At 43.0% G+C, this 72,089-nt stretch overlaps 1 protein-coding gene across 2 annotated transcripts; it reads right to left on the bottom strand.

Annotated features, from left to right (window-relative positions):
- Positions 1-4,185: 4,185 nt before the first annotated feature.
- On the bottom strand, positions 4,186-30,492 carry LOC136679619 (protein FAM227A-like). Of its 2 annotated transcripts, none has more exons than XM_066658253.1 (17): positions 30,164-30,492; positions 14,000-14,206; positions 13,475-13,557; positions 13,332-13,359; positions 12,930-12,988; positions 12,590-12,730; positions 11,675-11,773; positions 11,221-11,325; positions 9,979-10,105; positions 9,341-9,445; positions 8,856-8,959; positions 8,113-8,197; positions 7,728-7,813; positions 6,881-7,038; positions 6,444-6,593; positions 4,519-4,591; positions 4,186-4,322 (listed from the first exon to the last, which is right to left on the bottom strand). In XM_066658253.1, exons 2-17 carry the CDS (start codon positions 14,118-14,120, stop codon positions 4,251-4,253), a joined length of 1,596 nt encoding a protein of 531 aa, XP_066514350.1. In that variant the 5' UTR covers positions 14,121-14,206; positions 30,164-30,492; the 3' UTR covers positions 4,186-4,250. The 2 variants fall into 2 exon arrangements, with proteins under 2 accessions (XP_066514350.1, XP_066514351.1); XM_066658254.1 differs by lacking the exon at positions 30,164-30,492 and adding an exon at positions 14,912-14,947.
- Positions 30,493-72,089: the final 41,597 nt, after the last annotated feature.

The raw sequence follows: 72,089 nt of genomic DNA on the forward strand, positions 1-72,089 counted from the left end.
TGCAAACATCAGGCACTGTATTAGTGGGAGTACGCCCTGTGTTCAGTTACCAAGGACAACAACTACAAGACGAGCCAAGGAAAGGGCAGGTTTCATTTACTTAACACTTATTCATTTTGAGTACAGTGAACTGGAAGTTTCTATAAAGAAAAAAATAGGTGTTTCATCTATGGCTTCACTCCAAAGAACTCTTCATTTGTTCATGTTGCATTCTGTCTTACATTGTCACCACTTCCATTTGTCTCTATTCCACTCTTCCTATTTTTTCTATAACAATATCTGCCTCTCTCTCTCTCTTTCTCTCTCCCCCACCCACGCATTAGTACAGTACTCATCTGTCATCTTATGTGTGAAGTTCTCGGACATGAGCAAATCAGCACTTCTCACAGACATCTCTATTGTTAGCTCCAGAGGCCTACAAACACACACAACCCATAGATTATTCTCTTTACAAGTGTAATGGCCTCTTAATTCTCAAAGCCTACACTGCAGTTAAATGCTTAACACCACATTTTATCACTGACGGACATGGCAGAATAACACGACGGGGCATTTTACCTCTTTATGCAGTTCCAATATGAAATGAAATAACATTGACTTCCATTTGTTCATATATTTGATTCGCCTACAGTCCTCCACTAATCCATATTTGTATTCCTTTTTCTTCTACCATCATTTAAGTGGAAAAAAGGCTGTGCTGCCCCCTACTCTTCCTGTAGGATACTGCAATTTGTCAAAAAATTGGAAAATGTTTATAATTAATGTAATGTAATATGCAGTATTAACGTCCTTGTTTTTTGGAGTAAACATTTTACACAAATGGAACATGATTCAATTCACACACCATTCAGCCGTTGTTTTGCAGGTGACACAAACTCATTTGACTGATCATGGTGGTCTCTCCTGTTGGCATGGCAACCCAACTGATGGATCAACTTGAAAGAGGAGGTGAAACTCTCCATGCTACTCTGACATTTTTAGAATGTAAAGTGGCTCAAGTTACTCAATAAGCGCTGTTGGTCTTTTGGCAAGGGGCACATTTTTTCCTTTGCACTTGATGACATTCAGCCCATTTGCAGTTTTTCCACAATATGAACAACACAGTCATGTACTCGGCAGGTGACTTGGTGGTTGGCACGTTTTCAACAGTGTTGATTGTAAAGCGTCCTTGGGTATCTAGAAAGGTGCTATATAACTGTACAAATAACGCTACTCCCAAACATTACTCGCTAAAATATATGGTTCTTGGCCATGATTTACTTGGTTATCTACTTGTGAAAAAGTCAAGTTGTAAAATGTAATGGTGGAATGATGTAATGATGAATAGCACAGGCATCCATCAGCTAATGTGACTGATCTGGATAGTTTTCATTCTACTCTTGCCACTTAAAATGTTCAGTGGTGCTATACAAGCAGCAGTTTGAAAAGAAGCAGTGGTTGGACCTCACGTCTTCCAGTGGCTGGTGACACTGTGTGGGATTAGGGGTGATTCACTGACAAATGAAATTGTAAATAGCTAATAAAATAGAAATTCATTAGATATGGGACAGTAAACTGTGGGTGTGGTTTGGAAGTGGGTGGAAATGAGTTGGTGGAGCCAGGGAAGCGCTAAAGCCGTTGTAATGTAGCAGGTTATCAGCAAAAAGTAAAAGTAAGTCAATGGAAATAAACAGAAGATAATGGAAATCCCTCTCCCTAAGACTGTAACTGAGAATACTCCACAGAACTTTATTCTACACTAGAAATATATCGGTACCACCACCAAGTCCTAGCCTCTACTCTAACGTTAATGACCTGTAATTGCGCCGCTAGTGCCCTTCCCACACAGTGCCCACCTCACAGTGGTCCATCTGCAGCCTCTTTAATGTGACACCAAAGACTTTCTGTAACCTCCTGCATCCTTGGCTTTTTAGGAAATCTGGTGAACACGCAGCAGGGCCTTTTCCGTTTCATCGAGGCTTCAAAACCAGCTGTGCTTCTGCCTCCACAGCGTCTTCAGCACGCCTCCGTCAGAGGCTCAATCCAGCATCACATCCAAACTTCAGTACCAGAGCATGTCATCCTCCTCTGTCCCTCCTTTTTTTCTGCTCTGACTGCAGATCTCCAGCTCTGATATCCTCAGAGTTTGGGGGGTGGGGGATGGGGTGATGTAAGAAGTGCCTGTCGTCTGATTCCCATTGAGACATGGATTATGGATTATGGTAATAATATCCCCAGTCTCAGCATCCAACGTCAACATGCATAGACCTCATTTCGGATTCTTCCACATGTTAGCGGAAATATTTTCAGGGAAAAATGGCTGCTTCTGTTTTTTTCAGTCAGGGATTTATATGGGAGTTCAAAAGTGGCTTTCTTGTGCTTTTGGTTAAGGCACTGGCTGGAGTGACCACATTCTCTACTCTCTCTCTCACTCTCAGACTTTCCAGTCTCTGTCAGCTGAGCCCCCCCTGAACAGCACAGATTCTAATGAACACATCAAAAAGACAGAGATACAGATAGAAAAATAAAGACAGAGACATTATTGATAGACAGACTTAATATTTTACAATTTGGCAAGAATGTATTAATAGAACTATGGAGTTTAATCACTGACTTCAAAACTTTAATTTGAATTATGATTATGTAAGAGGTCTGCCTGGGGCTGGGGCGAGGCTGCCTGCTAAGCCACCCCCAGTCACTAGAGGGAGACAGGGACACTCTTAATTTGGTGCAGTTGGTTCCACCTGGGGCGGCACGGTGGTGCAGCAGGTAGTGTCGCAGTCACACCTTGTGGGTTTGATTCCAGCTCCGGGTGACTGTCTGTGAGGAGTTGGTGTGTTCTCCCTGTGTCCGCGTGGGTTTCCTCCGGGTGCTCCGGTTTCCTCCCACAGGTGGTAAGGCTCTTGAGTTTTCTCCTGGGTCTCTCTATCTTCTTCTTCTCCACCAGAGCTTTCCCTCTGGTTTTCTCTTGGGATTCAATATTTTCTTTTCTTTACCATTTTTTTTGGTATAAATAAATAATTAGAAATAAAATAAGTTGTGTTCTATCTTTAATTTCTTTTGTCTCGTCTTGTCCCTCCCTTTTGTTTTGAGAAACTCTCTTGCCTTTGTTTTCTGTTGCTCAATTCTGAGCTGATCAGTTTTCCCCTGACATCTTAAGTTTTCCTCTCTCGTGTTTCATTTTGTCTTGGCGCTCTTAACATCCAGAGTTAGGGTTGTTTGTGTGTCTCTGCACTTGAGGCCTATTTCTCTAGTGCTCTGTTGGTGGCTTGCCCTGTTCTAATCCACCCCGGGTGAGCTGCCACATTACAGATTATTTGAAGTATATTCATCAGTTTATAATTTATAATTATATAGATTTTAATAAACTTAAAATAATTTAGGCATAGTTTGTTATACTTTATTTTTGCATGTTTTTAATGTAATGTGTGTGTCGCCCTGTGAAGGACTGGCGCCCCCTCCAGGGTGTATTCCCGCCTTGCGCCCAATGATTCCAGGTAGGCTCTGGACCCACCGCTACCCTGTACTGGATAAGGGTTACAGATAATGAATGAATGAATGTTCTGAATGTGTGAGGTGGTGAAATCAGATGTTAAATTTTATTATATTTAAGATCTGAATTTCTGTTATATAAAATTATACTATATATGTGACTTATCGTTTAGCTTCATATACAACTCTGGAACACTGTTTCTCCTGTACATAGAAAAACTGAGAACCAACAGATCAACCCAAAGCCTGTACTGCCATCTAGTGTTTTCTTAGACTACTGCAACAGCACGTGTAAAACCAGGGGAACTTTTAACTGTGCTTCATTCACCTCATAAATCCAACAGGTGACAGGGCAAGTCCACCACTTTTGTAAACACTCTCCTTAATTAAAGAGTTCACGTGGAATTAGAGCTGTTTGGTGTGAAATGTGCCGTGTTAAAGACACTGACCGAGGCTGAATGTTTGAAAGTGCTGCTGAAAGGAACCAAACGTCTGACACATTAAGTGGCTGGATGTGTAATAAACTCATTTACATATTTCACTTAAAATACAGGGTTTAAAACACTACATTGAATTCAGCTGTAAAACTGACCCAAGCCTTGCTTCCCATCATCGACACCGTCAAGGGTCGCTACGCTTCTCTATAGACCACCATTTCACTGTAAACCACACAGAACGTGTCAAAATACTGTAAAAAATCACTTTATAATTAACAAGTGCTGAGTTTATTGTGTGTGTGTGTGAGACAGAGAGAGAGAAAAAGAAAAAGACAAAAGTCTTTATTCAGTTGCACTCAACGTCATATGAAAAGCAAGCAGCTGTTCCGAGCGAGTTTTGTTCTCCTCTTCCCCCTGAGACACACACACACAGATGTTGACAGTAAAAGAAAACGTACAGTTCTCGTACCTAAGCATTTACATATAAATCTCTTTAGGGACTGGTCATTTGAGCGAAAGCCTCGCTGCAGTCCACTATGTAATAAACCTCGGCCCTTATTGACGTGAATAAATAAAATATACACAGATGCAAACTGAAAAGAAGGCTGACCTTGGCTGGCGGCACCAGCAGCTGGCAGAGTTTATGCACCACATTTTTCTGCGAGAGGATTTTCTTGTGTTTCCTGGGTAAAATGAGCAGAGAGTTAATGAGAATGCAGGAGCCATGCAAACCACAAACTGGGCATCAACTCTGAGCAGTTCTTTTGATCTTTTTCCGAACCCTTTGAATGGTGAAAAATGCCCAGAGTCCTCACAGACAGCGGGAGTTGAATAAGACTACCCTTATAAACCGTTAATAAATGGTATTAACATCTGTTTAACACTGGTTATTACTTAGGTTGTAAACCGTAATTCGTTAATAATCATTTAGATCACGTAAATAGTAACCTGCTGTTTTCTAAATAGTAAAAGTGTCAGATAACACTCATTTCACATGTTAATGTCCAAAAAAGACATTCTGTTGGTGGTTAAATGGTTAAACCTATTATCAAATGTGTGTAGAAGCTGACAGATGGAGAAGACAAAGTAAAGTAAGTATCCATCCAGCCGCATCGGAGGTTTAACTGTGGGTTCACAATTTGGATTACGAATGATTTTAAGGTGTTTATAACATGATTTATTACCACTGATAAACATCTAGTTTTTAAACCATTTATAAACTCTGTGTAAAGAGAGCTATATTCAAAGTGGTACCATCTACAATTGGTTATTACTCGTATGAAACATAGGCATTAATATGGCCTTCCTTTAGGGCTGTAGACATCATCCCTCGGCACTTTAGTGAGGTCAGGGATTGAACCGGTGATAACTTTCCAATAACACAGACACAGAAAGGACCACTCCTGTTGTCCATAGGTTGTTTTAATGATGTTGGAGTCACAGGATTCTCTAGAAGGTGTGTGTGCACTGTAGGAGTAACACTTCTCTTCAGTGGAACAGTGGGCCAGATCCTAACCCATAAAACACAGGCCCGTTATTCCATTATTCCAGCCAGTGCTTGGTATTATCCATGCAGATTTTAGCATTGTTCTGCCATGGAAACCCAATCCATGCAGCATCTGACAAATTGAGGAAGTCTGGAACTCTTTAGTGAGGGCTGCAGCTGAGCACTTCACACTACAGCAATCAAGTGTCCCTTTCTGTAAGTTCGTATGGTCTGTCACTTCACGGCTGAGCTGCAGCTGCTCCAAGACTTTTACCTTTCACGATAAAAGCACTTAGAATTGACCGCGCAGCTCTAGCAGTGCAGAAACTTGATGAACTGGCCGTCTGGAAAGTGGCATACTTCTGGCGGCCACAGTGAAGTCACTGAACTTTTTTAGTACCACCATCTTACTGTCATTGCTTGTATATCTTACAGTTTGTCTTACGGTTGTTTAGTAGGTTCATGTTTTAATTTTTCCTCCGGGTGACTGTCTGTGAGGAGTGTGGTGTGTTCTCTCTGTGTCTGCGTGGGTTTCCTCTGGGTGACTGTCTATGAGGAGTGTGGTGTGTTCTCTCTGTGTCTGCGTGGGTTTCCTCCGGGTGACTGTCTGTGAGGAGTATGGTGTGTTCTCCCTGTGTCCGTGTGGGTTTCCTCCGGGTGACTGTCTGTGAGGAGTTTGGTGTGTTCTCCCTGTGTCTGCGTGGGTTTCCTCCGGCTGACTGTCTGTGAGGAGTGTGGTGTGTTCTCTCTGTGTCCGCGTGGGTTTTCTTCGGGTGCTCCCGTTTCCTCACACGCTCCAAAAACATACGTTGGTAGGTAGATTTGTGACTCAAGTGTCCGTAGGTGTGTGTCAGTGTGTGTTGCCCTGTGAAGGACTGGCGCCCCCTCCAGGGTGTATTCCCGCCTTGCGCACAATGATTCCAGGTAGGCTCTGGACCCATCGCAACCCTGAACTGGATAAGCGGTTAATTTTTATATTGGACCAAACATAACAGACTACATAGTTAGTGTCCTCATCCAAGCGTGTTGAGCTCTGACATGGTTCTAACCTCAGAAGCTGAACTTGTTCTAGTTTCTTATGACGCAGATTGGCAAGCTCCTTTGTATGCTGCCTCCAGAGAGAACACAGTGCCCTCTGCTGGCTGGAGGAACGCTGCTGCGCCTGCCTCAAAACATCATGATACGTCACTGAGTCTGCGGTGACGCCAAGTCAGTCAAGGAGGATCAAAAAGGTAAATTGTTGTAAACAAATATGTTGCAAAAACACAAAAGTTCCAGCTGTTTAAATACATAATGTTCAGTTATTATACAGTAATTACTATGTATAACCACAGTAAAACCACAGTGGGTCTGTTAGCTACCAGTGGAAATGGGCGGTTAGTGTTCTCCTCCAAGCGTGTACAGCTATCACTGATACTACACCGATGAGTACAGAGGTGAGTGTGTAAGGACGTAGGGGTACGTAGAGTGTACAGTGTAAGGATATGGAGGCAGTTTGTTGATCTGGGTTCTCTTCACCAGAAGGTCATGACCCACGTTCTGCTTCAGTCTGTGTGTGTTCACGTAGTGCTGAACCAGAGGAGAATTCCCCCACACGTTAAACACACACTGCTTCAGCTCCACACTCTCATACACTGCATGAGACTTCCAAAGAAACAGAGAGAAACATTTCCTGACACTGAATCAGATTATAGTGAGTAATCACAGCATAATAAAGTGAGTACAGAGAGTTCAGAGTATAGTGAAAAGGTATAAAGTGACTTTATAATAGAGTACACAATGAGTGTACACCAAAAATCACATGGCAATTAGAGCATAGTAAAGTGAAAACAGTGTAAATAGAGAACAGTGAAAAGAGTACAGAGTTATTAGGATGAAACTGAATATAGTACACTGAAGAATATTGAGTAATTGAAGCATAATACAGTGAATATAGATTAACTGGAGCATAGTGAGATGAGTATAGATTAAATAAAGTATAGTAAGATGAGAATAGAGTGAAAATAATACATTTAGAATATAATAAATAGAGTATTTAGAGCATAGTACAATGAATATAGAATTAATAGAGAAAAGGATGATTAATATAGGCTTCTTAGAGTAAATTATTTGAGTATTTTAGTTATTTAAAAGAGTTGAGTATTTTAAAGTGTGTACACAGTAGAGTATAGAATAATTAGGATATAATATAGATTATCATGTACAGTAAAGTTAATATAAAGTAATTAGAGTGTATTAAATGACTATAACAGCTCTTGTCTTAAACTGTAATGTGATATCACTGTTTTTTATTTATTTTAAAAGTTATGAAGTCTAACCCTAACCCTACTGACCTCTCTTACTGATGTGTAGACGGCCGGGTCAGGAGGACATTTTAGGTTTAGACGCTCAGTAATGTGTCCTGAAGCATCTTTGTCCACTGAATAACACACACACACACACACACATGCAAATGTCAAGTAATACACAGTCGAATAAGAAGGAATTTTAGTTTACTTCATCATTTGAACACAGCAGATGTTCTACACACTGTGTGAAAAGTTCATGATGAACGGACCAATAGAAATGCTCCAGACTTGTTTGGAATGGGAACTTTGTACACTGACTTCCATTGACAGGTTGCTTCCTTCTATAAAGTTATTATTTTGGAGATGTGTGTTTCTTTGGACAGTGACAATAAATAAGAGAGAGAGAGAGCTTTTTAAAGTCCTCACTCACCCTGACTAATGATAGTGTGGCTTGTGAGAGCAGTGTAGTCTCTGGAGCAGATGACACTGGCCTGATTCACCACATCAACACATTTCTGAAACACAAACACAGAGAAGGAAATCTGCAAATGAAATGTCATCAAATCATATTTAATGCATTTCTGGAGCAAAAAATACAACCAACATCTATCAACAATCGAATTGGGAAGAGTGGAATAATAACAGCCTTGGAGCTATTTCAGTGTTGATGCTTCGGTTTTTTTAATGCTCTTGCATTTATAAACAACGGATACTGGAAGCCTGTGCTAACATTCCTCCTGCAGTGTTGCTATCAGTGTGTGAAGAGTGGGAGAAGAGGGTTGCATTGACAATCCAACACAACGGGCAGCACTTTGAACACATTTTATAAGTGGTCAGAAACTTGTAAATAACTCATGAACAAATAAAGTTACGTTAAAATAAAGAACACCATTGTTTTTCTTGTGAAATTCCCAATAAGTTTGATGTGTCACATGACCCTCTTTTGAAAAAACAAAAGTTGGATCCAAAATGGCCGACTTCAAAATGGTCGCCATAGTCACCACCCATCTTGAAAAGTTTCCCCCTCCTCCCATATACTAATGTGCCACAAACAGGAAGTTAATATCACCAAACATTCCCATTTTATTAAGCTGTATCCATATAAATGGCCCACCCTGTACATATATAGTGCATAACATACTCTTATAATATTTTTATTGTATTAATACTGACTGATGTCTCTGAGCCTATGGCTGTGAGGCTGTGGTGACTGGTGCTGGAGGGCTTAGATAAAGACGTGCTGGAAAACATGCTGTCCAACAGAGTCAGAGAGGCACCTGTATACACACACACACACACATACACATAAATACACACTCAGGCGAAGTGAAATCTATGTTTACCAGCAAAGCAAGTGAAAACAGGAGAAAAATGTGAATAAATTGGAAAAAGCTCTAAGCGGATTGAAACTCTCCTTCTCTAAAGAGGCTAATTTAAACTCTGATCTATCTGAAGCAGGCATTAAAGCTGAATGAGGCCCAGCAAGGCTATGGTATACATTACATCTCAGAGCAACAATAAGCAAATGGGATGAATGTGGGCGAGGAGATTTGAACGCTCAATAAAGATTAAGGATTAAAGAGCAGGAGGAGGGGGACTTTTCTGAGTCCCATTGTAGGGATTAGAGTCTTCTTTTTTTTCCAGAGGTAATGACCTACCACTCTCCTTCTGCTTTCTCTCTCTCTCCGAGACGCCACCAGACTCGTCTGGCTCCAGAGATTTAAAGTCCCACAATTTATGCACTTCAGGAACAGGAGAGATCCCTATTGACAGAGAGAGAGAGAGAGAGAGAGAGAGAGAGAGAGAGAGAGACATTTCCCTAATAGCGTCTTGGATCCACATACTTGTGGTCAGTACCTCAATAGTTTGCACAAGGACGATCCATTGTAGCGATTTCCCTGCGACATGGCTCACAGATCTAAGCCTGGTTTATTGCTTTAACCCTTTATACTGAACTCTTAAAAGGGCAACATCAGTCAGTAACTAAACAGCGGTAATGTGTGGCCAAGGTGGTCCCTGCCTCGTCACTGTGACAACATTCACAGCAAAGAAAAGAGAAAGAGAAGGTTGACATTTTTGTTACAAGTTGTTTTGCTTATTTCTCAAATTTAAGTATGCCCACTGCCTAAAATACTCCAAAATAATTTGGTGTAAGTCCTTTCTTTTTCCAAATAATTGTGTCCCACAACTGAAAATTTGTTACTAAAGAATTATTAGCCGTTTAATATATTTGTTTAATTATCACTATATTAAATGCAGCCAGTTTAGGTTTTTAAAAAAATATGCTGCAGTCTACCTCCTGTCCACTGGTAGGCAGTAGAGCACACAGCAGTGAGGAAGGCCTGGGTGCGGATGCTGCAGGACTGGGGGAAACAACAGCAGAAACAGCAGTACAGCATCTGGCTCAGTGTGCTGGAGAAATCCTGAGAAAAAAACAAACAAATAAAATAACATTTTAATTCACTTTGTTTTGGCAGCGTCTACCTAATGTACATCTACAGTGTGAATATCAGGACACCCTTTTATTTCAGAAACAAAAGGGAATATGACATATCTGGGTACTCCAGTAGGTAATGGGCGAGAGGCCTATCTTTTAGGCTATGTTCAGAACATGGCCGCCATCTTGAAAGCTGCCATATTGGATCAGGGGTGTGTTTTTTTTTTTCAGTAAGAAGTTGATCATGTAGCATATCAAAGTAGAACAGAATTGTCTCAGAAATTGATTGCCGCAATCAGATTTACAATATATCCTGTGGTTCAAAAGTTATCAACGCAGAAATGTTTGGTACAGGTAACTTAAGATGGAACTGACAAGAGAAGAGAGGATTGAGGTGATTCTGATGTCCAGTGAGGGTTACTCCAGTACCTCATGTTCTGGCAGTTAACCTCACCACTGACCATTAAAAATTGGCCTCGTCAGTGAACAGAAAGTCGAGTGAATGCGGGACCCTGTTGATGTTGGTGTAATGCCCAGGTGCAGAACTCGACACGTCTATAAGTGTCATCCTCTGAGAGTTTAGGCTGCACATATTGGAATGAAGAATCCGTACACATTCTGCTGCGAGACGTCGCATGCTGCGTGGTGGGCTTTTGGAAAGGCTGCCAAAACCATTATTGAGGTTTTTTCACTGGTAGTGGTCTTCGGATTACCACTGCATGGCTTGTCATCCACAGTCCTGGTTTCTCTGAAATTGGCGATGAGGGATGCAACAGTGCTGTGTGAAATCGGTGATCTTTCTGGGTGTCGTACAGAGAGAAACAGGACTAGAGGGTAATGAGTGTACATACAAGGTAGGTGTTCCTAATCCAGTGATCGTTCTGTATATGTGTATGTGTGTGTTTTAGGTGTGTATATATATATAAATGGTTTTTTATCTGGCAATGAATTCTGAACATTTGTCTCCAGTTATTTGAACTGGTCTAAAGTAGGTTACGTTGCCCTGAGTAGGACATTACACCTGCATTTCCACCTTAGGAAATGTTGCTCATATCTTTAGACAGTGCAGAGTTAAAAGTGTGAGGCAGTAGCTGGGGCTACCCGCAGGAATCTGGTTCCACTGTGAGTGCAGAGGTTCTGGGTCAGAATCCTGATGTAATTCTCCGCAATCTGGCAAAACAGACGATCCTGAGTTTTCCTGTCGGGCTGAAAAACAAGGAGAGAGAGAGAGAGAGAGAGAGAGAGAGAGAGAGAGAGAGCAGTAAGCCAGAGAAGGAGAGAAATTGAGATTGACTGTCAGTCAAGATGATAATTTAGGCCTAAACAGTTGCCTCGAGTGACTGTGCAGCAAACTAAAGAGCAGGAAAACTGTCCCCTAGTGGCTCCCCCAAGGCCAGCTCCTGACAGGCAGCCGAGCAGAGGTTGGGGAAGATTTATTACCATATTGCTGATGCCCATCCAATCATTTCGGATCTGAAAAGCATAAAGTTTCCCACTTTTTTTTTTTTATAAATAAGAACCTTGACCTGCTTTGTTTTCAACAAAGAAAACTCACCTGAAACTTCTGGAGGAAGAGCCACCAGAATGAATCAATGACAAAGTTCTCCATGGTGGGGGATGTGAGAAAGCTCTGGAAAGAGGCCTTCAGTTGGGGCTTCAACACACAAATAACACAATGTACACTGTATGTCCAAATCGTTGTACACACATTCACAATTGTTCACACACACCTCCTATAGTCCCGACAATGGAACTACATATGGAGCAGCTACATATGGAGCAGTGGGATGAGTTGTGATTTAGAACAAACCCTCCATCATCAGGCCCCGACCTCACTAAAGCTGTCGTGTCTGAATGCATTAGAGTAAGTATTAGTCTGTTTATCTTAGACGGCCTTTCTTGGTTTGTCATATACCGTCGGTCTCGGTGAGCTAGGCTGGTGTTCACATTAAAACAATAATAGTATAATGCTGAGGGTACTGTGGTGTTCAGAGAAACCCAGATGGTGTGCACTGATGTGGAATGTAGGCTGTAGTGTGTATACTTTGGTAAACACAGTGGTTTTGATTATTTTCTGTGATCTGCAACATGTTTCAGAATGAGCAGTGTGCAGTGGACCTAATGGAGAAAGCAATTATGGACTGACATTTATGATTGAAATGTTGCAGACCAAATAAAGAGGAGGAAAGGGGCTAATGAAGACTCTGAGGACAGTGATGATGAAGAGGGAGTTAGGACTGTATTGGCTGCATTATAGGCCACAAGATAAAGTACAGTCTAGGTGTTTCTAATAAAGCAGCCAAGGAGATGTATCATGTAGATGTTTCTAATAAAGCGGCCAAGGAGATGTATCATGTAAGAGTTTCTAATAAAGCGGCCAGTGAAGCTAAGTACTGCGTGGATGGTTTTAATAAAGGGCCAGTGAAGCTAATTAAAGAGATGTATCAGTGGAACAGAAGACTGATTGTACCTTGTGCACTAGGTGGCGCTGTGCTTGCACTACTCTTGTGACAATAGTGTTATAAGAGGTGTTGTTGGGCAGAGGAGCAGGAATCTCCTTTAACAGAGGACACCGGTAAAACTCCGCCATCTTCTGCAACTCCTCATCTCTCTACACACACCCAGACGAGCAGAACACACGTAATACACACAGTATACACACACCCAGAGAGGTAGAGCACATCTGTAAAGTTGTAGCAGTTAGCAATTTCACACAGAGCCAAATTGCTGGTCATGGATTAAAACTAGTCATGTTCATATTTCCTCTTAATCCCTGTCCACGACACTGGCCCCTGTACACTGGGTCTGACCTGTTCAGTGCTCTTGTTATTCTTCTGGGAGGTTGGCCTGGGTACCTTCTCTCTTACATCTGAAGTGAGATTACACACACACATACACACATAAAAAAAAGACAGACAGTTCCCACTGCTCGTAATGTCATATCGGTGCCTGACGTTTGCTTCTGTTTAGTTTAACACCTACAGTTAATTTGTACAATGCCATGTGCCACTTGTGTAGACAGCTAGCCCTTAATTTACCCAATGAACAAGCGGCCCTCGTAACCACTGCCCCCACCTGACAGATTCGACACTGTCACACTTTATGCCATTTTTCAAAACACTGGACATTATCAGCGAGTCGAAAACATTGTCAAGCTCTTCTGCCAGTGCCAGAGCTACAGTGCTATGTCAAATACCACACCTCATACACACCATCATCAGCTGTGGACTCAGCATTGATCTGAAACACACAAACACACACAGAAATCATCTGTAAAATAAACAGTGACTTGACCGAGTAAACACTGAAAGATTAGAGATTAAAGCAGTATTGTCTTGAGTGTGTGTTAGCTTACTTGCGTGAGCTGGAAAGGCCTCTGCAGCAGGGGTAGATGGGAAATTGCCTCACACAGGGTCTCCATGGTGCCCACTAAACATGCTAACACACACTGTGTTGAGGAAACTAGCCACTAAAGGAGTCCACTCTCACACACAAACACACACACACAAACACTCAAAACATAATATATATGTGGAAAGACACCTTACGATTTTCCTACCCTACTCTAAAAGATACATAGTGCAGTTACAGCAATGCTGAGGCCGGATTAGCAAAGACAGAGGCACTGTTCTCCCTGTTACTGCTCAGTGAAACGTCATAGCAATTTTGAAGCTGAAGTTTTAAGATAAAAATACTACCTTTTGTTACTTTAAAATATAGAAAGGAAAGAGTGGCTCATCTGCCCATTCTAAGGTTCTACTCTGGTGTAGAGTAAACATGTGGACTTTTCTAGAATCCTTAATAACTTCAGAACAACTGGGTTAGAGACTCATGTCCACACACACTCCCTATTTCAGCTCCCACTCCTGTGTAAGGATACTGACAGGTGCTTGTACTGACTCCCGGAGGCTCTCCCGTCTCCTGTGTTCACTTTCTGGGTTCTCTTTCACATCCACCTCATGCACCAGGATACGTACACATAGCCGGTTCACCTCCGCCATCACGGCCAGGAGCGACTCCAACCGAAACAGAACAAAAGCAGCATGCGCTTAATCCTTTAGACGCTACTCTGTGAGGGCCTTGACCACTGAAGAACAAGGTGAAGAGGGTTAAAGGGGGTTAACAATGTAGGCAGGGCAACAGTGACCAGTGTAAACGTAGAACTACAAATACGGCCTGTGTGGTCAGTGGAGCAGGACGAGTGTAGAAACAATTACCAAAATGTGTGGACACTTGCTCATCCATTACTTTTATTTTGAAATTATGTTGTATTAACAGGAAGTGTGCCCACCTTTGGAAGGCTTTTGGGCAGGCGTTGGAACGTTACGCAACACCATATTTGTTTATTTTATTTTTCTCCTGTTTGTTTGGGTCCTGACAAATATTTTTTATTTTTTTAAGGGCCAAAAGAGTATCTTTAACAAGACCCCCCCACCCTTCCCCAGCCCCACTCCAAATAATACACCTCCCTTAAGGAATCCTCACTTCTGAAACTCAAAACATCATCACACTACTGGCTTCCCATAGAACATTGCTGTGAGGATTTGACTACATTCCGAGGCGAGGTACTGGTGTTAGATCATTCTGAACCACAAAACCCACTCCAGCTCATCCCAGAGGTCCAGAGAACACAGCTCCACGGCTACAGTCCTGAGCTTTCACGCCTCTCAAACCAACAGCTGAAAACCACTCAGCTGAAGAGGTGTCCACAGACTTTTGGACACATTGGGTACTGTGCCCCACGCTGTTCTTTCAGAAAGAGTAAGTGCAGTGTTTACACTTTAGATCTTACCACAGGCGCGTCCCCGACTCGCGCGCGTCCACGTTGTGAATTCGTTGATAGAACGCGATTCTGGTTGCTGTGGTAACCGTGTGACGCGCGTCTCCAGGAACACTTCAAAAGAAGAGTTTCATTTTATAATATTAACATATTTATATATATTTATTTAATTAGAGGGATTCAGTTATGTATTTCTCTGTGGTGATCAACATATAATTACTTCTCAATGAGTTAATGTTAATGTGGTATTTATGATTCATAATTATAAATTATCTAACATCGGTACCTTAGGTTTACATGGCTGAATGCCTTCAAATCCTCACAGCAAAGTAGTGTGAAGCCTTCCCAGTGAAGTACATGTTAGTGCAGCTAAGGGGAACCCAACCTCATATTAATACACTTTTTTTTTTTTAATATTATTTAGAATTACAAAGGTGACCAAGACAAAAATAATAAATAAATAAATAAATAAATAAACAATCCACTGACACAGCCATAGGAAGGTGTTTTTGTCTCATTTAAGCCAAATCTTCTGGATTATTAAAGGTGAAATTGTGAAATACACAGCCCTGCCTTTAGGCCGCAGTGTTTAGCCTGTGTGTCAGTGTTGTTGTGTTTTGTCTTTTTTTTTTTGAATGCAGCAGGCATAAGTGACTCGTGTAATAGTTTTGCTGTGCACCCCAGTGCCCCAGGCTCCATTTTTCCCCCCGTACATATTCAATTTGCATTCTCTAATGCTCTTGTTTGCCTTCCAGACGCCTGGAGCTGTGTGTAAACACTCCCCTAGCTGAGCATATGCAAGCGACTACGAGCCACAGGTCGCGGATCAGTGTGTGTAACAGCCGTTTGGGTGGAGGAGGGCAAGAGCTTATAACCTCCTCAACACACCGAGACACACACGGATTTATACACACATACACATTGCTGTCTTCTCCCCAGCCCCCTTGACACACACACACACACACACACATTTCCACTAGGCCATCCATCAGGCCTCCAACAAGCTCCGAATCTTGGAAATGTGGGGCAAATGAAAAATCATTGACTAGGAAATTGGCAAGTAATAGGGTCCTGCTGCAATTTGATGAGGAGTCACACTGTACCTGAATGATGAGGGTAGTACAGGGACAGCAAGAGAAATTCTCCTCCCACACACATACTCTATCAACACACACATTTATGAAAACAAATCTGGGCGAACCAGATTGGAACGGTCCAATTTTTCCAATGCTGTTTACTCCCCACATGTCCAAAAAAGAGTCACTATTCCTATGAATGGAAAATCTGAACCTAAAGAACCTTTAAGAACTTTCCCACCAATGTCTTCTTTTGTTCCTGTACTTGACCCAACATACTGTATAAAGTAAAGGAAAACAAAGGGAACTGTCTTTGTTTAATGGCCTTATGTTGTTTGACGTGTTAAGCTACAACACACATGAGACAAGTTGAATCTAATCATTCATTCATTTCCTGTAACCACTTTATCCTGTTGAGGGCGAGTTTCTGGACTCTGGGAGAAAACCCATGCAGACACAGGGAGAATGTACCAAGTTTCTAACCGACAGTGAACTGAAGTGAGGGTTGAACAAAAAATCAAGGTTTGAAATAGAACCACTGCCTGAGGAACTGTATTTTAAAGTGTGTTATAAATTCTAGCTTCATTGTAGATATTCACATCAATTCAATCCCAAAGATGGATGGAAATGGAGGGCTGATGGTATTAACTTCATAATTGAAGCCTAAATAATCTCTTAATCGAGTGAATCAGGAATGTTAGCCATTTCTTGGTTTTAAATAGTCACCCTTACAAAATAAGACTGTTATTTTAACTAAAAAAATGTTGATTTAAAAATTATTTGAATCAAAATACAGCCAATGTAATATGTATCTACAGGCACCACAGAGGAATATGAATCAAAATGTTTAAAAACATTCATTCATTCATTATCTGTAACCGCTTACCCAGTTCAGGGTCGCGGGGGGTCCAGAGCCTACCTGGAATCATTGGGCGCAAGGTGGGAATACACCCTGGAGGGGGCGCCAGTCCTTCACAGGGCAACACAGACACACATTCACACCTACGGACACTTTTGAGTCGCCAATCCACCTACCAATGCGTGTTTTTGGACTGTGGGAGGAAACCGGAGCACCCGGAGGAAACCCACGCAGACACAGAGAACACATCACACTCCTCACAGACAGTCACCCGGAGGAAACCCACGCAGACACAGAGAAAACACACCACACTCCTCACAGACAGTCACCCGGAGGAAACCCACGCAGACACAGAGAGAACACACCACACTCCTCACAGACAGTCACCCGGAGGAAACCCACGCAGACACAGGGAGAACACACCACACTCCTCACAGACAGTCACCCCGAGCGGGAATTGAACCCACAACTTCCAGGTCCCTGGAGCTGTGTTACTGCGACACTACCTGCTGCGCCATCGTGCTGCCCTTGTTTAAAAACATATTATTAATATCCTCAATTTTAGAATGACTGGAAGAGAAAATGTCAGTAGCGTATGTCTTTAACTCACCTGAATTTATTATTTTAGAGGTGTCTAAGGTATTCATGCTTAATTGGATATTTTGACAATATTTTGGCCACATTTTTTGGTCCAAAAGCTTTTCCAGTCAGAACCACTGGACCTCTGTGTTCTGGAATAAGCCCAAACATATTTCAGCTGGCAGTGATTAGCACAGTTTCAGGGTTTAGCTTCAGACAAAAGAACTCCTCTAGCTTGATTATAATGACATTTTTTTCACCTTGGATCAAATCCTGCCAGAGAATGAATTCAAGACCTTTCATTTTTTAATATTTCAAACGTGGTGTAGAAGATAGTCAAAAATTTATTCATGAATGGATGATATACATTCTCCAGGCATCACTCAAAATGGCCGCCAGAGCTGTTCTAATCCCAAAGCACATAAGAAGGCCTAAAAGGTTTCGCTGGTACAGCGTTAGGCACTGACATTTTACTGTTGAGTTTCTGTCTCCAGGCATCGATTAACATACAGATTATGTTATTGCAAATGGGTGTGTTTACTGATATGAAGCTAACCTAGCCCTTTGTGTGTGTTTGTGTGTGTGTGTGTGTGTGTGTGTAGTACTTCTGTGTTAAGTCATCGGTAAAGATCTCTTTCATCAGAAGGTCACTCTGGTACTTATCTGCTTGGCTGTACACTCTGTTTATGTGTCACTACTTGATGATAATATTTTCTTGTTTGGTCCGGGTCCAGCTTTGCTACTGTCAGGCTAATGTTTCTTTCTGGATGAGGTGTAGGCTTGTTATTACAGGGACCAGCTTTGAGTGTCCACCATTATGATGTACATAGAATTGGCCAGATCAAAGAGCTAGCAGGAATTATCATCAAGTTTAGCATCCGTTAGCATAATAATGGAAAAAAGCTTTTATTTGTGCCATGTAGGGTTTCAAGGTTCCTGTTTTCTGAGTTCTGTTGACTAGTGTTTGGTTACTCTAAAGCTGCTAATACTCTAAAGGTGCAAACCACAATAACTAGCATGTATTGTGTTTTGGAGGGTTTATTTTAAACATGCCGGGTGGCCACATAAATCAGCACCAGTTTAATTCATCTAGTGTCCTACACACAATGCCAGGTCATAAAGGCCTGAATTTGCACTTGCTAGTATGCATACAACATATGGCAATGATAATTCCAAAGATTTCATTGCTACATGTCTATCTCTTTAATTCTAATGACTGATGTTAGCATGTTAAAGTGGAATGCTAATATCAGAAACACTAATGTCGCTAGCACAGAATGAAAGCCTATATCTAGCTAATCGGTGGATAGTAAATTGTTATGGTTTTAAAAGATTAATTAAAACTGAAGGTATGTTTTGGGTCATGGCACCATGCAATTTCCATTCATTATAAGCAGCACTTAGGGTAATAATAGCTTTATTTATTCAAAATTATTTTTCTATTTTTTTTAATTTTCTTAATTTTGGGTCAGGGGCGGCACGGTGGCGCAGCAGGTAGTGTCGCAGTCACACAGCTCCAGGGGCCTGGAGGTTGTGGGTTCAATTCCCGCTCCGGGTGACTGTCTGTGAGGAGTTGGTGTGTTCTCCCCGTGTCCGCGTGGGTTTCCTCCGGGTGCTCCGGTTTCCTCCCACAGTCCAAAAAACACACGTTGCAGGTGGATTGGCGACTCGAAAGTGTCCGTAGGTGTGAGTGTGTGAGTGAATGTGTGTGTGTCTGTGTTGCCCTGTGAAGGACTGGCGCCCCCTCCAGGGTGTGTTCCCGCCTTGCGCCCGATGATTCCAGGTAGACTCTGGACCCCCCGCGACCCTAAATTGGATAAGCGGTTACAGATAATGGATGGATGGATGGAATTTTGGGTCAGATTTTGCGGTTTTGATGTTTGCTGATGTATCACAGGAAACATCCTATGCTTTTACATTTTTCAGAATTATATTTTTACAATGGTTATCTCTTTCAACAACAGTGGCTAAATGTAGGGTATATTAAATATTACAAATTGTGAACAAAATCACATTTTCAGTAAATGTATTTGGTGACCAGCAGCCTACCAACACACAAATTATGAAACAAAAATCACCAATTTTTCTCTTTGTGTGCCGCCTAAGTCAGAAAGTGTTTTTGATTTTGTGTTGCGTCTTACACAGAGTGCAGACTTTAGAAAGGTTCCGCCTCCTCGTCTGATTCTCTCCAATCACAGCGCTGGACCTGAGGGAAACTGACTAAAATCCAGAGTTTCTGCTCTTCAGTCCTTAATCCTGACCTCTCGCACTGAGCTGAGAGGTGGCTCATTCTCATTTGAAGGAACAGGTGCTGAAACCAGGGCTGTTTAAAGAGGGGGGAGAAAGCTGATGTGGTGTTTGATCCTTGTGGTATTTGGACCCCAGAACTGTGTTTACTTCTGGAAACAGGGTAAAATATGTCTCACACACTCACTCATAGTTAGGGATGGCTCAAGGAGGAGTGCTACTGTGGTTTGCATCAGTGACACTGTGTCCCTGTTTTCATTTTGGTTGTAAGAATGTGATTTTTTTTCATATGTATACGAAGTTATTTTCCTTACGGACTTGAATATTACTGTTTCTGTTTATTTAATCATCAGTTCTACTGAAGAAGCAGCTCTCTCACTTCTCTACGAGACCAGTAGGAGATAACAGGTAGAGAGCTGTGGAGGAGTTGAAGGGCAGTGCAGAAAGAAGGCATGTGAGAAGTGGAACTGGAAGCTAACCAAGTGTAGAACAAGTTTGAATTGATCTAAGTCAGAGTTCAGGACTCTTCTCCCACAGGTTTCTTTTTTTATTTCATGGTCTTGAGTTTTTTTTTTAATATGGGCCTCTGGTGATTCTAAAAGACTTCAGACCTCAGGGCAACTCTAGAAGAGATCAGAGGTTTGCTCAAGACTCCTTAGCGTGACATGCCATAGTCAACACTCTCTCCTAGTGCCAAAAATAGTACCCATTTTTCTAAATATAATTATTTTTTATTTTATTCATTTTTTAAAAATGCATTTGCTCCTGGGGTCTCTTTTTAACAATCCTCCCTCGTCTCTTTTTTCCTCACTCTCCTCCTTCCACTCTTCTTTCTTGCTCACTCTCATCCAGTTAAGCTATAAGTCAAGAGTTCAGGCTTCTTCTCCCATGGGGGTTTTCACGGAGTTGCCTTTTTCGCACGGGACTCTGGGGCAGAAGCAGGGTTTCTAGGGCACACTTCCAAGCGATCAGAGGTCGGCTCAGGGTTATTTAGCGTGAATGGCTATAGGCTGTAAGTCCAACAACAGTCCAACAAAAGTCCCAGCCTTGCCCAACAGGTGCCCATTTCCACTTTGTATCTTTATTTATTTGCAGTTCTGGTGATACTCCTGGAGTATCACGACCCGAGATGTTTGTGCGTAGAAAGCAGGGGCACGTTACCAGGGTAACCACATGGAACACGGGTAACCTAATGCCTCAGCTAATAGAAAATCCATTATAGCTCGTCGCATGAGGCCAAACGTTTAGCCGCGTGGTTTTTCTTGGCCCATGCTTTGCCCAAACCAAAAGGCCAATTACCTTTCTAAAGGCCTGTATTTGCAACCCACTCACCGGCAGAACACTTAAATGAAGCATCTGCTTTCTCTCTCTCTCTCTCCTCTCCATCACTCTCCTCTGCCTCTCTCACTTCTGTTCCCGGTTCCTCACAGGTCCCTCTCTCCACTTTAATGATGCTGTAATTGGGCATTATTCTCTGAGCTCAGGCAGGTAATGGAACAGCTCTATGCAGCGAGAGCAGTCTCGCACAGAGATGATTTGTTTGTCTAAACGCTCCGTTCCTCCTCTCACCCCGAGTCAATGAGAGCATCGGCAGGAACAGCACGACCAATGGTCTCTCGCCGTGCCCTTCTCTCACTCCCCACTTTTTTCTCTATCTCTCATTCTACATTTGTTCTTACGTTTTCTTTATCTCACTCGTGTCTTGTATATGTTTCTTTTTCTTTTTGACATTTATTCTCTCTCTCTCTCTCTCTCTCTCTCTCTCTTTCTCTCTCTCTCTCTCTCTCTCTCTCAGAATTACCGTTGTCTAAACTTGAGCACTGGTGAATGCCTTGAGTGAGCTCTGTATTCTCATCAGTGATTTAATGCATTTATTCATTTATTTATACATGTGATTATGTTGAAACAGGTCATTTTAGCCTATGAGGTTACAGCAGTATTGTATAATATTTGTTTAAAATTTTGGAGTCTGTCTGAGGGTTGTTTGGGCCTAACCCATGCTGCACTTGAAGGGGACATTGTCTACCCTTTTCTGGGATCTTTATAAAATATCTGTGACCTACTTTGGTCACAATAACACAGCAGTGTTTACCCCCTGTTCTTTTAAATGAGAATGAGCCACAGCCACAGAGCCCAGGAGTGAGGAGCAGAACCTTTGGTTTTTAGTGACTTTGCTCTGTTCTCTTTCTTTGCTATTCTAATTTCCCCTACGTTTAAGCAGTACTCTTATTTGTCATGCTCTAACAGCACTGCTGTGTCTGATCCACTCATACCAGCACAACAGTGTGACTGCAGTGCTAAGAATGGTCCACCACCAAAATCATTTCACTCCACAGGACCCAGGCCCGACAACAGCTTTTACACTTGACCAAACGTACTGAATCCACACAGAAAAGTGGACCTGGGTCTAGAAAAATGTCTAGTGTGAAAATGCTGGCTGAGCCACGGCCGACAAATGGCATCTGGATGTGTTTGGATTGTGGAGAGACCTCAGAACGGTGAAAAGCATGACAAGAGACGTGGATATTGCCCTATTCCTGCTCCATGGGGGGTTACACTGACTTATGTTTGCTGTTACATTAACTTTACTCGAGGTGGAAGATGCTCCAATTACAAAACACAAACAGGAAAACAAACAGGAGGGGGGAGTTTGTTTTGCTGTGATAACAGTAGTTCTCCAGAATTGCCAATGTTGCCTTTAGGAAAGCAGATATCTGCTGTTAAGATGTTATCACTTTTGTTCAAAATTCAGGGCAACTGTCTGCTGGCCTATACACCCTCCACTCACACTTATTTTTGGGAGGTTGGAGGAGTTTACAAAACTAATGAGAAATTGGAGCTCATAAAGCTACGCAAATGCAGAGTCAGTTATTAATTTCTGTGTGTGAATGTTCATACTGTTAGAAGAGTCTGGAGGAAGCCCTTTTTGGTCCACAAATAAAGTTAATGTTAGTGTGATGTTTACATGGAGTTTGCTGTTTTCAATTTGTCAAGTTTTGATTAGCTTCCACAATAGTTCAATGCTTTATATCCACTCTAAAATGATACGTTGCTAAATGTTTCCATTAGACTTATTAGAAACAATTATTTTATCATTAGAACACTCTAACTTTAAGCTTGTCTAAGTTTTGCTTACACTTTATTGTTTACAGCTGCTGTGCAATGTATTTTTGAGTGGAGCTCATATACGTCGTATGGAGAATAAATAGGAACACAGGAGGCAAAACACTAATGCTAATAGTTTTATATAATACAAAGCTCAATACAGAAGTCTGTATGAATGTATATTCATGTTTGTCTAACCTGGCAACTGTTCCTATGCAATGCTTTTTTGGGCAGAACATGGATAGGTCAATGAAGATGGAAACAAAGTGAAAACATGTCCAAATAACAGTGCTATATATCTCATGGACTGCAGAGCTAAACCCAGGCATTGTGTTTTTAGGAAACATAAGCTTGTCTAACCTAGCAACAGTTGCTAAGAATGACCACATTTATGGGCAGAGCATGGATAGGTCAAACAATACAGAAAACAATGGTAAGGATATAATTAAACAGGGCTAGTGATTTGTGCTGCTGTGTAAAACCTGAAGGTCAGTTTAGGTATTTATTTCCTGAAGTGAAGTTTGTCTAACCTGGCAACAGTTGCTATGGAATGCGTTTGCATATATCAGAGAAGTTGTATATATTAATGGAGTTGTATATATCAAAGAACCTGGAAAAGAAAACAGTGCTAAAAGTGCTGTGAACTATAGAACTCAAACTGGAAGTCAGTAATTGCTTTTTAGGAAATGTAAGTTTGTCTAACCTGCCAACAGTTGCTATGGAAATGTATTTTGGGCAGAGCATGGACAAGATAATGATTACAAGAAATCATTGTAAAAGAGATCACAGAACAAGGCAATTTTTTTTCCTTCAGAGATCAGTAAATCATTGGGTTCTGAGAAATTTTTTGATGTTGTGAAGTTTGTCTAACCTAGCAACAGTTGCTATGGAATTGATTTTAGGGTTGAGCTTGATGTGTCAAAGAATATGGTGTAAAAACAGGAAAGATTAGATCATAAAATAGTGCTACAAATGTCCTGTACTCTGGATCTTAAACTGATTTTTAGGCAACAGACATTTGTCTAACCTCGCTGCAGTTGCTATGGATGGCTTGTAGGTGTGGAGTTTGGATATATCAAAGAATATGAGGTTTAGGGGAAAAAAGGAATCCACAAAACAGTGTAAGAGGTTTTCTGTTCTGCAGAATCGTTCTCAGTGTAGTCTACTAATTTGTCTAACCTAGCAACAGTTACTATGGAACACATTTTTCTATGGGGCTTGGATATGTCAAAGAATATGGATAAAATAAGAACATAGGAGATGACCAAACAGTGCTAGGAGTGTTCTGAACCGCCGAGCTCAACCTGGAGGTCAGTAATTGCCTTTTCTCCAACAGTTTATTGTGCTGCTATTACTTTTCCAGTAGTGGAGGAGAGGGTGAGGTTTCATTACTACGACACTAGATAAGAGTGTGTTTGATCTAATAACCCAGGAAATCCACTGAGACAGATATGGCTGTCCACTCCTTATACCACTGAACAAGTACACACACACATTCTTTTGGTATCTGATGTCCAAAGTATATGGTCAGGTGTCAAAATACACCAGCACTTGTCCTGATGCATGAAATACCTTCAGTCAGAGGCACTTAGCATTTATGCCTGTTATTTTCTCATTGTGGAGCAATGCACTGCCTCATCACAGCCTCGTTTTGGTGAATGAAACTTTAATTAATCCTGAAAAATGGTTAAAGGCTTTAATTATAAAAGTTTAATGCTCTTAATTTTAGTGCATGCATTATTAATTACGCCTCTATCACCTCACTGACAAATGCGCTCATCCATCTCTTCTTTTCTCTCTCCACAAGGAATAAAATAAAAAGCTTTAAGGGAAAAAGCGTCAGCGAAAGTGTGTGTGTGTGTGTGTGTACAATACATGGCCAACTGTTTTAGACACCGTCTTATCCATCATTTCTTGTGAAATTAAGGGGGTTAATTGGAGGAATCGGTCCCTCTTTGCTATAGCATCTTTCTTACTCTTTTAGGATCATTTTGGTGAGAATTTGATGCCACAAGCTCTGGTACTGACATCAGATGATTATTTTTGCAGCACGTCAAGCCAGCTCATAATTAATGTTTTGAATAGTGCACAATTCTGGATTATTCTAGAGAAAAAAGGATTAAAAGCCCAATGTTGGCAGGATTTATAACCTCTAACACCCAACACTCAGATTCACTTTGTGTGAATGTGAAAATGCAGATTTAAACATTAAACAGACCCAAGAGTGAAGACATTAGAGAGCTGAGCAAAAAAGAAAAACAAAATTAGAGCAGAGAAATAAAAGAAACAATCAAAGGCTTTGAAAATGACAGCAGTAAGTAAGAAAACAGAGTAAAAACATCAAAACAACAGCAGAGAAATGAGCAAAAATAAGAAAAACTAGAGCTAAGAAATGGTGAAAACAAGCTATTGTACATTGTACATTGCTCCTGCTGCGCACTCAGGGTGGAGTTAGTGGTGGCTCATTTTCAGAAAAAAAAAATAAAGCATGTTACAGATTTTTCATTAAGAGTCCAGGGAACTGTATTAAAGGAGGAAACATATGTCACCTTTAAACTAACTACATTTACTAAATACGAAGTGTATCAAAAATGTTTTAGACGTGAAGAGTTTAGACGTGTAAGGCTTTCACTTCAACTGAAAGTTTTTTCTGCCTTGTTCAGTCTCTCGAGCAGAAAGAGGAGAGGAGGAATCAGCTCACTCAGGCAGATGGAGTTAATGGCGTTTTCATGAACGTGGGGGGAAAGGTGGTCTTCCTCCTGCTGTGACCTGTCTGCCTCTCTGCTCAGCTCTGAGCTCACAAACACAAGACACAGGATAATGACTCATTAATCAGCTAATAGCTATTCAATAAACACAGCTCATCCTGACCTCTTATGGGGCGCAGGGACAACAGCAGCAGGGAGATCAGCAGGAGGGGGCTTGTAATTGTGAAGCCATGACTTCAGCTTACTCACACCTCCCCAGCCCCACTCTACAGAACTGGAAGGTTTGGAAAACCTGTTTTTCCAAAGTTTTTCCTAAAATCAAGGTTATTAATAGGTACTTTGTCCCCCTTTGCTACCCTTATCATCCTGTACTCCTCACAGGAGGGCTTTATGATTGATACTGGAACACTGCTGTGAGTATTTCTTGCATTCAGCCACACAAAAATTAATGAGGTCAGAAATTATTTGAATGATTAGTTCTGTTCCAAAAATGATTTCAACTTTAGAGTGAAATGATGCGGGTTTATTGTGGGAAGACAATATTGTGCAAAAGAGAGGAGGCTGTACCCTCTTGGGCCGCCTCTAGACTGGATACAAGATGACATATGTCTGGCCACGGAGGCATACAGTGAGCAAGTAAGTATGAATGTGAATGTATGTAATTGAGTGAGTGATTGAGACAAGTATATGAGTGAGTGAGTTAGATACAAGCCATCACTCCAGAGAATGGTGGAATCTTTAAACACTTAGCATTACGCATATTAACCTTAAGCTCATGTGCAGCTGATTCCGAGCTTCCATTCCCCTGACAGTGCTTATCCATTGTGATTATAGCATTGTTATATGTGAATTTAAATCTGGATGACTAATATTTCTCAGTTCTTAGATGCATGCTTTGTGTTGATTATAGGATTGTTCCTCCTACATTGGCTGGTCTTTATGTTTTATTCAAGCATTATTTCATAAAACAAAAGAGCAACATTATCTTCCAGCCCAGGGATTGTTTGCCAAGATGTGATATTTTGCAAAGTACATGACGCTTTTATGTGTTATGGCTTAATTATGTTCTGACCGAAAAAAAAACTTGTTTTCAGACAGCAAAATGAACATTTAGGCCAGTGACCTGTGGCTGCTGAGTTTGACGCTTATTTCTTCCACTTGGCATTTTCAGAGCGTTCCACCTGAACAGGTTCGACTGACACCGTAACATTAGGGTACGGTCACTGCAACAGTTTTCAACTTCTAACACTGGTGTCTGTCTGTCTGTTTGTCTGTCTGTTTTAGTTTTCTTCCTACCAGTTTTACACAGAGATGGGAATAAAATGGACCAAATAAAATTGACCTACACCAAACTTGAGAAGGCAAAATAAAATGATTAAGTTTGTAGGTTACATTTCAACTGTGACCCATTCCAGTACGAATATGTGAACATAACAGCAATAAAAAGAGCATCCACGACAAATCACAGCTCAAGACTTTGTGCCAATCTTGAGAAAATTGTCAAGAACTTCTAAAAGAACATGTTTTTAGAACAAAAAAGCAAAGACTGTAGTTACCACCTACCAGACATAATACTGTGGAAGATTCCGGAATCCAGAGAAAGGTTCAAAAGCCAATATCTTTCATGGCATAGGTGTGAGAGCTGCCACTGATGTGGAAGTTTACACTGGGATTTTAGTGAGGAATATGCTGCCATTAAGGGTGACTTCTTTTCCTAGGAAGTCCATGGTTTTTTCAGCAAGACAATGCCAGGCTTAATTCTGCACGTGCTGCAACAGAGTGTGTGCTTGAGCGGCCTGCCTACCATCCAGATCTGTCTCCTATGGTGCATGCATGAAGGGCAGAACCAAGCAATGATGGACAGCTGGAAGGAGAGTTGAACAGCTGAACAAGCATCATCAAGGCTTGCATCAATTACTTTTTGTCAGTGAACACATTAGAAATGTTTTCTTTGCAATTTTGTGTGTGGACATATGAGGATTGTGTGGTGGTGAGCATCTGTTGAAACATGCAAGAAGAATAGTATTTTATAACAAATCTCTTCAGCTCCTCTTTCTGATTGTCGGCCTTTGGCGGTGACAAAGAGTCATGTAGACATCTCAACAGTGGCTGTGTTTTTAAATCACTCCGTTGTCTGTGCATCTCTTTGATCTGTATGTTCAGTGGCATTTGGCAGCTGTATGATGTGTAGCGCTTTAGCCCAGGGCTCTTTTCCGTTGAGTGTGTGTCAGCTGTAGGCGTCATGAAACACACTGAGGACTGAAGTACACACACAGTCTCTCAGTCTCTCTGCTGCCAGAGGGGCTAGCAGTCAAAGCGCCCTGCCATAAACACTAGATTTGAGGATTCGCTTCTAATGTGTAGCCTATTGTTGTACTGAGAAACAGAGCAGTGTGCTGTGTGTTGGGATACAGAGCTCCGGGGTTGAGTTTAGTGTAATACACGTGTGAGGTGTATTTGAATCTTTGACGAACATTACATTATTATTTATTAGATTTACTATTAAAGTGCATTATTATTTTTATTATTATGAGGGCAGTACATGTGTCTCTGTCACATAGCTTCAGGGTCCTAGCGTTGTTGGTTAAACCCCCACTTGGGTCTCTGTCTGTAAGGAATTTAGTGTGTTCTCCCTGTATCTGTGTAGGTTTCTTCCAGCTGTTCCTGTATCTTTGCACATACCAAACAACACATCGGTAGTTGGATTGTCGGTGTGGAAGCCACACTGGGTTCCTGCCTTGCTCTCTGCTCATATGGGAAGGCTTTTCAATGTTGGGAGACTACTGTAAGGATGTAGTTCTTGTTGTCATACCCAAGAGTAGTAGTCATAAACGGTACACAGCCTAAGTTTCTCAGTCCGGCCTGGCTTAAGTACGCTCAAACACAGCTGAGAAAAGGCATCTAGAGATATATGGAAGGTGGAGAGACCTCCACCTCCATGAAAAGAAATGTGAAAGTTACATTTCTATGCTAATTCAAGAAGGGAATAAAACCTAACAGACAAGTTCAGTTTCAGCCACGTACAAGCTATGGTTGGTTTCTTACACAAACATATAATTCCCCCTTAAAAGGCAGTTCTGACAGCTTCTGAATGAGCACAAACAGGAGTGTGTGTTTGTTTTGCTGTGCAAACTGTAGGCCTCACGTACCGTCTATGCTGCTATGAAGCCCCTCTAGGTGAAGCATTAGGGAACTCAATCTTAGACTTGTGTCTTGACTTGCTGCAGGGTCCCACTACTCCACAGTCCATTACAGGAGGCTTAATAACCCCCCAGACAACACTTTACATTGGGAATCGTGACCTTAGACTCATGTGACTGCTGCAGAGTGTCCTTTTCTATAGACAGTCCTTGTTTATGGAGATTATACAAGCCGTTTGTGGGCAGTTGACAATAAAGTAGCTGACTTGACCTATTAGAAGGTGTGTCTGGGTACATTTGAGTGTAGCCTGTAATATGTTGATGTGTAGTAGATATTGAGTGTTTGAAGGATTGTATTTTTATTCAGGTCTGAACAGGGGCAGCTATGGATCCACAGGGGTCCCAGAAGACAAATGAATACATGATGTAGCACTACATAATAGTGGAGCTCCTGTCCCCAAGGGCTAGTGTTTGTGTGTGTGTGTGTTCACATGCCTATACATGGGTGTATTATTGAGTAAGACATTTTACTTTCACACTCCCTTTCCGAGCACACATGTCCACTTTTCATTTGCTGCATACACCTCCCACTGTTTTGTGTTAATGTCCTTTCTTTTATTCACCCACTGCTTTTGTTCTGTTTAATGTACACTATGCGTGGTCATGCAGTAATGCTGGGATATAATTTGTGTTTGGGATAACAACTGTGGTGGACGCCTCTCAAAATCCAACCTTCCAAACAAACCAAAATAAACTAATATATGAAACCAAACGAGTGCGGCACAGTGGAGCAGCAGCTAGTGTCGCTGTCACACAGCTCCAGGGACCTGGAGGTTGTGGGTTCGATTCCTGCTCCGGGTGACTGTCTGTGAGGAGTGTGGTGTGTTCTCCCTGTGTCTGCGTGGGTTTCCTCCGGGTGACTGTCTGTGAGGAGTGTGGTGTGTTCTCCCTGTGTCTGCGTGGGTTTCCTCTGGGTGACTGTCTGTGAGGAGTGTGGTGTGTTCTCCTTGTGTCTGTATGGGTTTCCTCCGGGTGCTCCGGTTTCCTCCCACAGTCCAAAAACACACGTTGGTAGGTTGATTGGTGACTCTAAAGTAACCGTAGGTGTGAATGTGTGTCTGTGTTGCCCTGTGAAGGACTGGCACCCCCTCCAGGGTGTGTTCCCACCTTGTGTCCAATGATTCCAGGTAGGCTCTGGACCCACCGCGACCCTGAACTGGATAAGGGTTACAGATAATGGATGGATGGATGGATGGATGGATAAAACCAAACAAGAAAATAAATATATTAGCAAATAAACAGATCGGCACTGCACTCAGTATCCATTTTATCAACTCCACTGACCAATTAAGTGCACTTTGTAGTTCTACAATTACAGATTGTAGTCCATCTGTTGCTCTGCATACTGTCTTTGCCTATTTTCACCCTGTTCTTCAATTGTCAGGAACCCCACAGGACCACCACAGAGTACACTTTTGTGTGTGTGCGTTGTGCTGGTACGAGTAGATCAGACACAGTAGTGCTGTGTCCACTCACTGAGACACTCCTACCTCGTTGGTCCACCTTGTAGATGTCAAGTCAGAGACTCATCTGTGTGGCGGTCGTCCTCTAGTCCTTCGTCAATGAACACAGAACGTTGTTGGCAGGATAGTTTTGGTCGGTGGACTATTCTCAGTTCAGCAGTGACACTGAGGGGTTTAAAAAATCCAGCAGCACTATGAATACGCAGAGTAAATTAGATATTGTACATGTTTCCAGGACGAAACAGTGTGAGTTACAATCCTTTGCAGTTTGTTAACAGACTGTGAGACCTGTCGTGTGCTGTGAATCCAGGATGATTTCTGTAATACAGAGTTAGTCATAAGGAGAGCCTCCAGTGCTGTTTCCAGCTCTGCACTAAACCAGCCAGTTTCACTAATGAGCTTTGTGTGTTGGACGAGGAGAGGAGCTCATTAGTGAAATCAGGTGCTACTGTGGAGGTCTGGACCAAATAACTGAAGACTCGGCCACCTTCAGCGAGACCCAAGGTACAGATGCTGCAGAGTAGGCTTCTACATTTGAGTTAACTCTTAGAGGTCCAAAGTCATTATTGTTGTTTTTGCTGTAAAATTGTTTGATTAATATTTAATATTAACATTTCACTAAATAATGCGCTGATAAACTCTGTGGTCATTAAGTAGACGCCCTGAATGTGTATTATTTTTTCTGATTTCACAAACGTATTAGCTGTTATTTTGGGATGCACTGAACATTTGGTAACTGAGATCATTTTGGCAGAAAATGGATAAATACAAGCACTTTCAATGTTAAAATAATTTAATCACATGATCAAATCGCATCCAAAACAGTAACTATGAGAACTAGGAGAAGGAAGATCTTAACTTCCAGTGGAAGTCAATGTACAAATGATGTTATTCCATGTGCATTTGGAGAATTCTTTTTGGAACTGTGTGAAGGGCAGTGATGTGTTCAAATGATGTAGAAACTAAAAAAGCTACAAAATTGGAGATGCATGTTTTTCTTTGAACTGCAACGAATTGAAGCAAACACGTCGATGGGAAGCATTTTAAAGTGTCACAGAGTGACCCATGAGTGGTGGTTTGCAGACATTTTCAAGAGTTGGCTGATTTTTCAAAAATGGCTACATCTGCAACGACTTAGAGCTTTTCAAATGTCATTTTACACTTAAAATCACAACCAGTGTGAGGAGCATGAGGAGGACACATAGGCGACGGCAGCTGTAGTAAAAGGACAGTTCCTCCTCCCATTCCTAACACATCCACTCCATCTGTGTCAGACGTCTTGGAAAATGCACTTTTTTAATTTATATTTTTGTTGTTGTTATACAGAGATGATGTATGTTACATTCTTCAGTCAGTTATAAGCCCAATATTCTATTAAAGAAGATAATAGAAATATTTGTTTTACTCATTAATTATGTTAATTGATGTGGTCAAATAAAATTTTTATGGAGGGTTATTTATTTATTTACTTTACTGACTCATTTATTTGAAGTCAGATTGAAATATTTTACTTGCACAGGGGCAGACAAACTGACAACGTTTTATTTGTTTATTTTGCTCATTTATTTGAAGTCATGGTGTTCTTTGTTGGTGATATGTCTGATGGGGTTTTGAAAATGTTCATTCATTCATTATCTGTAACCCTTATCCAGTTCAGGGTCACGGTGTGTCCAGAGCCTACCTGGAATCACTGGGCACAAGGTGGGAATACACCCTGGAGTCCTGGCAGTCCTTCACAGGACAACACACACCCTCATACATTCACTCACACACTCACACCTACGGACACTTTTGAAACCCACACAGATACAGGGAGAACACACCACACTCCTCACAGACAGTCACCCGGAGGAAACCCACGCAGACACAGGGAGAACACACCACACTCCTCACAAATAGTCACCCAGAGGAAACCCACGCAGACACAGAGAGAACACACCACACTCCTCACAGACAGTCACCCGGAGGAAACCCACGCAGACACAGGGAGAACACACCACACTCCTCACAGACAGTCACCCAGAGAGGAAATTGAACCCACAACCACCAGGTCCCTGGAGCTGTGTGACTGTGACACCTACCTGCTGCGCCACCGTGCCGCCCTAAAAATTTTCAGTGTTCAATAAACACATTTGAAATGTATTTTTGTAGTTGTATGATGTTTGAGGAGCAAGATAAATGAACAATTATGCTATTTAAGTTTTCCAATGGTGTAAAAAGTAGCAAAAGTAATGAAAATCTACAAAGATAAAATGTGTTTATTGTTCAGTATTCAGTCTTTGGTCAAAGGTTTTTCTTTTTGTTCATATTTAGTGTCAGCCTTTATTTTTCAATTTGGTGCATCCCTTGGGTTTATCAACTCGTTAACCCCTGTAGCTACCACAAACACAGGAGTGAATTCAGGTGCTGATGTGGAAGGATTAGTTCTGCAGTGCATCCAACAATAAAGGAAGTAATGCGCTGCTTTAATATAGTGATAGGAAACTAGGAAATGCTAGCACACAGACTCAATACAGACATTAGAGGTCTCCTCTGTGGGTCGATATACATCGCAAATGACACGTTAGCGTGTCATCAAACACAGTAAAGGGGGCTTGATCTTAAGGGCATGACAACTACATATTGGTAAACAGTGATTCATTCCCAGTAAGACATCTTTGTAATCAATGTCACCAAAGAAACGCCACAATATCAAACAGTGACGAAGCCATTAATCCTAACTCCCCCCAAGACGCCTTAAGGAGATCCTTCGCTTTCAGAGCTGTCAACAAAATTTGCAGCATGCATGATCTTTCAGAGAGAAACGAAAAAGGTTATTGACCCCAAGGGCTTTGCGCGTATTGGGTAAGAGTGGAATAACAAGCAGATATGGTAAAGATCAGACCTGTCGGAATTGATTCGGCAGTTTCAGATTCAGAGAGTCTCCGGCTGCTGTAATACGATCGCTGTCAGTCATCTCACAGACACTTCATTTAAAGCTCAGTCAGGAACATGTGCCACAGTCACCCTGGGACTCCCTCAGATTACTAACCAGGAGCAGGGCCTGTGGATGCTCATGTGCTAAAGTTTTTGGTCTTATCACAACATTTTCAAGTATACTGAGTTCCACTGACCGTACAGGAGCACTTTGTAGTTCTACAAATATCCATCTGTTGCTCTGCATACTTTCCTATCCCCACTTTACATTGCTCTTCAGTGTTCAGGACCACAGGACACTGACGTGCTGCACGAGTGGAACAGGTACAAGGTAGGTGTTCCTAATCCAGTGATCGCTCACTGTATAGTGCACGCAACTGGCACACCGGGCAGGTTTTTATTTGGACATATCTTATATTTAATGTGAGATGTGTTAACTTATGTGTGGTGGTGAGTGAAGGAACAGTGCTGTCTCCTCCCTCAACATCCACAGCTGAGGTGCCTTTGAGCAGATTAATTTGAGCGCGTTAAATGCAGAAGGCGGCGGCACGGTGGCGCAGCAGGTAATGTCGCAGTCACACAGCTCCAGAGGTTGTGGGTTCGATTCCTGCTCCGGGTGACTGTCTGTGAGGAGTGTGGTGTGTTCTCCCTGTGTCTGCGTGGGTTTCCTCCAGGTGACTGTCTGTGAGGAGTGTGGTGTGTTCTCCCTGTGTCTGCGTGGGTTTCCTTCGGGTGACTATCTGTGAGGAGTGTGGTGTGTTCTCCCTGTGTCTGCGTAGGTTTCCTCCAGGTGCTCCAGTTTCCTCCCACAGTCCAAAACACACCTTGGTAGGTGGATTGACGACTCAAAAGTGTCCATAGTTTTGAGTGAATGTGTGAGTGTGTGTCTGTGTTGCCCAGTGAAGGACTGGCACCCCCTCCAGGGTGTGTTCCCGCCTTGTGCCCAATGATTCCAGGTAGGCTCTGGACCCACAGCGACCCTGAACTGGATAAGCGCTAACAAATAATGAATGAATGAATGAAATGCAGAAGGCACATTTCTTTGTACATTGTTAACCGATAAATAAATGCACATTTGAAGCATATTGTGTATTAAGTGTAGAAACAAGGAGGTTGTTTTAAGGCTTTGGCTGATTGGTGTTTAGTACGAAAGCAGATATCTTTGAGAAACTAAAAGCAAGTCTCAATGCAAGAATGGGAGCTGTAATAAAGGCAAAGAATAGACAGAGTAAACACTGAACAGACTTAATCTGCTGTCAGAGCTTTGTTTGGGTGTGTGTGTGCATTTTCATGCTTCCTGTGGCTAAGCAATATTTGCGTGAAGCTCTGTTAAAGCCCCTGTCAATAATAACTGCAACTTGTAGGTCAGTTGTAATATTACTGTGGCTTTTAACACTTTGAAGTCTAGTGAAGATCATTTTGCTGAAGTATAAAATAATATAAAATTACTGACTGTAAAAACAAGATTTTATTTTTCTGTTAAAAAAGTCACGTCTTTAAAATTTGGAATATGGTTAACATCTTTATTTTTGAATATGGATAACTATTTTTACCCCCTCGAGTCATTTTGGACCATTTTTATTGACCTTTTCTACGACTGGACGCTACGATGGACATTGAAATAAAAAAAATAGAGAATAAACAAATCTGAGAATAAAGTCAGAATGATTCTGAGATTAAAGTCAGAAAAACAATCACTGCACGTATAATGAAGCACACACAACCCTTTGAAGTGTAAGTGGGGAATGCAGTGTATTGTTGAAGTCATAAAATCTCTAAATATTCTGACTTTATTCTTGGACTTTTTTCTCACATTTTTCAGAGTTTAATCTCAGTATTATTTCAATTTCATTTATTTAAATGCTTAGGAAATTCTTTAAACTTTTAAAGACACAATGTCTCTGCAAGTTTCAGTGAGATATGTGTGATATAAAATGGCCTTGCCTTTCTTTTGTATCATCACTGGTTTCCAATGTGTCTTCAAAGGGGGGCGGGTGGGTGGGGGGCGACTACTGTCATGCAGACTGACCAATTAAATGTTTACAGAGAAGGTTATCAACCAATAACGGTAGCTCTACAGTCAGACCGTCCAATCATAAGATTTTAGGCTACTTCACCACGCCCCCTTCTCACTCAAGCAAACCAATCGGAGTAGGGGAGGGCGGGACTAGTTTGTGAACCAAACTTCTCGAAGTTCTATGTAAGCTCTAGAAAAACAAAATCCTGGACGTTTGTGAAATTCCGCACGGACATTTTTTTAAGTCTAAAAAAGAGGACATGTCCTGGTAAAAGAGGACGTCTGGTCACCCTAACGTTAAAGTGTACCACTTTTCCACAAATGAACATAGTTCATGAACACATAAATAAACACCTGTGACACGCTTTGTTCAAAATACCACAAGGACCAAACACTACAACAGCCCGATTTAGAAAGTCCAGTTTCAGTCCCTGTTACGTTAAACGAGAACGAGCCACTGCTCAGTTCATAGCCCATGTTTTGTTCTGCTTCACCTCGTTGTTGCGCTCTCATGTGAACAGGTCCAGTGCTGTGATTGGAGAGACTCGGATGGGAAGGTGGGACAAATCTAAAGTCATCTCATGCAGCTCAACATCAGAACGGCTTGTTTCATCCCATGTTTTCAGACATAGGCTGTACACTACTACATCACAGTATATATCACAGTTTTACAGTGGACAGTAATGGAATGATCAGACTTGAGTGTATATCTGTGTGTAAATGTATGTGTCTGTTTACCTGATCATTTGTGTTTGTTTGTGTAACACATCCTATATGGGTTTAATCTCTGTTTCACATACAGTCTGTGTGTGTGCATGTATGTATGTGGGTGTGTGTATGTGTGTGTGTGTTTATACCTTATTGCATTTCCTTGTCTCTCCCCAGGGTTTGCAGTGTAAACAGGGATTGATTGGTCAGGGCTGCAGTCTTCCCCCAGAGATGACCCAGAGGTCGAGGGTCACCAAGTGAGCGGCAAGAGTTGGGGGCATGACAAATCCTCATGGCTGAGCCTCGTAAATCCACACCGCGATATGACACACACACTCACACACACACAGACACACTCACTTGTGCACGTCCTGTGAAACATACACTCCTGTCGGAGAGACACCATTAAAAATGAAGAATGGGCCTGGGGACAGGAGGATCCAGGAGACAGCAAGAAAAAGCCTCAGAGCGTTTCAGCTTAGTGCAATACTCTGGCCTAGTTCAGAAACCGAGAAAATATATTCTCTCGGCCCAAAACCTTACCACCCTGTCACTTAAATCAAAGCTCATCTGTATAAACCACCAGGTACAGCCATATGCAAAAGTGAACAACGCCCCTAGTCAAATGACTCCTTTTGTTAATGTGTTAAATGCATTATTACATCTTCTATAGGGAACATAAGCCCTCCTTTTTAAAACCAATGTAGGGTGATGCAGCAGGTAGGTGTCGCAGTCACACAGCTCCAGGGTCCTGGAGGTTGTGGGTTCTAGTCTCGCTCCGGGTGATTGTCTGTGAGGAGTGTGGTGTGTTCTCCCTGTGTCTGTGTGGGTTTCCTCCGGGTGACTGTCTGTGAGGAGTGTGGTGTGTTCTCCCTGTGTCTGCGTGGGTTTCCTCCGGGTAACTGTCTGTGAGGAGTGTGGTGTGTTCTCTCTGTGTCTGCGTGGGTTTCCTCAGGGTGACTGTCTGTGAGGAGTGTGATGTGTTCTCCCTGTGTCTGCGTGGGTTTCCTCCAGGTGACTGTCTGTGAGGAGTGTGGTGTGTTCTCCCTGTGTCTGCGTGGGTTTCCTCCGGGTGACAGTCTATGAGGAGTGTGGTGTGTTCTCCCTGTGTCTGCGTGGGTTTCCTCCGGGTGACAGTCTATGAGGAGTGTGGTGTGTTCTCCCTGTGTCTGCATGGGTTTCCTCCGGGTGACTGTCTGTGAGGAGTGTGGTGTGTTCTCTCTGTGTCTGCATGGGTTTCCTCCGGGTGACTGTCTGTGAGGAGTGTGGTGTGTTCTCTCTGTGTCTGCGTGGGTGTCCTCCAGGTGACTGTCTGTGAGGAGTGTGTTGTGTTCTCCTTGTGTCTGTGTGGGTTTCCACCCACGTTCCAAAAACACACATTGGTAGGTCTTACCATAACATAAATATCAGTTTATGAATGTGAATATATATATGTGGCTGAGTGCAATCAAATCCTTACTGCAGTGTTGCATCAAACAGAAGTAAAATGGGACTAAGTACATATAAAAACTCTGCAATTCAGATGAAATATTGGATTTGGCTAATTTTGGCCATGACGTGTATAAGCCTATGAGCTTGCAAGATTATGGAGTGAAGAAATCTGGATTCTGGCTGTCATGAGTCCATGATGTTTGGACCTGATGCAATTCCACTGTGGAATGGAGTGCAGTGCAGTATGACTGGCTGTGGGCAGGAGACACTGATGGAAAATGCCTGGCCAAGTGAGCCCAGCTCCAGAGCTGAATATTCAGTTGTCAGGGACTTAGGAGCAGATGTCAAACTTCCATCTTTTCCTTCATTTTAAGGGAGTGACTGAATGTGGTGGTGAATTACATTTACCTCCAGCAGCCTGGTGGTGTTGCAATGCTTTTAAATCATCTTCCTGGTAGCATCATTCATCAGAATCATGTCCAGGGAGATGTGGTGTACCGATATAGCCCATGTTCTGAGTAACATATTGCAATATGGTTCAAAATTCACTGCGGATGAACCTGAAACACAGAGTCCTCTCATGACTTAATTTACACTTTATTCATTATTTTGTCAATATTTCAGGCACAGCACTTACACTTGTTCCATATTTGTGCAGCCCTGAAATTCAGTATCTGGCCACTAGAGGCACAAGTGTGACATCCCAACATAGCAAAGGTGCGCTCATTTTCAGTTTGTTGATTAGTTTATCACAGGTGTTAATAAAGTGGCTTTCCTGCTTACGCCGCAGTAACTAGATTTTACACTGTGGGGACTGTATGACATTCAGTTATGGGAACATTAGTGAGGAACGGCACTGATGTTCAATGATTATTAGATAGAGATTGTATACAAGATGTGCAATTTTGAACCCCTTTGTGCATGTTTATATCCATCCATCCATTATCTGTAACCGCTTATCCAATCTAGGGTCGCGGGGGGTCCAGAGTCTACCTGGAATCATTGGGCGCAAGGCGGGAATACACCCTGGAGGGGACGCCAGTCCTTCACAGGGCAACACAGACACACACACATTCACACCTACGGACACTTTCGAGTCGCCAATCCACCTGCAACGTGTGCTTTTGGACTGTGGGAGGAAACCGGAGCACCCGGAGGAAACCCACGCGGACACGGGGAGAACACACCAACTCCTCACAGACAGTCACCCGGAGGAAACCCACACGGACACGGAGAGGACACACCACACTCCTCACAGACAGTCACCCAGAGGAAACCCACGCGGACACTGGGAGAACACACCACACTCGTCACAGACAGTCACCCGGAGGAAACACACACAGACACAGAGAGAACACACCACACTCGTCACAGACAGTCACCCGGAGGAAACCCACACAGACACGGGGAGAACACACCACACTCCTCACAGACAGTAACCCGGAGGAAACCCACACAGACACAGAGAGAACACACCACACTCCTCACAGACAGTCACCCGGAGGAAACCCACACGGACACGGAGAGGACACACCACACTCGTCACAGACAGTCACCCGGAGGAAACACACACAGACACAGAGAGAACACACCACACTCCTCACAGACAGTCACCCGGAGGAAACCCACGCAGACACAGAGAGAACACACCACACTCCTCACAGACAGTCACCCGGAGGAAACCCACGCAGACACAGGGGGTACACACCACACTCCTCACAGACAGTCACCCGGAGGAAACCCACACAGACACAGAGAGAACACACCACACTCCTCACAGACAGTCACCCGGAGGAAACCCACGCAGACACAGAGAGAACACACCACACTCCTCACAGACAGTCACCCGGAGGAAACCCACACGGACACGGAGAACACACCACACTCCTCACACACAGTCACCCGGAGGAAACCCACGCAGACACAGGGAGAACACACCACACTGCTCACAGACAGTCACCCGGAGGAAACCCACGCAGACACAGGAAGAAAACACCACACTCCTCACAGACAGTCACCCGGAGGAAACACACACAGACACAGAGAGAACACACCACACTCCTCACAGACAGTCACCCGGAGGAAACCCACACAGACACGGGGAGAACACACCACACTCCTCACAGACAGTCACCCGGAGGAAACCCACACAGACACAGAGAGAACACACCACACTCCTCACAGACAGTCACCCGGAGGAAACCCACACGGACACGGAGAGGACACACCACACTCGTCACAGACAGTCACCCAGAGGAAACACACACAGACACAGAGAGAACACACCACACTCCTCACAGACAGTCACCCGGAGGAAACCCACGCAGACACAGAGAGAACACACCACACTCCTCACAGACAGTCACCCGGAGGAAACCCACGCAGACACAGAGAGAACACACCACACTCCTCACAGACAGTCACCCGGAGGAAACCCACGCAGACACAGGGGGTACACACCACACTCCTCACAGACAGTCACCCGGAGGAAACCCACACAGACACAAAGAGAACACACCACACTCCTCACAGACAGTCACCCGGAGGAAACCCACGCAGACACAGAGAGAACACACCACACTCCTCACAGACAGTCACCCGGAGGAAACCCACACGGACACGGAGAATACACCACACTCCTCACAGACAGTCACCCGGAGGAAACCCACGCAGACACAGGGAGAACACACCACACTATACACAATACACAACAAGTAAACGCTTAACTTTACCACTGCCATCATTTCGTTTTTTCAAAGCCATTAGAGACAGTGTTTTGTGATGTCACCTGCTACATTTTGGTGGGGAGCTAAATAGTGGGGAACCTACCAGAGTCAAGTGCAGTAGGTACAAGGCAGTGGAAAAAAAAGGCTATTAGCGAGTAGCAAAAAAGCCCTATTCCTCACACTCAGTTCCAAATGAGATACGGGTATCACATCACAGATGCACTGAGACCCCTCTCCAGAACATCTCTTCAGTTTCCTTTGCTGCAGGTTGGGTCAGTACTCTCACACAGTGTATTAGGCCTTGTTACCTGTGCTAATAAAGATGTATATAGGCTCTATTTCTGCAGAATAGTGCACGGAGACGCCTCCCAGTCTTGAGTTGTGGCCAAGCCCATTTCTTCAGGGCTTTCAGATGCTGTTCTGCTATGAGATATTACAGATATTGCAACAGTATTGAATTTCCTCTTCAATCTTAGGAATGGAATTGAGGAGAGACAGCAGAGAGGCCGGACCTCTCTCTCTCTGGGTGTGTGAGAGAGATCTGGCCAGTGTTATCGGGGCAGACCATGCAAGGCCACTGTGGTGCATGGGGACTTGGAGGATGAAAAGAACACACAAAAAAAGAGGAGAAACCAGGGAAACTCAGAGAATAGAAGGAGATGGAGGTGTCTTATTGATAAGCCTCTGAAGAGGATGGAACAGAACTGGTCTGCAGCAACCAACCCCCAGTGACTGTCCCTTTGAGGTGGGGCATTGTGTCCACCATCTGTTCCAACACTTCCATCAGAGAGAGAGAGGGAGAGAGAGGGAGAATATAGGGTAGAGCAAGATAAGGACCAGAGCGGGATAAAGGGGGGGAAATTAAAGACTACACTATGCGAAGAGACAGAAAGGAAGAAGAGAAATAAAGGGAGAGAAAGCGTAGAGGGCCGAGAGAGATAGAAAACAACAGGCGTCGACTGGACAGCGGATGGAAAGAAAGATACAAGGAGGAAGTATATAGGTTTGAGAGAGCTGAGGGATGAATGGAGGGATTGGAGAAATGGAAAAAAAATTAGGGGAGCGAGAGAAAAAAGAGGAAAGATGAGAGGAGAGAAAGTGTATAAGGTCGAGAGAGAGATAAGGGTCACATGGTGGGAAGGAAACAGAGAGAGGGAAATGGGAGAAGGGAAAGCACGGTTTCTATGGTTAAGAGGGGGTGCCAGGGGGTGAATAGAGAGAGAGAGAGAGAGAGAGAGAGAAAGAAAGAGAGAGAGAGAGAGAGAGAGAGAGAGAGAGAGAGAGAGAGAGAAATGAGTTGAGCCAAAGAGCAGGGGTAAGTGTATATAAGGTCAAGAGTCATATCGGATGGCTGTGGGAGAGAGAGAGAGAGAGAGAGAGAGAGAGAGAGAGAGAGAGAGAGAGAGAGAGAGAGAGAGAGAGAAAGAGAGAGTGTAAGAGAGAGAGAGAGTCTAAGAGAGTGAGAGAGAGAGAGAGAGAGTGAGAGAGAAAGAGAGGGAGTTAACGTGAGAGAAAGAGAGAGAGAGAGAGAGAGATGAGTTGAGCCAAAGAGCAGGGGTAAGTGTATATAAGGTCAAGAGTCATATCGGATGGCTGTGGGAGAGAGAGAGAGAGAGAGAGAGAGAGAGAGAGTGAGAGAGAGAGAGAAAGAGAGAGTGTAAGAGAGAGAGAGAGTCTAAGAGAGAGAGTGAGAGAGAGAGAGAGAGTGAGAGAGAAAGAGAGGGAGTTAACGTGAGAGAAAGAGAGAGAGAGAGAGAGAGAGATGAGTTGAGCCAAAGAGCAGGGGTAAGTGTATATAAGGTCAAGAGTCAAATCGAATGGCTCGGGGGGGGGTGAGAGAGAGAGAGAGAGAGGAGAGAGAGAGAGAGAGAGAGGAGAGAGAGAGAGAGAGAGAGAGAGAGGGGGGGGTGGGGGATATGACACAGAAAATGAAATGTCATGAAATGTCTCAGTGTTTTGGAGGGTAATTAGGGGCCAATTTGAATTCAAATGTCTTCCTCCAGCCCTGATGAAGATAATAATGCGAGGACGTGGATTGAGCATGAACACAATTAGGATAACAGCTCTGTTTGGGCTTGCTGGCAAGTGTACGTGGGTGTATGTGTGAGTGTGTGCGCGTGCATGCACAGGACGGAGGTGCCATGCAATGTCGCTTGTGTGTGTGTGTATCCTCGTGCATGTGTTTGGGAGTGTGTGTGTGTGTGTGTGACAGGCTGGTTAGGTCGATGCTCCAAAGCAGCGGTGTACCCGTGATCACCCGCTGAGTTACAACTCATTTGCACTCCCTCCTTAATAAGCTCCGCGGCTAATGAAGAGAGCGCCAATTAACGCGAATCAGCTCCTAAACGTGAGTTGAGGCACGCTGTTCTGTTCTATACATAGCCTAAAGTATTTAGACACCTGCTTGTCCAGAACTTCTCCAATTAATGGTGAGGGATTTGCCCCCCCCCCAATTTTGCTACCATTTAACAGCATCTACTGTTCTGGAAAGGCTTAAAGGAACAGTATGTAATATTTTAACCTTAAAATTACAGCTTCTAAATCATTGTGACGATTCACTGACCTCTGAAAGGGAGAACAGAACCTCTATCATCGCTAGTGTGGGCTCAGCACTGCAGAAACTGCACTGTGTAACCTTTGGAGGAGGGTAGGAGCACACCAAACAGGAGTTCTACAATTACAGACAGTAGTCCTTCTGTTTCTCTGCATACCTCAGTGATCAGGACCCCCACAGGGTCTGCCGTGACACAGACGTAGTGGTGGTGTGTTAGTGTGTGTTCTGGTTGAAGTGGATCAGACACAGCAATAGTGTTTGGGCAAGACTCCTAACGCTGTATCCACATCAAATCCCTCAGGATACGAGCTGTCTACAAAATGGCATCAATGTAAATCACTGAAAAACACTGCTCCCATGGCATGCTGTTTACGGCCGGTAAATTAGAGCACTCACTATATTTACATCCTCTTAAATCTGTTTACTTATTTTTCCTATTTAAAAAAAATGGTTATTTCCTGGAGTAATTTTCATTTTCAACAACAGTCAAACCTGACAAGACCAACAGGGCTTCCTTCCAGACTCAAATGACTATGGAGGTAAGCATCTACAGACAATTATCTCATTAAAGTTCCAGCATTCGCTGTTAAATGTTTATAAAAGCAAGGATTTATATTCATATAAGTACTTTAATGAATATTGTCACATTTTTACATTACATCCTATGAGTAATGCAGTAATATGACTTTTGTTTAAGGAGCAATGGAGTCATTAAACCATCAAAACCAGCAAACAATATTCATGAAAGTACAAGTCACAAATTTGGATTTTAGTCCAAGAATTAACTTGTTTATGTTCCATAGAATGGGTTCTCCACGGAAGAAATACTTGCTTTTAAAAACAGGTTTTAGACAACAGTATTTGGTCAAACAGTTAAAACCTGTACTAGTCTAAGTGTTATAGTGGAGTATAAGTATATCTTAGTATCAGTACAGTATCACAAATAATTGTTTTTTACAACAGATTTTAATATGGGCGGCAAGGTGGTGCAGCAGGTAGTTTCGCAGTCAAACAGCTCCAGGGGCCTAGAGGTTGTGGGCTTCGGGTGACTGTCTGTGAGGAGTGTGGTGTGTTCTCTCTGTGTCTGTGTGGGTTTCCTCCGGGTGACTGTCTGTGAGGAGTGTGGTGTGTTCTCTCTGTGTCTGTGTGGGTTTCCTCCGGGTGACTGTCTGTGAGGAGTGTTGTGTGTTCTCTCTGTGTCTGCGTGGGTTTACTCCGGGTGACTGTCTGTGAGGAGTGTGGTGTGTTCTCCCTGTGTCTGCGTGGGTTTCCTCCAGGTGAGTGTCTGTGAGGAGTGTGGTGTGTTCTCCCTGTGTCTGTGTGTGTTTCCTCCGGGTGACTGTCTGTGAGGAGTGTTGTGTGTTCTCTCTGTGTCTGTGTGGGTTTACTCCGGGTGACTGTCTGTGATGAATGTGGTGTGTTCTCCCTGTGTCTGCGTGGGTTTACTCCGGGTGACTGTCTGTGATGAATGTGGTGTGTTCTCCCTGTGTCTGCATGGGCTTCCTCTGGGTGCTCCAGTTTTCTCCCACAGTCCAAAAACACACATTGGTAGGTGGATTGGTGACGCAAAAGTGTCCGTAGGTGTGAGTGAATGTGTGTTTCACCCTATGAAGGACTGGCGCCCCCTCCAGGGTGTATACCCGCCTTGCGCCCAATGATTCCAGGTAGGCTCTGGACCCACCGCAACCCTGAACTGGATAAGGGTTAAAAATAATAAATGAATGAATGAATGATAACAACCATTCTGTCATGTTTTTTACTTAATAATTATCGTCATAACTCCGCATTCCCCAGGAAGCCACACAAACATCCACTGTCCATAGCCTACTTTTACTGAACATCTTGAAAGGCTCAACTCTGGAAACGAAAACTGCTCTAAATGAGAAACGACATCTTTTGTGAGAACATGAGGTAAATAGCTTAATGATGGAGTAGAAGCCTTTACATTCTCATTCTTCAGTGTTTTTCCTCCTGGAAAGATGGAAATGTGAAGAGTGACCATTATGGCTTTTACATCCTATTGCATAAAATTTCCAATAGGAAACCATTTGCCATCTGGCTCCCAAATGACTTCTTATATAGTGCACTGTATATATCACAATGATGATGATGATGATGATAATTGTAATGTGCTTCTGCCCTTCTGTGCCAAGTAATGCACTGTATATCTACATATAAATACTCAATATATTCACTACATGTAGTGCACTATTTAGGTCCTGAATCCACACTTCCATGGTGTGTAACACTGTACAGAGTAAGGATTTAGTGGCTTACACTGGACATAAAAACCCTTTAAATGCTTGATAACCCCTCATCTGCGCATATCAAATCAATAGTCAAATGCACTACATACGGAGTAGGGATCCATTAAGGTTCCTTTACCAAAGATCCCCTCATTAAATGGTGTCCATACTTAGGCTGTATTAAGTAGCGGAATCCATTGGAGGCTACTTATTTAAGAACCTTTGATTACTACATTAGCAAGGGTTTGTTAATAAAAGAACCCTTGATGTAGGGTGTCTCCCAGCTAACACACCATATGGCTCATATGGGTAGCCCAGGTTGTAGGGTTTGCCCATGTTGGCCCCACATATGGATGCCCTCCAGGGTCAGTGCTGGGAGCAGGATTGGTTAAATAAAGCCCATCTGGTCTGTACACAACCTCCTCTGGCTCTGTGTGGACCCCGTACATAGAAAGTTAAGGGGATACCCGCATTTATGTGATAATCCACCTAGGTCCCATACCCGTCTTGAACCCAGCTAGCCCATGTTCCGACGATTTGTGGCCCTACTAAGGTGTGTGGGCTGGGTAGTGCACAGAGCAGGGAGACATTTGGGACTCTCACTTTCACCCGCAGCCATAACAGCAAAAAGAAAACTCTCCTTCCTTTCACTTTTCCACCTAAAACAAAGATGGAGGATCTTCCTTCCTGTGCTAAACCTTAGCTACACTTCCTCCTCCCTCCAAATAACCATCTTTTCGAGGCTGTGGTGTAATCGGAGGGACAAGGGACGTGATGTGATTTATGACCATCTGATACTAGTCATTTTTTTCTTTCTCTCTCTTTCCTTTTTTATTACCTTTCGTGTCACGCTGCAATTCTCGAACAATTACTCACGGGAGGAAACGGCCACAAGCCGGGTGAGTATTTATTTTGTCTTCAGAAAAGGTAAAGAGGACGGATATATTTTTATATATTTTTTTTTTTCCAGAGTCTTGCTCCGTCTTCGCCGCTTGACGGCGCCGTTCACCTTCCAAAGCCGCCATGTTCTCCAGCGCGAAACGGGCCAGCGAAAAGTTTTTTGTTTTGAATAACAATGCGCTCAGGGAGGGCTTCGGCGGCAGCGATTGGTCGGCTGTTTTCGGTTCCCGCTCTCTTATTAGTCAGGAGGACAGAGGGGGCGTGGCCGGCCCGGTCCCTCGCGCACGGGTTCTGTCATCCGCGCGCGGAGAGGCTGAGGGCTGAGGCTGGCAGTTAGTGGCTCTCGCGCTTGTTCACCGTGTGACTTACTGACTGCCTCTTTCCCTCACACACACACACACACACACTCGCGTATACACACACACACACACTTTCACACACCTGGGGTTCGACTGGCGATGTGACACGACGCTTGCGGACGGAATAACGACCGAAAGGAGTTCGTTTCCACGAGGGGCAGCGACGGGGGGACGCCTTTGGCCATGGCCGTGGATGTGCTAACGTTACTAATTCTGGGGGTCGTTACGGGTTACGGCGTCACGGCGATGGAAGGTAACGTTAACGTTACAACTCAGTGGATTTCTGTGATTGTTTTCCCTCACGCGACAACAGTGTTTTCATCCACTTTCACCGGAATTTGTCTTTTGCTTCACGTTTGTGGAACTTTCTCAGCGCGGAGTTGACGCACGTGGAGAGCTTGTAGCCGGGTGTAGTGTTTGGGTAATGGAGTGATGGAGCCTCGCATCTTCGGGGTTTGTGGTGCTCGGTCCTCCGCGAGCGTCGTTGGATGGACAGAATGTGGGTTTCTCGTTGATGGAGCTTATTTCTACTCTGGAGTGGTTATATATGTGTATTTCTCCTATGGAGCCTCAAGGTTTTGAGGTTTGGGGACTGGTGTTATTGCGAGGTAACGTTAAAACCTGACATGGTTCAATAACACATTTAATGAGGATGTGTCATAAAAGCCTTAATGTGAATGGGAAGTGTTCTATAGGAAAGTGCAAAAAGAAAATACACCAAATACGGGTTCTCTTCAGGATATTCAGTGTTTACTACATATTGGTCATACTTTGTCAACAATTTGGAGTCGTAAGTTGTGTGTGCATACATTTTCCCTCCAAAAGCATAGCTATTTTGTTTTTAATATTATTATTATTTATTTCCTATTAAGTACAAAGAACCATGAGATGAATTTGAGTATCTGTATATATTATAATTCCCCACTCAACACTGCTCCCTTAGGTCCATGTCCACCATGGCACGTGTTCATGACATTGAGCCTATTTGATCCCAAAGCTTACTTATAACACATTATTAATCCTTACGGAAATAAGAGCTGCAGAGCATTCAATTCCTTTCCAATGCATCCCTTATCGAGATATATCCAGTTTGCCGGGTATAAAACCCTAAATTATCATCGTGTTGACTTTGCAGCCTACGCTGTCTGAACTATTCTACATGCCTCAAAAAGTTGTGCATGCTACAGTGCTCCCCTTTGTAGCAGTTTTCTAAGCCTGCATTTCCCCTCCAAAGCTGAGCTGTGCAAAAAATCATGCTGAATGCTTTTGCACCCCTGTAGAACCGGGCCTGGGTAAAGCAGCACTTTCTCAAAGCTGTGAAGTGAACATGCAAATTGTGACATAGCCCAAATGCAAGATGTGAGATGTGTCAAGTTAGGCGTCCGATTTGCTGTGGTTCCCGGTGGATCCATTCTCTTGAGGCTGATCTTGAGTTGTGTAGCATGTATAAAAAAAAAAAAAAGGTGTACAGCGAGGCTCCTTCGTCTGGGAAAGATTCTGAGTTGTGGTCTTTAGGAGAACGTTTTCAAATCGGATTGTGGTAGCCTACATAGTGTTCTCGATAGACGGCATTAGCTCGGCTAAGGAGCCACTACGAGATCTATTCAGGTCACGTCGGAGTGTGTGATTCATTCTTAAAAGGATAAGGAACATACATAGATGAGGAAAAAAGGAGGAAGTAAAAAAAAACCTCCCGCCTTGTCTGGCATTTGACAGATGGAGGTTGACTGGATGGCGTAGCGCTGCCAGAATTCAGTCATCAAGTAGCAGCGCAAAGCTTAAACACCAGAGAGTGAGTGAGTGAGTGAGTGGGAAAGAGAGAGGAAGAAGGGAGGGGAAAAAGAGATGGATTCCCTTCTTCTAACCTTATCTCCATCTCTCTTCTACTGCCATTCTTTCCCACTATCTCTTCGTCTCTTTTACACTGTCCTTTCCTCGGGCTCCCTTGCTCTCTCCTGCTACCCCCGTCTCCTTCAGTCTCTCCTGATTCTCTATTCCGACACAGGTTCAGTCAAGTTCACGTACCTGAAGGTTAATTGTTTGTGATTTTCCTACGCACGTCTATAGAGAGTCGATGGCGGCTCCGACTGTGAGCTTGTTTCTCGTTCTTATCTCGAGGAAAGCTGGTCAGGTCAATATGAGAGACATCAGAAGTGTATGCTTCCACCTCACCTCAGTCTGACCTGAAAAAGCAGACGCGTCCCTGTCTTAACAAGTGCTTTTTCTATGCTGTGCTTGCCTCTTTTCAGGCTACAGTCTCGGGAGAACAACATAGAACAAGTAGAGTCTCACTGCACTGGATATTGTTGGTTGAAGCTGGAGAATGGAAGGGTTTGTAACTGATAACAGTGTTGGGAATGATTTAGAGGGCTGTAGTGTGGCTAACCACAGCAGATGGACTGGGCAGGAAGGGTGGGAGAATATAGGGGAGGGAAACACAAAGTGATCTCACTTTTGGTGGCTAATTGAAAGGGAATTGGCCTTTGGCTTGTTAATGCGGTCTGGTTCATTTTGTGTGTGTGTGTGTGTTTTGGCACTAGCCTTTCCCTCTATGTCACAATAACCAGATTATAGGTCCATAATCGCTAAGTTGTCCCAGCGATCACAAGCAATGTGTCAAAAACCAGAGAGAGTGTGTGTGAGAGAAATGGGGAGACCATCTGGGGTATGTAGAGCTCACTCCGTTTCCTCCTCCCCTTCCTCTGTCCCCTTGTAAGTGGACAGCCAAAGTGGCCTCAAAATAGATCCAGCCATCTTCAGATCGGCCATTAATATCACATATGAATTATGGATGCGTTCATTTGGCTTTGCAGTTGTGTAAGGTTCTGTTAATCTATTAATAATTGATCAAAGATGAGGTATTAATAGCAAAGTGTTCTCACGTCTCCCGTCACGAGAGCGCGGGTCCAGGTTTCCCTTGTAGATTCCTTTTTATTTTGAATTTATCCCAAATTTTCATCACAGCGTATGATTTGTCTAGAGGAGGTAAAGCTTTGAGCAAAATCAGAGACTGTTCTTTATTCCTTTCATTTCCTGAGGATAGGGCGGCACGGTGGTGCAGCAGGTTAGTGTCGCAGTCACACAGCTCCAGGGGCCTGGAGGTTGTGGGTTCGATTCCCGCTCCGGGTGACTGTCTGTGAGGAGTGTGGTGTGTTCTCCCTGTGTCTGTGTGGGTTTCCTCCGGATTACTGTCTGTGAGGAGTGTGGTGTGTTCTCCCTGTGTCAGCGTGGGTTTCCTCCGGGTGACTGTCTGTGAGGAGTGTGGTGTGTTCTCCCTGTGTCTGCGTGGGTTTCCTCCGGGTGACTGTCTGTGAGGAGTTGGTGTGTTCTCCCCGTGTCCGCGTGGGTTTCCTCCGGGTGCTCTGGTTTCCTCCCACAGTCCAAAAACACACGTTGCAGGTGGATTGGCGACTCGAAAGTGTCCGTAGGTGTGAGTGTGTGAATGAATGTGTGTGTGTCTGTGTTGCCCTGTGAAGGACTGGCGTCCCCTCCAGGGTGTATTCCCGCCTTGCGCCCCCCGCGGGTCTGGACCCCCCGCGACCCCCCGCGACCCTAAATTGGATAAGCGGTTACAGATGATGGATGGATGGATTCTGAGGATATTTCCTTGTGTTTAAAAAGCCCCAGAGATCCCAAATGGTCTTAGACTTTAGGATTTGTCTCCTGGGTCACAGCATTTTCAACAACAAACACCCCTTCTAACATTGACTTGCAAGAACTGAGATGAGATTATTGCTCTATTCCTAATCCATAGGTGGGTAATATTGAATGCTATAGAACGCTAACTGCATGAAAGTAAACACAGACCAAAGTGTTTTTTTGGTAATTAGAATAGTGAATTAAACTTACAGCCAAGTTAAACGTTGGCCATGGACAAACTAAAGCCATTTTCCGCCCTCAGACATACCACTCCATGTTATAAAGATGGAATTCTCTGAATGTAAACAAACCAAAGAACAATCATAGATGTTGCCTTTAAGTACAGATTATCCAAAGTTATAGAGCAAATGGGACTCTTAACAAAGTGAGAAACTTGTTCTTACAACCAATTGTAGGACAGTGTTTTTTAGGTGGGGAAAAATAAGCCTGTACTAGGGTGACCAGATCTGAGATGGTGAAAAAGAGGACACGTCTCTGGGGGGTCCCCTCACTGCCATTGTATGCTAAACCTATGTGTGCTTTTAGGTCCTTTACATCTTTATTTGCTACACATGGGAAAACATGGGAATTTCTTTTAATAATTCATCCGAGAGCTTACATTTATGTTTCGGCATAGCTGCTCGAGATGAGAGTGGGTACATGAGCTTTGCCTGACGTAAACAAGGACTACTGACGTGCAGACCGACCAATTAAATGTTTACAGAGAAGGTTATCGACCAATAATGGTAGCTCTACAGTCAGACCGTCCAATCAGAAGCTTTTAGGCTACTTCACCACGCCCCCTTCACACTCACGCGAACCAATCGGAGTAGGGGAGGGCGGGACTAGTTTGTGAACGAAACTTCTCGAAGTTCTATGTAAGCTCTAGAAAAACAAAATCCCGGACGTTTGTGAAATTCCGCCCGGACATTTTTTTAAGTCTAAAAAAGAGGACCTGTCCGGGTAAAAGAGGACGTCTGGTCACACTAGACTGTGCTAGTATTTGAAAAATGTTGAAGGTTAAAGTGTGAACATTAAATCCACCCCCTGCCTGGGGCCCTACCAGCCCACAAACTGTGACATGACCACTCAGTCAGCTTTTTGTGATCTGCCGATGTCAGAAAACATGGGATAAAACAAGCAATGATACCGATAAAGTACCGATAATGCACATCAAAATTCAATCGGGCAGAAGTTGAAATAATTCAGGACTGTCAGGTTCCACAGGCGCAATGCGTTTTCACTTTAAGATGAGTTTTTTTTTTCTGTTTGAATCTCTGAGCCTATTAAGTCAAACGGGTTAGCGGTAAGTGGCTGACGATGTTAAGAAGACTGACCTGGGGCTACTCAGGGAAGGGGTTAAACAGCAGGGAGGCTTTGAAAGGTGACCCGATGCAGCTGAGGTTGGAATTAATGCACACATGGGTTGTTTTATATATTGATTTATGTTTAAAACCATTGCACAGTGTAAATAATGCATTACTCCTAATATTTATAATAGAAGGAGTGTTATATGCGTTGTGTTCATTGCCCACTTTTGGGGGAATAATGTAAAAAGTCAAAAACTTACCTGAACTCGATGCTTGGTGACATCAGATAGAAATAAGCTGCTGTTTTATAATCTGAGGTCAACCTTGGACACCTGAGTATCTCTGTTTTTTTATATCCTCGAACTAAGCACAATATTACAGTTATTTACTAGAATTATCTTGTTAAAATATGTTTTCATTTCACACGCTGGTCTCACTCACGTCACGAATCACAACCTAAAAGAAGCAGGTCCAGATCATAGCATTAAAAAGTGTGTGGACGTTATGGAGAGTTGGTCATGTCCACCATTAACTCCATTTCCAGTGAAGGAAGGTAAAGAGCTCAGGATTGAACACTGCAAAGTATTTTGGTCACTCCAGCAGCACTGCTGTGTCTGATCCACTCACACCAGCACAACACACACTAACACACCCCCACCACGTCAGTGCCACTGCATCATACCACTGCTCTGTGGTGGTGCTGACCATTTTGGAGACCAGGGTGAAATGGGGATAAGAAAGTATGCAGAGGAACAGGTGGACTGCAGTCTCTAATTGTGGAATTACAAAGTGCTCTCTGTGGAGCTGAGAGAGTGGACAGTGTAGATACAGTGGAGGAGGTAGGTGTTGCTAATACAGTGATTGTTCAGTGTGTGTATACACGCACACACACAATGTTTTCTTAATTTTGCTAATGTAGGCTCTCTAAATGACCACAGCTATGTGATTATTGCTTCCTGCCCTATGATAAACACTTACAGGCAACGTATTAATGCTTTACTCCAGAGAACACAGTTCCACTGCTCAATAGCACAATGCTGGGGCTGCTTTATACTGCCCTGGACCTCACATGACATTGACTATATGCTGCTGCTGTCTTGAAAGAGTGTTCCTATGACAGTTTTGCAAGCTGTGTAAGCGCAGTTGAGCGCCCGCGTCCACTAAGGTCGCACCTTAAAGTAGCTGATGTCTTGACCAACATAATAGCAGCCCAGATTCTCTTTCACTGAGAGTTGATATGAGCAATCAGAAGCTCTTTGAATATAGAAGTGCTGTGAAAAAAAATGTCACATTTCTAACCTCAGACTGACTGACTGCATTTTGAAGGTTGGAGGAAAATAAAAATAAAAAAAAAAGCATCACTGGATAAAGGGACCCGCTCCACATTTTGCTCCAACCTGCCAAGCTCTGTCTACTTTTCCATCTCACCCATCTGGCTATGGTTTGTGGTGTGTGTGTGTGTGTGTGTGTGTGTGCGCGCATGTGAGACAAAAACCAGCGGCCTGATCCCCATTCTGCCACACGGCAGGGAAGCATCATTACAGACTGCATCGTCCCTGCTTTCAGCCCTAATCAAGCCACCTGGGTCCACCTGCATTTACTGAACGCCTTGCTTTGTTGGGTGAAAAAAACACCACACACACACACACACGCTGTGTCTCATTGGCAATCTCACAGCACAATTATTTCTAGTCATGCTAATGCTAGTAATTTGAAATGTGGTAATTAATGTGACTATGCAATTGTCTTTTTATTCTTTCTTTCCCGCCACTGAAATGGAGATTTAGGGATGCACCGATATGTAAAGTGTGGGCTACTGCAGATATCTGATATTTTTCATATAATAAATTATCATTGTTTTATAAAAACATTAGCCCAACACTGGAAATCATACTGTTGTTCAGGAATATAATAAAAGAAAATGATCAAATACTGGCCACAATTTTAAAAGCACATTTATCAGTACAGATTTAATAGAAGCATTTTGTGCATCACCTAAAATGAAGGAACCTACAGTTCCAGTAACCAGTAATATAATTTAATAACTCAATATGAGCGGCACGGTGGCGCAGCAGGTAGCTCCAGGGACCTGGAAGTTGTGGGTTCGATTCCCGCTCCGGCTGACTGTCTGTGAGGAGTGTGGTGTGTTCTCCCTGTGTCTGCGTGGGTTTCCTCCGGGTGAGTGTCTGTGAGGAGTGTGGTGTGTTCTCCCTGTGTCTGCGTGGGTTTCCTCCGGGTGAGTGTCTGTGAGGAGTGTGGCGTGTTCTCCCTGTGTCCGTGTGGGTTTCCTCCGGGTGAGTGTCTGTGAGGAGTGTGGCGTGTTCTCCCTGTGTCTGCGTGGGTTTCCTCCGGGTGACTGTCTGTGAGGAGTGTGGTGTGTTCTCTCTGTGTCTGCGTGGGTTTCCTCCGGATGCTCCGGTTTCCTCCCACAGTCCAAAAACACACGTTGGTAGGTTGTTTGGCGACTCAAAAGTGTCTGTAGGTGTGAGTGTGTGAGTGAATGTGTGTGTGTTGCGCTGTGAAGGACTGGCGCCCCCTCCAGGCTGTATTCCCGCCTTGTGCCCAATGATTCCAGGTAGGCTCTGGACCCACCGCGACCCTGAACTGGATAAGGGTTACAGATAATGAATGGATGAATGAACTCAATATGATTTTTCATTTGTAAACTGAATTATGAAAGCTAAGTCAGTTTTCTTGTATTCCATTGGATAACACTGCTGCCTATGGTTCTATTGCCAGTTGTGCTCTCTCCAGGTATAGTCCTTGGACAAATCGCATAATGATAAACTAATGCACCTAGTTGTAGATAAGAGCTTCAGACAGATGCTGATTAATTAATTAAACACCTATTAACATCACTCATTGGTGGGAAATTTGCCGATATCGATAAACACAGGAGAACGATATATCGGCCGATATATTTGCCTAACCAATATATCGGCCGTGCCCTAATGTCCCGCTGTGGTTTTGTATTCAGAGACTAACGTTGCTTTGTATTCGTGTGTGTGTGTGTGTCTGCTTGCGCTGGCTTGTTTATAGCCATTGGTACATCCTTTCATTCTAATCCATCTCTTTCATGCAGTCGGCGATGTGAGCAGGCCAATGCAGGCGTAATTGGTTTAAGGGCACACAGAAACGAGAGTGGCGTGTGTGGTAGAAGAGGAGGGAATTACGGCTGCTGTTGTGAATAATGATCTACAGATGCCCAACACACTTTTCTTTCTCTCTTTTTCCCCCTTGTTAATGGCATGCAAATTTATCTAATCCTCTCTCGGTCTTCCCGGCCCCAGTGAGATTTATTTAAGGTGCTTGTGGTCTGTCTTTCTCTCGAGTTCTCTCTAACTCTCACTGTGTGTGTGTGTGTGAGCATGAGAGAGAGTGATAGTTATGGTGGATGAGTCCCTTCTCATGTTCTCATTAGTTGTGTGTTCTGTGCCAGGGGCTGCTGTAATGCTCTATAATCAAATGTGTTTGGCTGCTTGGATTGGCCTGAGTACATCTGCCTGAAATTATTGCCTTACACCCAGATGCACCCGTGTCCACAGACGTCATACAATAACCTTTTCTGTGATGAGCACTTACCTCCATTATGAGCGGGCATCATTGGGGGTGGGGAGATGGACCATACTTTGCTATGGAGCAAAGTCTTCTACTGAACCTGAAGGGTGCAGCAGAGGTGGAACTTTGACCATTAGTTTAGTCACCAGAAAGAAGACCGGTTCTTCTCATATCTGAGGAGAAACCAGAGGAATAAAGACACAGAGTCAAGCATTCACTCCAATCTCTAGTTTATTTGGATAATCACATCAGCTTGACTTTGGTAAAGTACACTTGTCTCATCTCTGATTACTTCCCCAAGTCCTAGACATTCTCGATATGATTCTGCTAGCTCACTTCTTACTTCTCCCTGTGTTGCCCTCTTATGTTAGTGTTTGGCAGTTTGCTTAAGCTTCCGTAAATCTAATTTAAGCATTACCTGCAAAACACTTCTCCTTTCTCTAAGGTACACACAGGGTCAATCACTACATATCGTCTACTGTGTTAGATCACCATACGTAGATTACAGTGAGTTTATGTTTTTCCATCACAGAACTGACCAAAAATCATTCCTCACAGTTTGAAAATATATTTTCAAATTTTACGTAAGACTAATCAGTGGCAACATTTGATAGGATTTGGAGGATAGTGCTAGAACATTCAGGTCAATCTACTACCCAGAGTGCCCAGCACCATAAGAGGACCTAAGGTTAACCTAAGCAACTGACACTTTTCCACTGTATAGTACCTGCACAACATAACTGCATTCGCTTTTTGTTATCTGGTGAATTTGCCACAATTGCTAGCTAAACTGATGTAAGTGGAAATATGATCAGCAGAGGTATTATTAACCATGGTTTACTAATTGTGTGTTTGCATATTTTATTTTAATTTATTTTATTATTATTATTATTATTTTGCATCAGAGGAGTTGGTGTGTTCTCCCTGTGTCAGCGTGGGTTTCCTCCGGTTGCTCCGGTTTCCTCCCACAGTCCCAAAACACACGTTGGTAGGTGGTTTGGCGACTCAAAAGTGTCCGTAGGTGTGAGTGAATGTGTGAGTGTGTTTGCTCCAGGGTGTATTCCCGCCTTGCGCCCAATGATTCCAGGTAGGCTCTGGACCCACCGCGACCATGAACTGGATAAGGGTTACAGATAATGAATGAATGAATTAATATTTTGCATCAGTTCAGACAGATTTTAGATGGTACGTATAGTGTTTTTGTTCCTTGATGTGCCATCCAGCACTTGCTGGAAACTTTCTTTAGTCACAAATTCATGGATTGTTTGTACATTTTCAAAAAAGTCATCATGTAATTTTACGAGCTGTAATTTTTAGTCAGTTTAAAACAAATTTAATTTCTACTCTTGGAGATTTGGAGATGGGTAAGATGCTGGATGGAACCACACATGTGCAGGTACTAAAAAAGGACCCAGTGCCGGGAACCTTGTACCAAATTTGCATAATGGGAAAAACAGAATAGCAAAATAGAGTCACGTAGAGTAGTGTAGGTACAATACAAAGGAAAAGTGCCATACACTGATCTTAGACCTGCTGTTAAAACAGGTATCAGGGCAATTAAATTAAACCAGGAACAAGCCATAATCCAAACTTTACAAATTCACCCATGTTTGATATTTTTCTTTTTGCCTTTGAAAACTCAGAACACTGAGGTAAGAACAGTGGGATTAGTCTTTTGTGGTGATAGCTAGAGCTAGCACCTCCAGTAGAAGTCTTCAAATTTTACTGCACAGCATCTGCCTTCTTTTAAGTCATTCTGTTGTTAAGGAAATGAAACAAACAACACAGAGCTCCTTGCAATGGTCCCTCCTACTTTTAGAGATAGAGTGACTCAAAGTTATTTGGTGTTGTTACCATTTATGAGGGATCCACATGACCATTTTTGGAGATCCTTGAGCCTAGACCTTGTCGTGAGTTATTGTGGTGTCCTGTAATCTTTGATCAGCTTTTATCTAGGGGTTCCTCATACTTTGAAACATGGCGGATTGTTAATGTGGCTGTGGAATCTGAGGCACTATTGATGTTAGGCTCTGATATGTTCCAGGGTTTTACAGCTATAGCTCGACAGTCACATTGCTGGTTTTGACCATACTAGGCACATTTAATGTTATATTTGATGTCTTGCCAATGGTGCCTTTATATCTGGTTTAGTGCCGAGACATTGCCAGGGACAAGTGACAGAAGTCAGCGTCAATTTGTTCCATATTTCGTGGCATTACTTGTTTTGACCTTTACCCAAACTCAACCCCAGTGTTAACAGCGATCCTGCGGATAGGGTTAATATGAATGGAAACCGTGTACAGCTTCTCAGTATGCTGGTCAATTTCTGAGGCCTTCACCCCAGCAGTACCGCTGGACAGCTTGGACATCTGGTCTGACAGCAAGTACCCACTATGTATCGATCACTGTCTGCCCACAGCCTCTTGCTTACTTGCTATATTCCAAGAACGTTAAAGTTTTTATGTGTCTGTTGTTGGCCACATTTATAATCCGGCTGTGTTGTTATAACAGTGATGCTTTTTTTATTTCTTTGTCTCAACCTTGAGCAGCTCCAGAGTCAATAGTTGCCAGTGGCTTTGTTCGAATGTGATCGGTTTTGCGAGGCTCTTTTGGAGCACATGCTATTGAACCGGCGAACGATTCTCCTGCCTGCCGAGGGGGAAGAAGGTCCATGTGTTTCAGGCTTGACTGAGAGAAAGAGAGAGGGCAATAATAAGTCATTCGGTGTGAAAGCGCTCGCTAAGGTTGTGCTCTTATTCACAACAGCGGCTGCACATTTTCTGCTCAGGGATGAGTGTGAGAGAGTGTGTTAATGGAGGCGCCAACGGGAGAGCTCATCACTCTGTAAATAGACTTTCAGTGCAGAGCTAAATAAAGGCGAGGAAGAGGAGTGTGTTGTATGTAGCATTATAAAATGGAGGGCTACTTATAAGAGCGTTGTATAATTTAATAAGACCAAAAGTAGCAAACAATATTTAAGAAAGTCATTGGTTAATATACATTAAAGGCAATGTAGAACATTCTGGGTAACTTTTCTCACAGCAACACAAACTCCCCAAACACATTTGTGTTCATTCAGAAGCTCTGCATATTTTAAGGTGGAAAGGTACGTTTGAGTAAGAAGCCAACTCTACCTTGTTCGTGGTTCATGTTTAACTTGTATTTAATTTGAATTCCCACAGAATCTCATTTGTAACTCCAGTTGTTTGGTTTTGTAGCACTTTCTGTGTGTTTACTTTAATAAAAAGTAGCCCAAATTTGGAGTCAGTTCCACCTTAAATTCAGTAATACAACTGAAACAGCACAAAATAAACCAGTATTACCCACTGTTGGGATTATATGGTTATTTTGAATAAGTAGATTGCTTTGCTGCTAAAGAATACACATATCTTGCTTGTTTAGGAAAGGTCAATTCTTATATCAAAAGGACATGAACCCAGTCACAAGGTGAAAATAGGAAACTCCCCAAGGGCACTTTTTACCGTTGGGATTATGTCCAAACGGTTGGCAAAAATGCAAAACAGTAATAACGTCCTGAGCAGAAAATATGCTGACATCATTAAATAAAGTATTGAAAATTACAGTTTATCAATAGATGAAGTCAAGGGAGGATAAACATGTCTGTGTAACAACTGCCTGTTAGATCTCACTCGCACTGCACTGTGAAGTGACATCTCCAGAGATCTCTGTTCATTAAAGGTTTGAAGAGTGCACCCACTGTCTCCAGTCTTTCTTCCACGCATCAAAAAGAATACGCTGCGACACCACCTATGGACCAGGAACAGAACAACATTTTATAATAAAAAGTGTAGTCTCTGAATTAACCAGTGTATGATATGCTGCTTAGAGTGGAACACCATATGGGGGCGGCCATGTTTAAAACGGGCTTAAGACTGATGCTCTACTATTGTCAAGCCTCGGTGTGTCAGTGTAATGTCTCTTTCATAACACGAAGAAGAACCATTTGGAGAAAACTACTGATTGCTCCTTTAATTCAAGCCCAGATGGCCGTCCGCCACTGTAAATCTAACAGGACCCAATAGAACCTGAAAGAAAACACTGACCACTCTCCATTGTCACGGTGTACCTGACTGACATGTTGTAGGGCTGTTATTTCCAGAAATAGTCTTGGTGCCAGAGAGTGGTTTTAACCTGTAATGGATCCATTACCTTGTGACAGTCTTGTGTGTGTGTGTGTCTCTTGTGTGTTTATACACATTTATAGCCTTATTCTGTGGTTGTAAATCTCAGATACGGTGAATCATGGCAGTTTCATTGGCTGACAGCTAGGTGAGGTTTTCACACGGTAATAATATAATGGCTTTTACAGTAGAGCTACACAATGGACAGGAAATGTACTCTTTCGTAGCATTTTTTTAAAACCTGTAATCAGCTCCACCATCTATCTGGAATATGCCAAAGGTTGTAGAGACCTGCTTCTCTAACATTTCTTCTGCAAGAGGGGCTATTAATAGGCTGTTTGTCCTCTATTTATAAAAGTAATAGCCTTTACTTCTTAAACTCCCCCTCAAACACAAAGGTGCTTTAGTAAAGGCAGTGGTTCTAGTGAAACCAAGTTCATTGTAGATCTTCATATCTGCCTGATGAGATGGTTCTTCAGATTGATGGAGAATGTGTTGTATATGGTCTCATGTAGCACCATTGAGAACCTTAGTTTTTAAAGGAACACTAGGTAAGATTTGGTACTTTTGCTCCTGGGCTCCCCCTACAGTTCCTCCAAAAGTTACATAGTGCAGTTTCTGCAGTGCTGGTGGTTTTTTGTCATTTTTATTTGACATTAAATCAGCAGACTAATAGTTCGCAAAATTATCATAAATAGCAGCTCTGCTTTGTTTAGATGGGTACATTAGTTTTTCCGAACCATTAGATTACAGACCACTTCAGAAACATAGATATATGTAAATGGATAAAAAACTACTAAGACCATGTTAGAAACTTCTAGAATGATGTTTATTGATTGATCACACATTCCGCGTGTCTAGACTGAGCTTTGTGTTGTAATTTCTCCTTTCGGACAGAATTCGGAAAAGAGATCTTAAAGGATTTGGAAGCTGATGGAAACCCGTTCCCTGATTAATCCCCTTCATCAACGCCAATAACCATCAAATGTCCTTACGCCATCATTAACTGACTGCTTGGGGCAATAGAGGAAGCAGTTTTTAAGGGCCATTATGTGTAAACCTTGCAGACTTGCCTGAGAGACTTAATGCAGCAATGAAATGCAGACATCCAGCACAGATTAAGTGTTTGTTAAATACTCATGCTTTCCTCCGGGTGCTCCAGTTTCCTCCCAAGATCAAAAACACACGTTGGTAGGTGGATTGGCAACTCAAAAATGTCCATTGGTAAAAGTGTGTGTCGCCCTGTGATGGACTGACACTTCCTCCAGGGTGTATACCTGTTTTGCGCCTAGCTGTGCTAGTGGAAAAGCTACCAGAGAAGAGGCTAAAAGCGAGTAGAGTCGAGTAGAGTAGGTACCATGCAGTGGGAAAGTGACATTAGACTCTGAAGCTGTTCTATAGTGTCTGGTTTGCAGGGTTTGTAGCATGGATGATGGTCTGTCACCTGCCCCTGGCTTCTGAACACTAGGTTTCAATATCACTGGTGCTACTTAAACTCTGCAGTCCCCCCCCCCAGTACACACACATTCACGTTATAATTCATACACTTTTCTGTTTATGAATTCCAGTGTAGGAACCTGATAAATGGAAGCATTCTACCAGGTGTTTCTCTCTCTCTTTCTCTCTCTCTCTCTCCCCCCCCCATCTCTCTCTCTCTCTTCCCCCCCATCTCTCTCTCTCTCTCTCTCTCTCTCTCTCTCATGCTGTTGCTGTGGGTCTTGATCAGAGCATTGCATCTGGGAGTTGTGGCTGAGTGAAACCCCTCTCCTCAGAGATGCCTCCCCCCTTCTCTGGAGACAAACGAGCTTGAAGACAGCCAGATGGTGTTTAAGGGTGTGTGTGTATGAGAGAGATCACTTATGCTCAGTGATTCTGGGGGCGGGGCTCGAGAACCTCCATGACACTGATCTGATGAAGCGCTTACAGGATGTGACTTAATGAATGGTATTTCATAGCAGGGTTCCTCAACCACTGGCACAAGGATTCCTTCTGGTGTGGAATAATGAGAGAAATGAAAATTGTTTGGCTATTATTCATTGTGTTTTCCTGTGGGTCTTCATGGGTCGTATTGATAAACTACAGATAGGCCTTGAGATTGTAACCGCTGAGATCCCGTGCTCTATAAGATTCTTAAAGTATAAAGAGTCCAAGGTTGCATTCAAAAGCACCCAACCCCCAGAGTTTGATCTGGAAGTGAAGACTCGTTTCCCAGGTTCTGTGGTCTTCAGAGCTTCAGGTTGTTATCGAGAGCCAACCCCAGCTCTAAGTAGACACTTTCGCCAAATGTCGAGTGTGAATGGGTTGGGGTCAGTGTGAACGTACGTGTATAACGTCACTGGAAGGTGTTAGAGGTGTGTGAGAGAGGAAGAGCCCCTCGAGTACAGACTCAAGGGATTGGATGACAGTCTGCTGTCAGCAGAAACTGGAGCTTTCTCGATATTTCGCCTAACAGCCAGTGGTGCAGAAAGCATTGATTACCAAGTTGACTTTGTGGGAGCTGTCTGACTGAGTTTGGCGGTAGGTTTAAATGATTTGGGAACGATGTGGAATTGCAATTTTTTTAAAACAACATTGTGAATTAAATTGCTGCTGTTTTTTTTTAATAAATAAAGATCTAGCCAGGGTCCTGGCGTTCTGGGTCACTGCCTGTGAGGAGTTTTGTGTTCTCCCTGTGTGTGCATGGGTTTCCGGTGGTTGCTTCGTTTTCCTCACGCAGTCCAAAAACACCGACAAAAGCATCGACAGCTGTGAGTGTGTTGGTGACTGGGTGAATGCTCTGGGGTGGACCCCTTCCAGAGTGTGTTCCCACCATGTGTCCAATGATTCTGGGTAGGCTCCAGACCCACCGTGACCCTGAACGGTATAAGGTGGCTACACGGAATTAAACAGAAGTAAAAATTTTAGGTTCAGATCTGATTTTATATCCAAGAGGACCTTTTAGGACCTTGTTGGCAGATTGGGATTTTGTTCGTTTTCGGGATAGCAAGAAATATTTGGCCCCGAATGTGGCCCAGATGTGGTAAATCTGCAGTTCTCTTATGGCCCATATTTTGTTGGGCTGGCTGCCTCATCTCAGTCAAAGGTCCACTTTATATGGGCCAGAGTTGTGGAACAAATCTGGGCCAAATCTACAGTTAGCCCACATGTAGCTCACACAGCACCTGCAGTAACCCATGTCAAGCCTGGATCATGACATTTGGCCCACATCCGGCACACATAACCCTTGCAGGTGCCAAATGTGTCTGATATCTGGGTTGTCTGGGTAACCACATCCCATCCAGGTCGACAAGACTGGCGACTCTACAACAGCGTACCAGTGTAAACAGGTCAGAGCTGAAAGTCGCTCTGGACAAGAGGGTTTGCCAAAAAAACTGTGAATAAACGGAATGAGAGGATTGAGAAATGAAGGGAAAGCTAGAGAGACTACAGGGCTGTAACTGTGTTTGCAAAAAGCAATTTATTTTTATTTTAAATAACTGAACCCCCAGGAGCTTTAGTGATGCAAAAGAAATGTTGATAATGGTTACAAATGTTGATTTGGTCGCTCTGAATGTGGAGTCAGGCCCTCATCCAGTCCTGAGCTAACTCCAGACTGTTAATAAAGCTCCAGTCCTCCTCTGAGCTCTCTCTTGTCTCCCGTACAAAGCCCCGACTGATGTTTGGACTTCGTCTGAAGCTCTATTTTTTCCTCTCCCTGACTTTTTTTTCCTTTCCTTTTTTTTAAGGCGTTTAATTAAAACTTCAGGCAGCAGTGGTGGTGGCAGACCAGTTTCATTTCTGCCCCAAGCTTGGAGAATAATTACGTGTGTCGCTTCGTTCTCCCTCACACTCTCCTGCGTTTAAATAGATGTAGTTCTCTCTCTCTCTCTCTCTCTCTCTCTCTCTCTCTCTCTCTCTCTCTCTCGGCTGTGCTTTATTGCCATTTGCAGTAGTAGCAGTTAGAGGAAGAAGTACTTAATGTGAACTTGGATGGGCAGTGAACATGGGTCTGGTGTCAACCTTACAGGACCTGAAAGAAAGCCATGTTCACTTTCAATGTATCTTTGCACTGTTACTCGTGTGCAGGACTGAGAGAGTGTGTCAGAAAGTGTATTCTCCCCACATCTGTGTGGGTTTCCTCAGGGTGCTGTTGGGTGTGTATAGGTGTGTGAGTGACTAGAAGTGTATGTGGTGCCCTGTGATGGACCTGTGCCCTGTCCATGGTGTGTCCTTTCGTCCAGGGATTCCAGGTTGGTTCTGGCCCCTCCGCAGCCCTGAACTGGATGATGCGATTCCATATGTTGTTTGAATGAATGAAATGCAGTTTTAATTACAACCATCATCATCAGTAATGTCATCTTAACAATATTAATTAGGAAATTTGAACCCAGTAACCTAATGGACCAATCAGAAGTGAATAAACACCCATGTATTGTGACATCACAATCACAATCACAACTAAGAGAAAACAGCAGGTTAGACTTAGATTTAGAGAAAATGCATTTAGATAGATGTAAATTTTAGTCAGATCTTAGTCTCTCTCTCTCTCTCTCTCTCTCTCTCTTTCTCTCTGTTGTTTTCTGCTTTTTTTCAGTCTCTCTCAGAGCTGGAGAGATAAAGCTGGATCTGTGGAGGCCTGGAAAACAAAGCACTTCATTATTCCCGTTTTAATAACCAGGTTGCGGCCCTTCACTGCAATAATTTCACTCCACCTCTGGGCCCCCCCTTCCTTTAGTCTGCATGACCCAAGACTGCAGGTGCTGCTCTGGGGCAGAGCCAGGGGCTTCTGTGGTCAGCTCCTAGCGAGGGTGTAGAGGCTTACAACAAAACAATATTCTCCTGCATATCGTGTTTTAGCGTCAGAGCTGTTATTGTTTCAGAAGCTGGCAAAGAGGAGAGATTAATATGCGCAGACGCCGGCGTCTGGAAACAGCCCATGTGGCGTATGCAAACGCTCATTGCTGTGTGCGAGTATTCCTCGGCAGCCTTGCCGCATCCTGAGATGTGTGCCGTAATTGTTCCTGTTGATGTGTTCGATCATTGAGTGAAAAAAAAAAAAATAATAATAAATAAAAAAAAGAGAGAGAGAAACAGGAATATAATGGCATATACCTGTGTGTGTGTGTGTGTGGGTATGTGTGCTTCCTTCATTAAAACGCCTGTCTATGCCACATTTATGCAAACCTGCAGGGTAAAAAAAGAAAAAAAAATTCACCTAATGACCACCCCCCACCTCCACACCCTCCCCCTTCCAGACAGACTGATTTTCAATTGCACTTGTCCTGCAATCAGCCCTGCTGAGAGAAGCCAAACTTCTGTTCCAGCGGGAGGTTGCTCTTAATGTGGCCAGAGCATGAATTATTTCAAACAGGAAAGAGCCCGCAGCTCCCGTGTCTGCATTATTTGCCGTTTTTCTGAATGTTAACTGCCGTCTTGGCGGCGAGGACTCGGGCGTGCGAGGAGGAAATGAATCAGGCAAGAACAGAAGGGGCTTTGCCTCCTCCACGCTTGCCCGTATTAGCCGTGAGTTATGGGCTCTTTGCCTACGGAGGGTCGCGCCATACACACATACTTCATTTCAGTTATTGCCATAAATGTAATCTCTTAGTTAATGGCCAGTGTGGGGATGGGAAAGAGAAACAGAAGAACAAGCATGTGTGCACACTGGTGCAGCTGTGTGTTTTGTACTAGGAATATATCACATTGTAAGGAACCAAAACCTCTTTACACACTCTCATTGTGGGAACTTTCCTTTCTTCCAGCTAGTCCCCACAATGTCAATCATTTTAAAGTAAAGTGAAGACATGTTTTAAAGGCTAAGCACCAGCGATATGAAAGTGTCAAACAAATAAATACAGGAATTTGAGTTCCTAACTTGTGTTTATTGATAGTCAGAAAATTTCTTATTAATTCAAGGAATATAGTTTAAAGACTGTTGGTCACCCCCCCCCCCCCCAACGGTGTTGGGAAACTCTAATAGGCGTCTTGCCTGTGACGTAGATGGTGGACAACAACTCTAGAAGCTGCACTTAATTTAATGCAAAATGACGAAAAGGTGTGTTGTTTTTTGGCTGCAATCAATGTACAGTGGGACATCTGTGCACAAATGGCCCAAAGATCCCAAAATATCCAGAAAATGGACTAAATTCGTCAACTTTAAACGGGCACTTTGGAAAGGACCCTCCGCTCACTCCGTTATCTGTAGCTCATTTCACTGGCGCTTTTCCAACAATATGGGCATGTAAGGACACCAACGAAAGGTGTTCAAGAGCCTCTGTAACATGGAGGTAAACAGGGTAAGGACACTCACTTCGCCTGTTTTAGTTGGTGTTAGTTAACGTTAGCTTGACTCGCTAAACTCGGTGGCTCAGATTATACTCGGCTACGTAGCTGCATTACGGAGGTTTATAGTGTCGGATGAATTCGAGTTCGACTTCGATCACATTTACAAGAATAAAGGTACCTCTAAATTTGAGTTTAGCTTATTGCTAGGCTATTGTCATGAATAATGTTGGTTATTTAGCTAGATACTGTCATAACAGTCAGTCATAATGGTGTTTTACTGCGGCGTTGTTCAGCTGTTGTCCACCAGTGACGTCACGGTCGCGTTCAAGAATTTCCGTAGCAAGCTCGGTTTTTTCCGTCAATTTAATAAAATTGTCAGTTTTAAAGCAAATTAAGCTGCTATTTTCATTTTAATTCATACTTATATATGTCAGTAACTACAATAATGTGAAATATTCATGGAGGTCCATTAAGTGGTGCTTAGCATTTAAGGTTAGGCCTATGAGGGTTGTGTCTGTATTGAAAATGTACACACTTGTAATCTCTTCCTTTTCCTCTGCATTTCCATTTCCATTTCGGGCATGTACCACACGCTTTTATCCAGAATACCTTACCAAAGTGTTTTTGTCATCTGAGGCTAATACAAGTCTCTCTAGGCATTCAGTGCTTTGCAGTGTTTACACATCAGGGTTTAGTCCCTACTCGGCTCGCAGTTCCAGGGACCAGGCACCAGATTTGCCTAACGGAAATGCAAAAGAGCCGAGCGGAGTCAAGTCGAACATGGTCTGTGCCGTGCAAAAAAAGCAGCATTACATTTTAAAGTGTGATTGTATTATTGTTTTCTTAGACCACTGTGGTGTCTAAGGTGAGGGTTCTCATGGGGCCAACTCAGAGCACTCAAGGACGGATTCAGTACACTGCCCTTAGCCAATCAGCAGCAAAGAAAAATCCTAGCTCAAGGCACTTGCAGTCGATGAAGACCTTCAGTTGTTTTGTCATGTGTTCCGCCATTGTCTGATTCTTTGTCTGACTTTTAAAATGAATGAACATCTATTGGACAACAAATATATCCACACTTGCCCTTTATGCATGGCACTGCTCTTCCAGTTTACAAAACCTCACCATGTCAATGACCATAACTAAACATGACACCAAAAAAGAAACTCTAGGATGTTGGCCTCTGTTTACATTCATATATGTGTGTGTGTGTGTGTGTGTCTGGCAGGATGTAGTCCCCTCTCTGGAGAGTGAGTTTGTGTGTGTGTGTAGGTAAGTGTGTGAGTGTGTGTGTGGGGGGGTTGAGGTAATTAAGTATTGATTTTAGAGCTTGCAGGGTAATAGGAAATGGCCGGCCTGGCCCTAATTACAGCCGGTTGCCAGATTGAACCTGTCTATGCTGAAAGGATGATGGCTTATAGGATGGAGCAGGGCTCTAGGGCAGAAAGTGTGTGACCGCAGCAACCCCCCCAACGTTATGTCACATTAATTAGCACCTCTGCTGACGTGGGCGGACAGCCATCTTTGCTATGTCTTTGCTGCTGGCCTCTTTAGTGGATGAATATTTGACTGAAGGAGCATCAGTGTTGTTTCAGTTCATATCTTCAGTGCTGCTTGAAACTTTGTGGACTGTTTAGAATTTTTTATAAATCTGCAAAATTTGGCCTACAATGATAGAAAACGATTTGTTTTTATTAGTCGTGGGTTTGTTGGTGGGTTTCCACCCATGAACTGCTTGCTTCAGGTCCTTCCACAAAATTACTATTGGATTAAGGTCAGAACTTTGATTCGGCCATTCCAATACATTGACTTTATCCTTCTTTAACCCTTCTTTGGTAGAACGACTTGTGTGCTTAGGGTCGTTATCTTGCTGCATGACCCACATTCTTATGAGATTCAGTTCACAGACATTCATTGTTCCATCGAAGTTGGCAAGCTGTATTTGCTCCGATGGAGGGGAAAAAAAACATACTACCACCACCATGTTTCACAGAGGAGATTTTTTATGCTGGAATGTAATATTTTCCTTTCTACAAAAATGAAGCTTCACATTTATACCAAAAGTGTAGGTAGTGCCATATTTGTATATTACAAGCAGTAGTTTAGAGCTAGCAAAAATTTGGGGAAAACAGCAGACTGTATGGCGTCAAAATAGGTTCTAAATTTCTGAGAACTAAAAAACCATAACCCATAACCAATAAATGTCATGTTGTGATTGAGTCATTAATACTCAGAGTTATGAAACAGGTTTGTAAACAGAATATTTCTGTATATAATCATCTATTTTAAGTTTAAGTTTCGCTTTCCTTCCACTTTTTCTCAGTTGCATTTCTCTCAGTCTCGCTTTCGCCTCCAGAAGTTTCTCGCTTTTGACTTTTGACTGGGATCGGGATGTAAACAGTCATTGGCTGCTTAAGTTAAGCCCCGCCCACCCAGCTGATTCTGCAAACCCCGCTACGTCAGCGAGAGCATGCCAATCTTACCCTGACTGGAAAAAGATTGACCGGCAAACACAGGTAACATATCAAATATTTATTAACAACTACGTCTTTTAGTAATGCACAGTTCCTCATAGAAGCTTAGAGACATTTTGCAAACAGGGTTAGGGTGTGCAGAATTAGCTGGGTGGGCGGGGCTTAACTTTAGCAGCCAGTGACTGTCTAGATCCCGAACCCCGTCAAAAGTCAAAAGCGAGAAACATCTGGAGGCGAGAGAAGAGCAACCGAGAAAACGTGGAATGAAAGCAAAAACAGATTCTTCAAGAATATTAAACTTAAAATAGACGATTCTATACAGAAATATCCTGTTTACAAACCTGTTTTTATAACTCTCAATATTAATGACAGTTTACTCAATTATAAAATGACATTGGATTCTGTTTTTTGGTTCTCAGAACTTTAGAACCTATTTTGAAGCCATAAGACTGCAGCTAAGAGGCACTCTGATCACAACTGTAGTTTAAATGTAGTGCTGTTGTATCACTGAGGAAAACTAATGGAATGCACTAGCATGCAGTGATTGATTGAGGTGAATGGCATTAAACTATCAAATGTATGCAAATAATATGTAAGCCAAAATTAGTCCTGCCCACTACAATCCAACAGAAGTAAACTAGGAAGAAAAAAAGTACATTCATCATAGGACACTGATACAGATGCTGGTTATAAGACAGTTATGAAAATAAGTGGGCAGTGGATTTAATGTAACAAGATATGTATATTTTCTAAGAAAAGTGACCTGTGTACTGTGATAATAGTGTGTTTAACGTTTATTGCATGCGGTTCTTTGGCAGACAGTGCAATTAATTATGTGTAAATGTTCTGAAGTCAGACTCTGCTAAAAATTTTCTGGCAAGAAATCTGTGAATTTCTCGGTGATCTGTGATTTCTCCCGGAAAATGGGATCATTCAACCAAGGAAAAAAGACCCTCATCATAACTTTGGCAATGTTTTGTCTGGAAACGATGAGCTGCTTGGAAAGCCTCATCTCCAAGGCAAGCCTGAGATTAGTGGGTTAATTTACTGTCTATTAATTGTGCCATTTCTATCCAAGAGTAATATCCACCAATCAGCCGAAATATTAAAAAGATCTTGTTTCTACATACACGAAACACATACTTCAGGCTTGGCACATTACCTGTGCAGCGTGTTCAGGACTCTGACTTTACCTGGAGCCTTTACTAAGGCACTGCCAGCTCCTCTGTGTAAACTCTGGAATACCGTGCATGTGTGTAATGGGCATTGGTGTGTGTTGTGCTTGTCCATGTGGATCAGACACAGCAGTGCTGCTGGAGTTTTTAAAAATCATTTTAAAAACCACTCTGTTGGACACACCTGTCTTTGTTGGTCTACCTAATTTTAAATCAGAAAACAAAAAAAAAAGTCAAATCTGGACTCATAAACACACTATACACCAAAAGTCTACAGCTGGCTCCTCCTACAACCACTCAAGCTTTAGGGGCTTCTATCTTTGTCTGTTTCACAAAACAAGGAAAGACAGACATGTCCAGACATGTAAGGACCAGTCAGTTTAGAGTTTTGTTGAGTTTACATCTCCAGTTTACAGTGCGCAACAATGAAAAATTAAAACTAATCCTTTCAGGGAAAAGGAAGAATAACAAGGTCAACAAGAGGGAAGAGACAAATTGGTTGATAAATAATTGTTTTTTAGGGCTTATCTTATGGCTGATTTAAGACACAGGTCAAAACTGACCCATTAACATAAGAGATGGTAACAGGAGGTTAAAAATTCACAGCTGTGTATGCTGTGCTTTTACCAATAATAGCATTAAACTTTCAGAAATTTGTTTGTTTAGTGTAAAATTCCAGCAGATATTTCCAAACAGGACAAATGAACCTCCACCAAGGTTTTGATGCAATGTTGTGATCTATTTGTTCTATTGATATTCATCTTCGCCTGATTGGTAATCTCTATCCTAACCCCAATTTGCTGGCAAAATGATTTCACGTTATCTAATTCCCTCCAAAACATTCCGCATAATTGCAGAAGCCTTATGGAATAGCGTCAGATCCATCTAATCAAAGAGGCTCTGTGATGAATTGAATCTGATTCATTTTAAGGAACAAGAGGATGACAGTGGAGCTGCCTGACAGCTGGTGGTCTCCCAGGGACACGCACGGAGGAACACTACCCCTGATCAAAGTCATTAGAATAATCTTTAGATTATGCATCCAGCCTATTTTCCCAACCATTAATCTTGTTAGGCTTTGCTCTTGAGGAAGGCTTCTCCATCTTCTCAATAATGAGTTTTGGGCATTTTCATTTTACACCAACCCGCAAGGCCCATCCCCATTCCCAGAACGAACACACACACACACACACAAATTTTTTTCTCTAAATTATGAGGATGTTATCATTCACTTACGTTTATTTCATGATGACTTACTCTAACTTCGACCATAACCCTAACCTCTCAAAATTATACCTTATTTTTACGATAACTACTAATTGTTAACCTTAGCCCTAATATTAACTACTGCTTTTCTTACATTGAACCTAAACCCTATCAGTGGCTCCCACCAAGGCTGTAAGAAACCTGGGTGTCATGGTTGATGACCAGCTGACCTTCGCAGATCACATTATCATTGTCGCTCGATCGTGCCGCTTCTCCCTATTCAACGTAAGGAAGATTAGGCCATACCTAACTCAACATACAACACAGTTCCTCGTTCAGACGTTAGTAATCTCCCGTCTAGACTATTGCAACGCCCTCCTGACAGGTCTTCCGGCCTGTGCTTTGAGACCGCTACAGATGATCCAGAATGCTGCAGCACGCCTGGTCTTCAACCAGCCTAAAAGAGCACATGTCACGCCCCTGCATTGGCTACCTTTAGCTGCTCGCATCAAATTTAAATCACTAATGATGGCCTTCAGAGTATTCACTGGTTCTGCTCCCATCTACCTCAATAGACTCTTAAGACCATGTTAGCGCCCGCCCTCTTTGTTCCTCAAAGGAGCTCCAACTGACACGGCCAAGCCCCCGTACAGGTCAGTTGAAGGCTATTCTCATCTCTGGTACCATGCTGGTGGAACGAGCTTCCAAGCACTATCAGAGCAACAGGAATCCTCTCCGCATTCAAGAAATCCTTGAAAACCCAACTCTTCTGAGAGTATCTTTTGCACTGAAAGTCTTTCTTTAATGCACTTATTACTTCCTGGCATACTGCACTCAATGTAAGGTATTTTGTATAATTTGTGCTGTAGTTCGAATGTTAGATCCTCTTTTGTAAGTCACTTTGGATAAAAGTGTCTGCCAAATGCATAAATGTAAATGTAAATAAATGTAAACCTTAACTTAAAATGTCCTCACCTTGAAAGTCGATGCTTTACCTCGTAGGGACGTTTTTGAGATCCCCACATAGAATAGTCCCCATAACATGATGTATTTTTCTCCCATACCATTTTAAAGACAGTCATTCAGACATTTTAAGCACACACTGAAAAGACTATGCAGTGATTTGATTACATTGTGGACATTCAGTTCTGCAAACACAGCTTCATATTAAAATACAAATACGCATTCATTCATTTTCTGTAATTGCTTCATCCAGTGCCAGTCCATCACAGGGCATTACACAGTCACACAGTTACTCACAAACTCACACCCAATGGACACTTTAGAATAGCCAATCCACTTATGTTTTTGGACTGTGGGAGGAAACCAATTCAGACTCTGGGAGAACACACCGAAATCCACACAGACATTAACACTGAACCAACAACCCCCAGGACACTGGAGCTGTGTGGCAGTCACTCTACCCCCTGGGGACTGGGCTTTAGAGCAGTGGAATATTCCCAATTTTGGGATGAGTTGAAGTGGCTTATGTGATCCTGAACTAATCAGAGGGGGAGTGTAGGGGGTATGTGGTTTCTTGCCATCCTCCAAAAGTTACATAGTACATCTTTTGCAGTGCTGAGCCCGGAGCAACACCTAATCTATGATTTTGAAGCTGAAATTTTAAGGTACGAATATAAATGACTTGTTCCTTGAAGGCAACCAAAACCAAAACCCAGGAAGGCAGAGGTTGTACCTCCAGCAAAGCGGGACAAATATGCTAGTGCACTTATTTTAAGTAGAGATGAGGTGTCCTAAAACCTCTGATCATGGCATATGCTCTATGCCAGACTGTGATAGAGGAGAGTTCCCACATCATCTCTGAAGGATTTGTATTTCATGACTACTGGCAGCATAGCGCAGATCTGGACTACGATCTGCGTTTTGTAACGAGGTCGGCTGTGCCAGCTCGGCCTTGGATGCCCATCCCCGGGCATCTATAAAGGCCTGTAACGATGCTGCAGCCAGATAAGAATTGGCATGCCAGGCTGCATCCAAATCTGCGGAACTGCACCCTGGATATGGGACGGGGACGGTTTGTGGAAGGATTTATTGGTTTGTATAGTGAGTGGTTTTTGAGGAACAGTTGAGCAGATGGCAGTTGCAAAGTTTAACCATGGAAAAGCCTAACCCTGTCATCTCAGTCCAGTTGGAGAATCTGGCTATCGCACATTCGTGTCCAGGGTGGCATAGTGATGCTGCAGATAATGTTGCAGACAGTGTATTACTGACGGAATAATAGTTGTGCTGTCAGGTATTTGGGCTCCATGAAAGTATATCACGATGGGCCATCTCACCATTTTTGGAATGGAGTGTTGGGGCGAGGAGGTG

This window comes from Hoplias malabaricus, chromosome Y (genome assembly GCF_029633855.1).
Source record: "Hoplias malabaricus isolate fHopMal1 chromosome Y, fHopMal1.hap1, whole genome shotgun sequence".
Classification (NCBI taxonomy): domain Eukaryota; kingdom Metazoa; phylum Chordata; class Actinopteri; order Characiformes; family Erythrinidae; genus Hoplias; species Hoplias malabaricus.

What these genes read in the sequence shown, in the direction of transcription:
- LOC136679619 (XM_066658253.1), bottom strand. Translation starts at nt 14,120, where the DNA reads ATGGCGGAGGTGAACCGGCTATGTGTACGTATCCTGGTGCATGAGGTG. An exon ending in GTGGAACCAGATTCCTGCGG is followed by an intron (nt 10,106 to 11,220) that starts GTAGCCCCAGCT and finishes TTTTTTTCTCAG; the next exon opens with GATTTCTCCAGCACACTGAG. An exon ending in CCACACTATCATTAGTCAGG is followed by an intron (nt 7,814 to 8,112) that starts GTGAGTGAGGAC and finishes TGTGTTATTCAG; the next exon opens with TGGACAAAGATGCTTCAGGA.